The 72,089-nt window shown below is 47.6% G+C and overlaps 1 long non-coding RNA gene and 1 pseudogene across 1 annotated transcript; both read right to left on the minus strand.

The window, feature by feature from the left end:
• Positions 1-8,805: 8,805 nt before the first annotated feature.
• LOC123039365 (coniferyl alcohol acyltransferase-like) lies at positions 8,806-39,634 on the minus strand (annotated as a pseudogene).
• Positions 39,635-53,348: 13,714 nt separating this feature from the next.
• LOC123046499 (uncharacterized) lies at positions 53,349-54,868 on the minus strand. Its single transcript, XR_006422383.1, has 2 exons — positions 54,257-54,868; positions 53,349-54,030 (listed from the first exon to the last, which is right to left on the minus strand). It is a non-coding gene; the product is annotated as an uncharacterized lncRNA (long non-coding RNA).
• Positions 54,869-72,089: the final 17,221 nt, after the last annotated feature.

Here is a 72,089-nt window from a genome sequence, read left to right on the forward strand (position 1 = left end):
GATCATTTTGAGAGTGATGGGACTTCGGTCTCAGTTACTTGTGAGGCTGGAAGTAGTTCGGGATAATCGGCCGTAATGGCTACTAAGTTGTTGTCCTTGCTCAATTGATGAAACAACCCATCGAACAGCTCCATGCATAAGTCCGGGTCCTCTTGTGAGTCCGGGTCGAGGGACCGTTCCGGGTCCTTGGGTTGTGGAGGAGGGCTGTTTATCTCCTTTACAGTCTAGCGTAGCTCCTGCATTGAAATTGCTAGACTAAGTACTTAACTAGGGGAAAATAAAATGGATGGGCAAGTGAAAGTGTTCGCTTACCCAGCTTGGAGGATTGTACAAAGAAAATCCACCCCGCGGGTTGACGCAGAGGAATTCCTCCTCTTCTCCCTTGTACAAAGCGGACAAGATCTTTATTAGAGCGGCGGCTGATTCCGGCCCCTTACGGCCGCACCGGGTGGCGTCATCCTCCCCGTTGAAATCCCACATGGGGTGGCCTCTGTATTGAAGCGGCTACACCCCCCACATAATGCATGTGGCCATGACTTCGATCATGGTCAATCCGGAGTGAGCCAACAACCTTATCCGGTTCATCAGGTAAAGGACGTCCTTGTGATTTTCCTTCTGAGGGCTCCGCAGACGCCAGCTTAGGCGCTTCTTCAAAGGAGCATTATCGAACTCAGGGAGGCCGATCCGAACAGGGTCCGGCAGGGGAACATCGTCTATATAAAACCATTCTGAAGGCCAGTCTTCGGACGCCTTCTTTGGGGTGTCGGATAGATATTCGGTCCCAGCGATGCGCCATAGTTCGGCTCCGCCCACTTGATATATCGACCCCTCCTGAGAATGGGGAACGAGGAAGAACAGCTTCTTCCACAGTGCAAAATGAGCCTCGATGCCCAAAAACAGTTTGCAAAGGGCTACGAAGCCCACAATATGCAATATAGAGGCAGGCGTAAGGTTGTGCAACTGGAGGCCATAGAACTCAAGCAGCCCTCGGAGAAACGGATGAATTGGAAATCCGAGCCCTCTTATCAAATAAGGGACGAGGCATACCCGCTCTCCTTTGGAGGGATTGGGGACGCTCTCCGCTTGCTCTCCGCCATTATAGGTGGCGAGCCCGGCTTGAAACGGGACCATGTAGGCTGGGGGGAGGAGCCCCTTGGCTTGGAGCGCCACTAGCTCACTGTGCGGGACGGAGCATCTCTCCCAATCTCCAGGCTGAGGACTGGGAGGGCGAGAGGAGGAGCTGTGTCGACCGGCCATGATGGAATGGATCTCTGTCGGATGCGCTCCGATGAAAGCTCGCGAAGGGAGGATGGTCTGATTCGGATCTAAATCCCCGTCTCTTTTATAGGCAGCTCATTTGCATAGCTAGGGAGGTAAATGAAAAAACACCCTGGCTTTTTGCATTCGTTTGACACGTGGAAGATGGCCATTATTGGGCTTAGAAGCTAAGGAGCGCAACATTCACCAGAAGCCGGACACTATTCAACAGGTATATGGGATTTGGAGAAGATCCCGCCTTGCAATGCCGAAGACAAATTTGCGCGCCGGACTCATCGTCATTGAAGCCTGGTTCGGGGGGCTACTGAGGGAGTCCTGGATTAGGGGGTGTCCGGATGACCGGACTATGACTTTTGGTCGGACTCCTGGACTATGAAGATAAAAAGATTGAAGACTTCGTCCCGTGTCCGGATGGGACTTTCCTTGGCGTGGAAGGCAAGCTTGACGATACGGATATGTAGATCTCCTCCCATTGTAACCGACTCTGTGTAACCCTAGCCCTCTCCGGTGTCTATATAAACCGGAGGGTTTTAGTCCGTGGGACGAACAACAATCATACCATAGGCTAGCTTCTAGGGTTTAGCCTCTCTGATCTCGTGGTAGATCTACTCTTGTACTACCCATATCATCAATATTAATCAAGCAGGAGTAGGGTTTTACCTCCATCGAGAGGGCCCGAACCTGGGTAAAAACATCGTGTCCCTTGTCTCTTGTTACCATCCGCCTAGACGCACAGTTTGGGACCCCCTACCTGAGATCCGCCGGTTTTGACACCGACAATGACCATGGCACCCCAAGATATTCAAGGACAACCAAAAGCCTAAGCTTGGGGATGCCTAAGGGAGTCCTAGATTAAGGGGTCCTCGGACAGCCGGACTATATACTTTGGCCGGACTATTGGACTACGAAGATACAAGATAGAAGACTTCGTCCCGTGTCCGGATGGGACTCTCCTTTGCGTGGAAGGCAAGCTTGGTGATCCGGATAATAGATCTCCTTCTCTATAACCGACTCTGTGTAAACCTAGCCCCCTCCGGTGTCTATATAAACTGGAGGGTTTAGTCCGTAGGACAAGCACAATCATAATCATAGGCTAGCTTCTAGGGTTAGCGTCATCGATCTTGTGGTAGATCAACTCCTGTAATACTCATATCATCAAGATCACTCAAGCAACAAGTAGGGTATTACCTCCATAGAGAGGGCCTGAACCTGGGTCAACATCGTGTCCCCCGCCTCCTGTTACCATTAGCCTTAGACGCACAGTTTGGGATCCCCTACCCAAGATCCGCTGGTTTTGACACCGACATTGGTGCTTTCATTGAGAGTTCCACCGTGTCGTCATCATAAGCTTGATGACCCCTTCAATCGTCTACAACAAAGAAGTCTAGGGTGAGACTTTTCTCCCCAGACAGATCTTCGTATTCGGCGGCTTTGCACTATGGGCCAACTCGCTTGGCCATCTGGAGCAGATCAATAGCTACGCCCCTTGCCATCAGGTCAGGTTTGGAAGTTTGAATTACATCGCCGACATCCGCAGAGACTTGATCTTCGACGGATTCGAACCCACGACAGCTGCTCCCTGCAGCCACGATGAACACGACTTAAATCTGCATCGGACTATGCTCAGGAGACAGCTGCTGTGACTGTCCTGGCCCTAGATCCAGAACAGATCGCATTGTCCGCGGACGGGGGGCTGAACCGCATCACGGAAGCCGCATACTCTATGACGCTTGAGCCAAACACAAATTCAACCTCTAGTGAGGCCTGTGCCATTGGACCCTCAGACTCGTCTCCGGATATAGGTTCAGAACCACGTGTGTCCGCGCCCGTCGAATCTGATTGGGCGTCGATCTTGGAGTTTACCTCCGCGGACATCTTTCAACACTCGCACTTGGGCGGCGTGTTAAATTCATTAAGATCTCTCTCCTTATCAGGAGATTCTTGGCCGAACTATTTTCGGCTTGAGTGGGAAATGGAAGACAAAGAACTTCACTGCCCACCCACCACCCACTTGATAGCCACTGTCGATGAATTGACCGACATGCTTGACTTTGACTCCGAAAACATCGACGGTTTGGATGACGATGTGGAAGAAGAAGAGGAACTACCGCCCACAGGGCGCTGGACAGCCACCTCGTCATACGAAATTTACATGGTGGATACCCCCAAAGAAGGTAACGGCGAGGACAAAAAGGATACAGGTGAGGACAAACCTCCTAAGAAGCAAACGAACCGCCGATGTCAGCGGCGCCGCTCTAAACCACGCCAAGGTAAAAATAGCAATACCGGCACAGGAGACAATAGCACTCCAGACGATGCCGAAGATAATGAAGACGACCCCGCCCAGCCAGGATTCGAATAGACTAGACGGGAGGACGGGCAAGCCAGCCCTGATGAACAGGCCAAGAATGAAGACTCAGAGAACAATAATCACATGTCCCTCTCAGAGGACGGGGTGAGCCTCGGCGATGAAGAATTTATCATACCAAAGGACCCCGTTGAACAGGAGCGCTTTAAGCGCCGGCTTATAGCCACTGCAAAGAGCCTGGAGAAAAACAGAAGCAGCTTCAAGCTAATCAGGATTTGCTCACTGATAAATGGACCGAGGTCCTGGTAGCCAAGAAATATGGACTCGAGCGCCTAACCAAAAGCTACCCAACGCGCAGGTTGTTACCTCAATTTGACGGTGAAGCACTGAAGCCTAAACTACCAGTGCGGGATACAACTGACCAGCCACCAAGTGGCCGAGACAAATCGGCACATCAGCCTGAACACAAGCCCGCCCCTCGTCGCCGAACAAGAACAAACACAAAAGCTCGAGGATATACAAATGACCTGCAGCACGACTTGGAAAGAAGAACAGGTCAACCTAGATCGATATACGGATCGCGGGGGTGTGCCCTAGTGCGTGACGACGGCCGCCACACCAGGTACAATAAAAACCAAACTGTCCGGGCCGAGTATCGTAGACCAGCTCCATCCGAACTGCGTCGCGGCGTAGCCCGACATAGAGGCGCCGCACACCCCCTGTGATTCACTGATGAAGTAATGGAACATGAGTTCCCAGAAGGGTTTAAACCCGTAAACATCGAATCGTATGATGGGAGAACAGATCCCGCGGTGTGGATTGAAGACTTCCTTCTCCACATTCATATGGCCCGCGGTGACGATCTCCACACCATCAAGTATCTCCCACTAAAACTCAAGGGACTAGCTCGGCACTGGTTGAACAGTCTGCTCGAAAACTCCATTGGCAGTTGGGAGAACCTGGAAGACGCATTTCTTGACAACTTCCAGGGCACTTATGTACGACCACCGGACGCTGACGTCGTAAGTCACATAATCCAACAGCCCGGAGAGTCAGCCAGGAAATTCTGGACTCGGTTCTTAACTAAAAAGAACCAAATCATCGACTGTCCGGATGCCGAAGCCCTAGCGGCCTTTAAGCATAACATCTGTGATGAATGGCTAGCCCGACACCTTGGACAAGAGAAACCGAAGTCCATGGCAGCCCTTACGACGCTCATGACCCGCTTCTGTGCGGGAGAGGATAGCTGGCTAGCACACAGCAACAGCACCTCAAGTAAGCCTGGACACTCCAAATCCAAAGAGGACAAAGGAAAGCCCCGGCGTAGCAAGCAAAAACGCCGAAACAACGGTGATAGCACCGTAGACACAGCTGTCAATGCCGGATTCAGCGGCTCTGTTACTGGCCAGAGGAAGAAACCATTCAAAACAAACAATCCGGGCACGTCCAATTTGGACCGCATACTCGACCGTTCATGCCAAATTCACGGCACCCTAGGAACACCAGCAAATCATACCAACAGAGAATGTTGGGTCTTCAAATAGGTCGGCAAGTCAAACACTGACAGCAAGGAGAGGGGGTCGCAAAGCGATGACGATGACGAGGAGCCCCGTCCACCAAAGACAGGAGGGCAAAAGAAGTTCCCTCCCCAAATTAAAACGGTGAATATGATATACGCCACCCACATTCCCAAGCGGGAGCGGAGGCGTGTACTCGGGGACGTTTACGCGATGGAGCTAGTCACCCCAAAGTACAGCCCATGGTCATCCGGCTCAATCACCTTTGATAGCAAGGATAATCCAACCAATACCCTTCAAGGCGGCTCAGCCGCACTGGTCCTCGACCCAATATCGACGGATTTCGCCTCACGTGAGTCCTCATAGATGGAGGCACTAGCCTGAACCTGCTTTATCAGGATATAGTCCCCAGGACGGGCATGTATCCTTCAAGGATCAAACCCACTAAAACCACCTTTAAAGGTGTAATATCAGGTGTAGAGGCGTGCAATATAGGCTCAACCACACTGGAGGTGGTCTTCGAATCCCCAGATAATTTGAGAAGCGAAGAGTTAATCTTCGACATCGTCCATTTCCGCAGTGGCTATCACGCACTGCTTGGACGAACCGCACTTTTCCAATTCAATGTGGCGCCGCACTACGCTTCCCTTAAGCTCAAGATGCCTGGCCCACATGGCGTTATAACAGCCAGTGGAAACAACGAATGCTCCCGCCGTACCGAAGAGCACACCACGGCCCTAACGGCATACAAACGGAGTGGTCTCTCGTTGTCGGACATTAATTCGGCAGCCAAGCTCCCGGACACTAACAAAAGAGTCTGAACTATCTCACGGCACGATAGGTCAGCTTCATTAATAATTTCGGCAATGAATGGCGGTGCATCCAGGTGGTGTCCCACAATACGGATCAAGCGCTAGGGGACACACAAACATTTTTTGCATTTTCTTTTCAGGTTTCACCTTTTTGGCCAAGGTCATCAACAGGCGACCTGGCGAACGGACCTATGACGGGACGGACACATCACGGCGGGAGACGGCTCAAACGTAGGGGAATCCCTAGATACTTCCCTCGATGATTATCATACTATTGTCCGGATCCGCATGCAGCTCCCGCCCTGGCCACAGCAGGTTTCGAGGTCATATTCCCTTTTATCGCACTACTTGTATTCATACGCTTTGACGTATTATTCAATTACAAAACCGCGGCTGCATATGATGTTCACTTGCCTTCTTCTTTTTATTTTTATTAGTATTCTCTGTCAATTAGCAGTCATACACTTTGGTACGCGTCAATATGCCAGGGGCTTTACTGTACCCATAACACGGCAAACAAGTCCAAACACCTTCGCGGCTGTTCGGCACCCCAAACTTATAGCACTATATGCATCAGCTTCGAATCATGTCTTTGGTCAAATTTTGGGTTTGACCGGCTCCCGTGTTTTGCTACCTTACATTCCGCTATATCGGCTAAGGTGGCACAGGGAGAACTACTGAGATTGTGTCCCGGTTCTTCCGGACGAGCACCTCAGTAGAGAAAGCCGAAAACTGACTGTCATGATGCGGCGAGAGCTGGTCATTGTTCGAGAGGTCTCAGCATCCATAAAGATTTATTCCGCATTATGCGATAATTAATGCACCGTGCGATTGATCGGTTTTTCCGATCAGGTGTTGATAGAGCCCCTAGTCCGGTCTTCCGAGCACTAGGGGCTGCGCCTACTTTTCTTTCGTCAAACTCCTATGGCTAAGTGAGTGTGATAAAGCCATATAGTCCGATTGCCTGGTTCATTGCGCCGAACACTTCCTTAAAGGACCCACAACAGGGGTAAAGAGTGTTTGGATTTATCCCGAACACCCCCGTACTTCCTACGTGGGGGCAGAAGCCGACGACTGGCCAACTCTCAGAATTAATATAACTAACGGCCGCACAGGAGGCAAAATTATTAAAAAACAAGCACTACATAGTAACCTTGTTTCATATTACAACGCCGGACGACATGAATATTCATGGGTAAATAACGTCCTGGGCACAATGCTCCGCCACAAGGTTGGATCCCTCCAGGACACGTTCGTAGTACAATTCAGGCTTGCGGTGGTCCTTCGGTCATCAGTTTAACAGCGTCCATCTTCGGCCAGTGCAGTTTGACATAGGCGAAAGCCATTCGGGCACCTTCAATACAGACCGACCACTTGATCACGTCAATCCAAGGACAGGTGCTAACTAGGCGCTTAACAAGCCCGAAGTAGCTGCTAGGAATTGCTTCGGTAGGCCATAGCCGAATTATCAAGTCTTTCATGGCTAGTTCGGCAGCCCTATGCAGCTCGACCAGCTGTTTCAGTTGATCGATAAAGGGCACAGGATATTCCGGCTCGATAAAATTGCGCAGCATCAGATATGCTGCCGGCAAATCCGCAAACGCCCCTAGAGATCCCTGAATTCGGGTTAGCAACAGGAATCTTTCCTTCACATACTTTCTTTGCATAGAAAAAGCCTTACCCGCCGCGATCTTTCTGGCCTCTTGAATTTCTTGGAGCGCGCCTTGGGACTCACCCCTGGCATCGCGTGCGGCTTGCTGAGCCTTGCTGAGTTCGGATTCTTTATCCGACAAGCTTTGCTCCAAGGTCTCGCACCTTTCCACAGCTTCCTGGAGTTCTTGTTGAACCTCAACAACCCTGGCCTCGTGTTTTTCACGGTCGGCCTGCTCCTTGGCTGCCCTCTTTTCGGCTGCGGCCACCGCCTTTTTAAGAGCTTCGACTTCCGACGTTGCTCCTGGCGCACAGCACGATGTTCTTCGTCAAAATCAATCATCGATTGATAATAAATTAAGACAAGGTTTTACATACCTTGGTTATCTTCCAACTGCTTCTTTACTTGGTCGAGCTCTTCTTCGGCCCGCTCCAGACACTGCTTCAGTCCGGAGACTTCCGCAGTATGAGAAGCGGCAGTCAACAACGACGCCTGCTTAGACCAAACATGATAATAAATAAGGGTGTTGCATGGTAAGGCCCCTGCGAGCACATATTCGATCCTCTGTCTGGTTTTTCTTTTCAAACACCGAGCAGTGTATCAGGGGCTACTATCTATACTATGACACTCTTCAAGCCTCATCACTTACCTCGAAACCTATTAAAAGACTGGTGCAGGCTTCAGTCAGCCCGCTTTCCGCAGACTAAATCTTCTCAATCATCGCACCCATAAGGGCGCGGTGTTCTTCAATGATGGAAGCGTTATTTAACGCTGTCAACAAAGCATTTGGTACCTCTAGCTGGACAGAGGTCACCGGTGGAACAGGCGAACCACTTCTGTCAAGGAAGGTTTCCTGCCTGATTCTGGAGCCTTGACGGTCTCCGGCACCGTGTCCTGATCGGAGTCGAATTCGAGCTGACCCCCGCCGACAGTACCCGCGGCGGTCCCCTCTCTTGTGTGGCCGGCCGCCGGGATTTGGCCCACTGGCACCACTCGAGCGGTCTTCCCGGCCCCTCCTTGGCTTGGGCCCATTAGGAACGACACTTCGGCGTCATCTGCATGTTTGGGGGAGGTGGACATCGGGGGAGTTCCGCTGTCCATCGCGTCCGAACCTAGTGAATCCTCCGACGAGGACTACTCGGCACAGGACTTAGTCGGGCTACAATATGAGTGGCTCAACACAATCAACATTGTGCTATAATGAATTCGGATATGTTAATGTATTCAGATTCTGTGTACTCACGATTTAACCAGGGGCTGGACCCTGGGATTCCACTCCAGGCTGTTGTCGGTGGTGGTGGTGGAATCGTCTACGGAGGAGGTTTTCCCCCTCTTAGATGAATTGGCCTCCAAGTGTTTGGAGGACGTCCTTTTCTTTCTCCCCTTCGCTGGGGGGGATTGGATTTCCTCCTTTTCCTCGTCCTCTTCAGATGAAGAGCGGGCCTCTGAGTCTTCGGACATTTTATTTGAGACACCCCTGCGACGAAGGCCGCCCCTGGTCTCTTCGGCTTTCTTCTTAGGCGCCTTATAAGGCGCCAGGGCCAGCATCTTCGTTAAGAGTGGGCCGGCTTGCTCTTCTGGCAGCGGGGCCAGACAGTAGATCCGCTCCGCCTTCTTCTTCCAGCCCTGGGAAAATTGTCAGAGAATATGTTAAGCATTTCTTTAAAATACGCGGCTAAAGTGTACGTTCGGTTAAATATCTGAAGACTTACCGAACTTGCGGGATGGGACGGCTTGTACCCACAGTCCTCGGCCCAGTACGACCACGATTTGCCAGACTTGAAGAGCACCTTCCAGATATCTTCGTGCGTCGAGCCGAAGAGCTCCGTCAGGGTCTGGTGCTCAGCTGGATCGAATTCCCATAAATTGCAAGCCCTGCGTTGGCACGGGAGAATCCGGTGAACCAACATCACTTGGACTACGTTGACAAGTTTGATGTTCTTATCTCCCATGCTCTTGACACGCGCCTGGAGCACTGCCAGTTCGTCTGGCGAAGACCAGTCTAGGCCTTCTTGGGCCAGGACGTAAGCCGCAACGGGGCTCTAGATCGAAATCCGGGAGCTGTGGCCATTTGGCTCCGCGTGGCTCGGTGACGTAGAACCATTGTTGCTGCCACCCTTTGACGGAATCATTAAATGTACTTGATCGCCATGTGACGTTGGGCATCTTGCTCACCATGGCTCCTCCGCACTCGGCGTGCTCTCCGCCCACCACCTTGGGCTTCACGTTGAAAATCTTTAGCCATAACCTGAATTGTGGAGAGATGCAAAGGAAGGCCTCGCACACGATGATGAACGTCAAGATGTTGAGGAAAGAATTAGGGGATAAATCATGGAAATCGATCCCATAATAATACATGATGCCACGAACAAATGGGTGGAGGGGAAACCCCAACCAACGGACAAAGTGAGGGAGGAACACGACCCTCTCGTGGGGTTCCGGGGTAGGGACGATCTGTCCCACCATCGGAGGACGATGCGCGGTCTTCTTGGCAATATACCCAGCCTCCCGAAGTTTCTTGATATCCTTCTCCTGGACAGTGGAGGCCATCCACTTGCCTCCAGCTCCGGATCCAGACATTTTCGGAATGCTTTAGTGAGCAGAGAAGGCGAATGCTTGCGCGTTAGAGCTCGAGAGGAAGGATAAGCAGAGGAAGGAGAAGGCGTGGGTGAAAGAGAGGAATCCTTATCCCTTTATAAAGAAGGCAAATCATGTGCCTCCCCACATTCCCTAAGACTCGCTTGTTCCCCAAGCGCCGTGTTAATGGCTTGGTTGGGGTACCCACACCCGTATTGATGAGAATCCCATGATAAGGGGACACGATCTCTGCTTCGACAAGACATGCCAATGAAACCGCGTCCTTGTGGCAGGCTGATAAAACGGTTCGAATAGTAACTGGGCTGTAGTGTAATATCACGCTACGAATAAACTGTCAGCAGATTAGATCCGTGAAATATTATACTCTCTATGGTTGGTATGTGGAATTTGTTTTTGCGGAGCCGGACACGATTCTTGTGTTCAAGATCTACTTGGAAGTATTTGGAGAAGGAACCCGCCTTGCAATGCTGAAGACAATCTACGCGCTGGACTCAATCGTCATTGAAGCCTGCTTCAGGGGCTACTGAGGGAGTCCTGGATTAAGGGGTCCTCGGACAGCCGGACTATATACTTTGGCCGGACTGTTGGACTATGAAGATACAAGATAGAAGACTCCGTCCTGTGTCCGGATGGGACTCTCCTTTGCGTGGAAGGCAAGCTTGGTGATTTGGATATGTAGATTTCCTTCTCTGTAACTGACTCTGTGTAACCCTAGCCCCCTCCAATGTCTATATAAACCGGAGGGTTTAGTCTATAGGACAAGAACAATCATAATCATAGGCTAGCTTCTAGGGTTAGCCTCATCGATCTCATGGTAGATCAACTCCTGTAATACTCATATCATCAAGATCAATCAAGCAGGAAGTAGGGTATTACCTCCATAGAGAGGGCCTAAACCTGGGTAAATAATCGTATCCCCCGCCTCCTGTTACCATTAGCCTTAGACGCATAGTTTGGGACCCCCTACCCGAGATCCGCCAGTTTTGACACTGACAATGCCCCGGAAGGCATCCCCTCTTTCGTCTTTGTCTATCGGTAACTTTACTTGGAGCTATATTTTTATTTAACACATGATATGTGTTTTGCTTGGAGCGTCTTGTATGATATGAGTCTGTGGTTTTTAGTTCACCACAATCATCCTTGTTGTACACACCTTTTGGGAGAGACCCACATGATTTAGAATTTATTAGAATACTCTATGTGCTTCACTTATATCTTTTGAGCTAGATAGTTTTGCTCTATGTGCTTCACTTGTATTTTCTAGAGCACGGTGGTGGCTTTATTTTGAAGAAATTTTTGATCTCTCATGCTTCACTTATACTATTTTGAGAGTCTTTTAGAACAGCATGGTATTTAATATGGTTATAAATTTGGTCCTAGAATGATGAGCATCCAAGTTGGGTATAAAAAAACTATCATAGAAAGTGCATTGAAAACTATGATCAATTTGATGCTTGATAATTATTTTGAGGTATAAAGGTGGTAATGTTAGAGTCATGCTAGTTGTGTAATTATGAAATTGAGAAATACTTGTGTTGAAGTTGGCGAGTCCCATAGCATGCACGTATGGTAAAAGTTGTGTGACAAATTTGTTGCATGGGATGCTCTTTTAATTGCTTTCCTTATGAGTGGAGGTCGGGATCGCGCGATGGTTAACTGCTACCAACCTTTCCCCTAGGAGCATGCGTAGTAGTACTTTGCTTCGAGGGCAAGTAGACTTTTGCAATAAGTATATGAGTTCTTTATGACTAATGTGAGTCCATGGATATACGCACACTTACCCTTCCACTTTGCCAGCCTCTATTATGTCGCGCAACCTTCGCCGGTATCATGCACCCATTATTTACCTTCCTCAAAACAGCCACCATATCTACCTATTATGGCATTTCCATAGCCATTCCGAGATATATTGCCACGCAACTTTCCACCATTCCGTTTATTATGACACGCTCCATCATTGTCATATTGCTCTTTGCATGATCATGTAGTTGACATCGTATTTGTGGCAAGGCCACCTTCATAATTTTTCATACATGTCACTCTTGATTCATTGCATATCCTGGTACACGGCTGGAGGCATTCATATAGAGTCATATTTTGTTCTAAGTATTGAGTTGTAATTCTTGAGTAGTAAATCAATAAAAGTGTGATGATCTTCATTATTAGAGCATTGTCCCAAGTGAGGAAAGGATGATGAAGACTATGATTCCCCCACAAGTCGGGATGAGACTTCGGACTTTATAAAAATAAAAGAGGCCAAAGAAGCCCATACAAAAAAGAGGCCAAAGAAGCCCACCAAAAAAATGAGAGAAAAAGAGAGAAGGGCAATGCTACTATCTCTTTTTCCACACTTGTGCTTCACAGTAGCACCATGATCTTCATGATAGAGAGTCTCTTATGTTGTCACTTTCATACACTTGTGGGAATTTTTCATTATAGAAATTGGCTTGTATATTCCAATGATGGGCTTCCTCAAAATGCCCTAGGTCTTCGTGAGCAAGCAAGTTGGATGAACACCCACTTAGTTTCTTTTGTCGAGCTTTCATATATTTATAGCTCTAGTGCATCCGTTGCATGGCAATCCCTACTCACTCGCATTGATATCTATTAATGGGCATCTCCATAGCCCGTTGATACGCCTAGTTGATATGAGACTACTTCTCCCTTTTTGTCCTCACAACCACCACCATATACCACATATAGTGCTATGTCCATGGCTTACGCTCATGTATTGCGTAAGAGTTGAAAAAGCTAAAGCGCGTTAAAAAGTATGAACCAATTGCTTGGCTGAAACCGGGGTTGTGCATGATGGGAGTATTTTGTGTGATAAAGATGAAGCATGGCCTAACTATATGATTTTGTAGGGATAAGATTTCTTTGGCTATGCTATTTTGATAGGACATGATTATTTGTTCGTATTTTTCAGTATTACTACTTTTATGTTTTATAAGCTTTTATCTTGAATCATTTGGATCTGAACAATCATGCCACAATAAAGAAAATTACATTGAGAATTATGCTAGGTAGCATTCCACATCAAAAGTTCTGTTTTTATCATTTACGTACTCGAGGACGAGCAGTAATTAAGCTTGGGGATGCTTGATACGTCTCCAACATATATATAACTTTTGATTGTTCCATGCTATTATATTACCTGTTTTGGATGTTTATGGGCTTTACTCTACACTTTTATATCAATTTTGGGACTAACCTACTAACCGGAGGCCCAACCAGAATTGTTGTTTTTTGCCTATTTCAGTGTTTCCAAGGAAAGAAATATCAAATGGAGTCCAAACGGAATGAAACCTTCAGGAGCAATCTTTCTGGAACAAACGCAATCCAGGAGACTTGGAGTGGATATCAAGAAGCGAATGAGGTGGCCACGAGGGTGCCTGGCGCGCCCAGTAAGGGTGGGCGCGCCCCCCACCCTCGTGGGCCCCTCAAGCGTCCACCGACCTACTTCTTCCTCCTATATATATCCACGGACCCCAAAAACATCCAGGAGCACCACGAAAAACTATTTCCACTACCGCAACCTTCTGTATCCATGAGATCCCATCTTGGAGCCTTCGCCGACGCTCCACCGGAGGGGGAATCGACCACGGAGGGCCTCTCCATCACCACCAAGGCCTCTCCGATGAGTTGTGAGTAGTTTACCACAGACCTTCGGGTCCGTAGTTATTAGCTAGATGGCTTCTTCTCTCTCTTTGGTTCTCAATACAAAGTTCTCCTCCCTCTTCTTGGAGATCTATTCGATGTAACTCCTTTTTGCGGTGTGTTTGTCGAGATCCGGTGAATTGTGGGTTTATGATCAAGTTTATCTATGATAAATATTTGAATCTCCTCTGAATTCTTTTATGTATGATTGGTTATCTTTGCAAGTCTCTTCGAATTATTAGTTTGGTTTGGCCTACTAGATTGATCTTTCTTGCAATGGGAGAAGTGCTTAGCTTTGGGTCAATCTTGTGGTGTCCTTTCCCAGTGACAGTAGGGGCAGCAAGGCATGTATTGTATTGTTTCCATCGAGGATAAAAAGGTGGGGTTTATATCATATTGCATGAATTTATCCCTCTACATCATGTCATCTTGCTTAATGTGTTACTCTGTTCTTATGAACTTAATACTCTAGATGCAGGCAGGAGTCGGTCGATGTGTGGAGTAATAGTAGTAGATGCAGAATCGTTTCGATCTACTTGTTGCGGACATGATGCCTATATACATGATCATGCCTAGATATTCTCATAACTATGCACTTTTCTATCAATTGCTCGACAGTAATTTGTTCACCCACCATAATACTTATGCTATCTTGAGAGAAGCCACTAGTGAAACCTATGGACCCTGGGTCTATCTTTTATCATATAAGTTTTCAGTCTACTTTTATTTGCATCTTTTACTTTCCAATCTACATCATAAAAATACGAAAAATATTTATCTTATCTTATTATCTCTATCAGATCTCACTTTCGCAAGTTTCCGTGAAGGGATTGACAACCCCTTTATCGCATTGGTTGCGAGGTTCTTGTTTGTTTGTGTAGGAGCGTGGGACTTGGGAGGAGCCTCCTACGGGATTGATACCTTGGTTCTCAAAAATGAGGGAAATACTTACGCTACTTTGCTGCATCACACTTTCCTCTTCAGGGGAAAAACCAAAGCGGGGGGCTTCTTCTTGTCCATAAAAAATCATTGGGAATTTTCAGCTCGTTTGGACCCTGTTTGATATTCCTTTTCTATAAAACTCAAAAACAAGGAAAAAACACAAATTGGCACTGGGCTCTAGGTTAATAGGTTAGTCCCCACAATCATATAAAATAGCATAGAAATGCATATAAAACATCCAAGATGGATAATATAATAGAATGGAAAAATGAAAAATTATAGATACGTTGGAGATGTATCAATCATCAGTGCAAAACGATCCATCCATGTTCAATTTTACCCGACCAACATCGGGCGGCTTCCACCTACATTCAGGGACCGTGCATTGAGGATGCACATTTGTGGTACACAAATAATCAATAGAGACGAACCCCTCGCCTTTCACCGGGTCCATTCCCGAATTTTGTTTGATCCCTATCAATTCTTCCAAATATCTTCTTAGAAAGCTCACGGAAACATCCAAAGCCGGTGCTGGTTTATGATGCATTATTTAATTCTGAACGTACCAGCTTCTCCAAAAGATGAGTAGCAACTTACAATGATCCACCTCACATAAGGTATCCAGCGCATGAAGAAGCCATTCCTTCCCGTTGGGCACAAAGGAATCAATTGCCGGCAATTCCCATACTTTAGCCATCTCCTGGTACAGATCACACCCCCATTGGCATATCAAAAAAGGGTGAAAATTTTCCTCAACCTCCATCCCACAGACCGGGCATCTGCTAACATGTTCAAGCCCTATCTTATGCTTATTTTTCCAAGTTGTAAGAGCATCAGTCGCCAATCACCAGGCAAAGTTGCGGATCGTCGGGGTTACTCCACACTTCCAAATGAACCTCCAATAGCTCCTTCCTCCTGAGATCGAGGTACTGGAAGAAGCAGTATTCGCCTCATAGACTTCCTGAAAAGCGAAATGGTATGCAAATTTGACAGTAAAAATTCCATGTCTCCTAGGGTCCCATGCAATTACATCCTCCTGTAACCTTGGTGAAGCCCGAATCTTCAAAATTCAATCACATAAGCCTCCAAAAAGTGTTGTTGTAATAACTCAACTTTCCAAGACCCATTTGTATTAAGCAAATTTGACACAAAGCAGATATGGCACCTGCCTTGCAACGATACCGGCTTAAACGAGAAAGGCCGTGGTATCCAGTTGTCCCTCCAAACTCTAATACTCTGACCATTGCCCACTCTCCATATCAATCCTTTCTTCAAAAGATCCAGGCCATGGCTAATTGCTTGCCATGAGGACAATGTGTTACCTGTGAAGACCGTATCCTCTATCTTGCCAAAAGGATAATATTGTGCCTTAAGAACATGGGCACATAAGCTGTTCGGGTTAGATAACAGACGCCATGCCTCGCGGGCTAGCAACGCTTGATTGAACAAATGGAAATCCCGAAAACCAATGCATCCTCTATCGTTTTGCTAAAGAAGATAGTCCCAACCTTTCCAATGCACTTTGTGTTTGCCCTCCTTGGAACCCCAGTAAAAATTCCCCACCATTCTCGTGAGGTCATCGCACATCGAGTATGGTAGTTTGAAAACACCCATGATATAAGTTGGCAAAGATTGGGCCACCGATTTGATTAGCACCTCATGGCCTGGCTAAGCTAGCAGGCCGTCCCCCACTGCATAAGACGTTTTGTCAGTTTTGTTTGGAGGTTTTGAAACCTTCCTTTAGACATACGTACATTCGGGGTCGGGAGACCAAGATACTAATCCTTAAACATAGTGTTTGTGACATTCAGGGCTTACTGGACCTGCGCCTGATTCACCGGAGGTCAAGCACTCCTAAAGAACAGAGAACATTTATCATAATTTAACTTCTATCCTATGGCAGCCCCATACTCCTCTATTGCTGCTTTTACACACTCCGGTTGGTCTCGTGAAGCTTCAAAGAACAGCAACGTATCATCAGCAAATAAAAGGTGAGGTATACCCAGAGCTCTCCTGCAGATTTTCACCGGTGTGTTTTCACCCGTAGCCACCTTGTTTTTCAGAATGGTAGACAACCCATCCGCCACAAACAGGAATAGAAGTGGTGAGAGTGGGTTGCCTTGCCGAAGACCGCGCGTGGGTGCAAATGAATCTAAGAGGGTTTCATTGAATTTGACATAATATCACAATGAAGTGACACACGTCATTACCCAATTGATCCATTGATGAGAGAAACCCAACTTTTGCATCACCCGCCTCAAGAACACCCAATCCACTGGATCATACGCCTTTGACAGATCAAGTTTATATGCATGGGAACTTTTTGTAGGATCCTTTTCTTGCTTGATATAGTGAATACACTCAAACGCTACCAGAGCATTATCAGTAATCATCCTTCCTGGAATAAAAGCACTTTGCTCTAGAGATATTATGTTATCCAACAGAGGCCTCAAGCGGTTGACCAAACATTTGGAAATAACCTTATAAACAACATTACAGAAACCGATGGGCCTGTAGTCAGACAACTTAGTAGGGTTAGAAATTTTAGGAATAAGTACAATAGAGGTGGAATTTACCCCTTCTGGCATAATTCTCATCCTAAAGAAATCCTTAGCCGCGGCAAGAACATCATCCTTAAGTGTACTCCAATTACACTGAAAAAACCAAGCCGGAAAGCCATTCGGGCCCGGAGCCTTCAGAGGGACAATTTGGAAAAGAGCATCTGAAAGCTCCTTGTCAGATAAGGATGCGATCAACCTGACATTATCTTCATCTATCACATTTGCCTCCACATGGTCCGGTATTGGCAATGAGTTCAGAGAGGGATCAGCCTTAAGAATCTCTTGAAAATATTCATTTGCCATCTTCCCCATCACTGTGCTATCCGTATGCACCACCCCAATGCTATCAAGGAGCTCCTGAATTTTATTTTTCCTAGCCCTCCAAACCGCCTTGCTCTAAAAGTACTTGGTGTTTCTTTCACCTTCCTTCAACCAAGTTATTCTCGATCGTTGAAGCCATAACATTTCCTCCTAGTATAGGAGTTCATTCATCTTCTCAGTTATCGGCCTGATTTCCACCCTATCTGCATTCATGTGCATCAACTCTCCTAGTTGATTCCAGGATTTTGCTAGCTCTCTCCTAATATTCCCATGCTCCATACCCCAAGGGATTTCAAAATTTTGGACAGAGAATCCCGTAGTTGCGCCATATTCTGGACGCCACCTACAGCCGACCATGCTTCTTTGATTACTTCTCGCAACATAGCATCCTCTCCCAAAATAGCTCATATCTTATGTTACTCTTCCCTGCCAGACTAGGATCACCGGATCCCTTCAATAGTATGGCAATGTGATCCAAGCAAGGAGATGGAATGTGAGTAACAGACGAGTATGCGAACATGTTCCTCCATGCATTTGATCCCGCCGCTCTGTCCACGCGAACTTTGACATTACTTGTTCCACTTTGCTTATTGTCGTATGTGAATCGTACCCCAACAAAGCCTAGATCAACCAGGCCGAAGACCTCCAGTGTGTCCCAGAAGGCCATCATCTGGGCTTCGGGCCTTGGCGTGATAGACATGTGCTCAAAGTTCCACATAGCCTCATTAAAATCACCGACAACTAACCATGGCAAGTCACTGACATTCTTCAAGTTCTGAAGCGTTGACCATATGAGTGGTCTGTTCTCCACTTGAGGTTCACCATAAACACATGTTATTCTCCATTGTAAAGCATCCTGATGGACTCGGCCTAGAGCATCAATGTACCAATCCTTCTTATCCAATATCTGAATATCATAAGATTCATGCCAATAGAAAGCCAAACCACCACTCATACCATTACCATCCCAATTCATTTCCTATTCTGAACTTGGTCATCACTCATAATTCCTAGCCACCTGCCAAAGGAAAATTTTGATCTTCGATGGGATTTTGGTCTTACATATGCCGATCACCTCAAATTTCGGACCCGATCTAAATATTTCATGGTATAATGATCCGATTGAGAACATGCCAGATGGCTCCAATCTCCATAACACCAAGTCCTCCCTATTAGTCAACTAAATTGATTCTAGAAGCCGGCATAGACCCCTAATTAGCCACTTCCTCAGGCCAAGAGTTCTCCTAAAATTAGGTGCCCAACCATTCGCTTGCCAATAGTCTGCCACCATAACTTCTAGAGCTCTAGAGATCACAAATAAGTGAGGGTAGCTATGGCAAAAAGGTTTATCCATACATCATATGTCAAACCAAAATTGGATCTTCCATCCATTTCCACCGAGAACTTAGATCCGAGCCGGAGAAGGTGTTGAAGCTTTAGGAACGCCCTTGCAAATTGGTTGGACGGACACGAGAGACCCTGACTGAAACCCTCACAGCTCTCGCGACCGCGCCGTCCCCCACGGGCGGCCGGCCACGCTCCCCCGCCTTGTTCCCCAACCAACACCCCACTCTCTCTCCTCCCGTCGTCGCTGGTATGCCTCGTCGGGCTCGGCCCGGGTAGCGGCGCGCTGCTTTTCCCCTTCTGGTGTCATTCCTACGCGGGGTGGAGCGACATTGGGCAGTGTCCCCAGGCCACAGTGGTTCAGCGCAGCGAAGGGGTGACCTGGCGCCCGGCAGGTTGATTGCGCGGCGACACCCTCGTTGTTGGCGCCAGGTCACCCCTTCTCGGTGTTGTTCCTAAGTGGGGCGGAGCGACGCTGGGCGGTGTCCCCAGGACACAGTGGTTTGGTGCGGCGAAGGGTTGACCTGGCACCTATGTCGGGGGGTTGATTGCGCGGCAACGCCATCATTGGCGGGGGATCTTCGCTGAGGGGTGTTGGCGCCCGCTCGGCAAGATATGGGCCATCTTGGGCCCCATCTGGGCTGGGGTGGGCTGACGGCTTCTTCTTCGGTGGCGGAGCTCCCTGGAGGCGGGGATGGGGCATAGGAAAGCCGGGTGGCGGCGGCGTAGTTGGCGGCTGGCTGCAGCGGGGTGGCAACAGCTTTGCGGGCTCAAGATGGGCCCGGCCGGGCCCGGGTGGCCTGGTGTGCCCCTGCTGCTGCGTATGGCTGGCCACCGCGACGGTGCAGGAAGCACATCCATCCCACACAACGGTGGGGGAGGTGGTTCTCTCCGTCTCGGCTCCGATGCTGCCCTCCCGTTTCCTGGTGTCCCTCTCTCCATCCTTTAGGCCTCGTGATGGCGATCTCAGTGTGGCGGCATGGATGACTTCAAGACCGTGGTGACGTATGCTAGCGGGTGGCAAGTTGGATGGTTGGTTCCGGATCGGCGGGTAGTGGTGTTTGGGGTGCGGGAGAAATCCCTGCCAGTTCATCCGGCTCCGACGTGGTGTTGTCCGCAGGTGATGTCAGTGTCAAAACTGGCGGATCTCGGATAGGGGGTCCCGAACTGTGCGTCTAAGGCTAATGGCAACAGGAGGCGGGGGACACGATGTTTACCCAGGTTCAGGCCCTCTCTATGGAGGTAATACCCTACTTCCTGCTAGATTGATCTTGATGATATGAGTATTACAAGAGTTGATCTACCTCGAGATCGATGAGGCTAACCCTAGAAGCTAGCCTATGATTATGATTGTTGTGGTCCTACGGACTAAACCCTCCGGTTTATATAGACACCGGAGGGGGTTAGGGTTACATCAGGTCGGTTACAGAGAAGGGAATCTACATATCTGAATCGCCAAGCTTGCCTTCCACGCAAAGGAGAGTCCCATCCGGACATGGGACGAAGTCTTCTATCTTGTATCTTCATAGTCCAACAGTCCGGCTGTCCGAGGACCCCTTAATCCAGGACTCCCTCAGTAGCCCCCGAACCAGGCTTCAATGTCAATGAATCTGGCGCACAGATTGTCTTCGGCATTGCAAGGTGGGTTCCTCCTCCGAATTTTTCCAAAGTACCTGTTGTAAAGAGCAGTACTCGGCTCCTCATTTAATGTTACGCTTCCTCGGCTTCTGTACTTCAATAATTTCCAGCTTCCACGTGTCAAGCGAATGTGAGGAGTAGGGGCATTTTTACACTTGCCACCCTAACCACTTAGGTAAACCATCTATTTAAAGGGACGAAGATCTTCAGATCTAATCCACACCATCCTCCCCAAGCAAAGAATCATCAGAGCGCGCCTAAAAATACCATCCCAACATGGCCGGTCCCCGTAGCTCCTCCTCCTGCCCTCGCAGCGCCAAGCCGGGTGATTGGGAGAAGTGCACTATATCCCACAGTCAATTAGTGAAGCTGCAAACCCAGGGGTTCCTCCCACCTGCATACCTAGTCCCCGTCCGAGCTGGATTGGCTACTTTCGATGGCGGGGAGCAAGCGGAGTGTTTCCCTAACCCATCTACGAGGGAGCGGGTATGCCTTGTCCCTTATCTGCTAAGAGGCGTCGGATTTCCAGTCCATCCATTCCTTTGCGGGCTCCTGGAGTACTATGCCTCCAGCTGCATAATTTCACCCCAGCCTCCATCCTGCATATCGCAGGCTATGTCACCCTTTGTGAGCTTTTTCTGGGTTGTGAAGCTCATTTTGAGCTATGGAAGAGGTTGTTCTGCCTCGTCCCTCGTAACCAAGAGGGATCGATATTCCAAGTTGGCGGAGCCGAGATATGGCGCATCGTCGGGACCGGATATCCGGCACACTGAAGAATGTATGCGAAGAATGGCCTTCCGAGTGGTTCTATATAGAGGACGTCTCCCTTCCTGACCCCGTTCGAATGGGTCTCCCTGAGTTCACAAGTACTCCATTGGTGAAGCGCCGCAACTGGCGTCCCCGGAGCCCCAAGGAGGAAGAAAGCAGAGAGGTCCCGCAATTGATGAGCAAGATACGAACGCTTGCTGCATCCGGATTAACAATAATCGAGGTCATGCTCGTATGCATAATGCGGGGGGTACAGCCACTCCAGTACCGAGGGCGTCCCATGTGGCACTTCAATGGCGAAGACGACGCCACCCGCTGCAGCAGGAAAGGCCCGGACTCCACCAATGCTTTGGTGAAAAAACCATCCGAGCTATACAAAGGAGAAGAAGAGGAGTTCGTCCGCATTAAGCCATGGGACGGATTTTCTATGTATAACCCTCCCAGCTGGGTGAGTCTCTATCCCATGCTCAACTCTATCCATTCTCCCAGTCCTTTAGCATGAATTTTTACTCTACGCATCCATAACAGGAATGGCGGAAGTTTACCAAGGGGATCAACAGCCCGGCTCCACAGCCCGAGGATCGCAGCCAAGCCCTTGACCCCGGATTCTAAGTGGATCCAGATATATTTGTGGAGCTTGTCGAAGGGGTGTTCTACCAGGCGAGCTGTGACGGCACCGAAGTGGCCATGATTGCTGACTATCCTGGCCTCCTCCCTGTGTCACATGTAAATGAACAGGAGACTTATTTCCAAAAAGGATTCGCTCTTTCCGCCTTACCCACAGCACAACGCTTATGTTTTTTAAGGGAAGGCGATCGGCGTGCCATGCCAAACCCGAGGCCACTCACCAACAGGGAGCGCCCATGCCGGGTAGGCTTCCAAAAAGGAAGGCGAACAGAAATGCGGCTCAGCCATCATCAAAGAGGTATGGTTTTAAGCGTGCTCCGCGATAGTCATCTTAAAGTATGACACTGTCCTTTGCGTCCTGGCAGGAAGAGAATCCGCCAGACTATATCCAGGGATCCTACTCGCCATGCCTCCACCACCCGGGTTCCCGACCCGGCCTCGAGGGCGGAGGTTGATACGGGGGTGACACCGAACAGCCCTCGTATAGAGGATTCGGATAGAATATCCGCTACAAACTCCGAAGGGGAGAGCGCCATTAATCATTGGCATCAGCGGGCCGCACTCCGCGACCCTATCTTTTCCGAAGAGGCTTTCAACGCCTTCAGCTCAGGCGGTGCGTACATCCGAGCTGCTCGAGATGGGCTTGCTAGAGCCGCAGACCAGTATTTGAAAGATATACGGGTAAGTAAAATCTTGATAACTATGTATATCAGTAGCCCCTGAGACTTGAAACAGTTGGTACAACTGATTTAAGGATCATTCTATAAGCAGGTTCTTTTAGAGAAGAATAGCCTGCTATCTCAAGAGCCGGAGAGGTGTCAAACCCAACTAAGGGCAAAGACCGCCGAACTAGAGGGATCCAAGAAGGCCTCAACTGCTAATTGTTTTCTTTATCGAGAAGAAATGTAATTGCGTATACCAGTGGTTTTGACACATTGCCGATCTGATGACAGATTTCGCAAATAATCCCAAAGTGAATCCGGATATCCTACAAGAGGATGAGCAAAGAGCTCAAAGGCATCACAATGCTGGCGAGCGTATACTTACACAGGTCAGGCAGGAGAAAAATGATCTCCTGGATGCCAATACCCGGCTTGGCGTAGAATTAAAAGATGTTCGTGCTCAGCTAGCTGACTCTGTGAAGGAGAATAAGAGGCTTCAATGCGGCATTTTCAGTATGTGCTCGAACGAACTATTTTTTATATATGCATAGTTCGGCGAAGAAATAGTATAACAACGTTATGTCTGTAGGTATGTTGACTGGCCGTCCCGGGGAGGAGATGCCCGGATCCTTAGGCGATATGCTGCAAGAGCTTTCGCAACTACACGAGCAAGTCTGGCAGGTTATGCACGGTGTCGTCAAAGCCTTATGGCCTTCCGTCTCCCTGCCAGGAGGCGTGGGAGAGCTTGTACAGCTGCTGAAGGGAGCACGGCGGCGCTTCCGACTATGGAAGATATCTGCTTGTGAACAAGGTGCGAGAGAAGCTTGGGAGATGGTGAAGACATGGTACACCAAGCTAGATCCGAATCATATGGCCCGGGTCGGACCTGTAGGGTCAGATGGGAATGAGATTCCCGTTAGCCTGGTATATGACCAGGTAGAATTAGCCGCAAAATATTCCCAGTAGGACTATAGACTAGACAGGTTGTTGGAGGGCATAGAAGAAGAAATGTCTTAATCAAAGTGACTATGTACTTCGATGGACATATCTAGCCGGATTGTAAATCATTTGTCATGGCGGACCTTTTCGCTTCGACCTCCTGACTCAACCGTCCGGAGTGTTTCCGAATACCCTCTCGGTTATATAAACCGGGGTATGCGTGGAAACCAGGTGTAGGGGTCATAGTTGCTTGAACAGACAAGTATCCAACTAGTTATGTTATATTACATGGGTAGTAGGAAACATCTTCTAGAGAGAATAGTTTCGTTAAGGGTTCCTTTCCCTGGGTACGCATGCATTAATGTGCATGTTCGAACTACGGTTGAAAGCGTAGTATATGAAAACATCTAGGGGTTTTGTATTATGAAAGGTAAAAAACATCTTTAATTCACCGACTGAATATTCCCTTAAGAACGCTAGCTTTCGGCTTCACCCAGTCTGAGGTACACATCCGGAGGACCCGGCAGTAACAATCGCAGAGGTGCTCCCCTTATGCCCTACCGAATTAACGGGAACGTAGGGCATAAACACAAGAGCCAGGCAACCCAGCTTGGCCAAAACTTAAGTCATATCGATGCATATAATGGCAAAGAAAAGGTGCATACGGAAGAAAGACGAATATGCAAGGGGTGCAAAGCCCAGAATGTAATTATATTTAGCTTCTGTATAAGAAGCCCCCAGGTATAACGAGTGCATATAGTTTAAAGGTGGTGCATCACGAGTGTGTAATTGAGTCACACTATAGCTTTAGGGCTAAAAAATTGAAGGGAGAGTATGCAAATTAAAAGTAAGTAAAAAGGGACAGAGGGAAGGAGACGAACAAAGAGTTCGGCGCTAGGCATAGAATCTTCGGAGTCTAGCTGCGTTCCATGGGTTTGGCTCGAGTTGATTATCTGCTGCATCACGCTGGCGGTATGGTCCTCCGATGAGAACTTTATCAATGATGAAGGGACCCTCCCACTTGGGCTTGAGCTTGTCCTTTTTCTTCTCCGGTAGGCGTAGAACGAGTTCGCCAATATTATAAGTTTTGGCCCGTACTTCTCTGCTTTGATACCTGCGAGCTTGTTGTTGATAGAATGCGGAACGGGCTTTTGCGATGTCGCGTTCCTCCTCCAAGGAATCTAAATTGTCCTGCCGATCCAACTCGTCTTCTCTTTCTTCGTACATGCACACTCGAGGTGAGTCATGAATAATGTCGTAGGGCAAGACAGCCTCTGCGCCGTACACCATGAAGAAGGGTGTATATCCGGTCGTGCGATTTGGCGTAGTCCGTAGCCCCCAGAGTACGGAGTCGAGCTCCTCGACCTAGTGCGTGTCTGATTCCTTTAGGGATCACACTAGTCTGGGTTTAATGCCGCTCATAATGAGACCATTGGCATGTTCGACCTGACCGTTGTTTGAGGGTGATGGACAAAGGCATAATCAAGCTTAATGCCCAAGTTGGTGCACCAAGTTTTCACCTCGTCGGCTGTAAAATTGGAGCCATTATCGGTGATGATGCTATGGGGGACACCATAACGGTGTACGACGCCCGATATAAAGTCTATCACTGGTCCGGATTCGGCCGTCTTGACAGGTTTGGCCTCTATCCATTTGGTGAATTTATCTACCATGACCAAAAAATATTTTTTCTTATGGATTCCCCCTTTAAGAGGTCCGACCATATCTAGCCCCCAGACCGCAAAAGGCCAAGTTATGGGGATTGTTTGGAGAGCGGTAGGCGGCATATGGCTTTGGTTGGCGAAAAGCTGACATCCGACGCAATGTTGGACGAGGTCCTGTGTGTCTGCCCGGGCTGTCAGCCAATAGAAACCTGTATTGAAGGCCTTGCTTACAAGGGCCCGAGCTGAGGCGTGGTGGCCGCCGAGTCCGGCATGAATTTCCGCCAAGAGCTGTCGCCCTTCCTCTTCGGGGACACATCTTTGAAGTAATCCGGTAGTGCTTCTCTCATAGAGTTCTCCCTCGTGGACTTTATAGGCTTTAGAGCGCCGGACTATGCAGCGTGCCTCGTTTCAATCCTCGGGGAGTTCTTGCCTATTAAGGTAGGCTAAGAAGGGTTCGGTCCATGGGGCAATGACAGCCATGATTAGATGGGCCGAGGGTATTATTTCGGTGGCGGAGCCCCCGACTATGTCAGTGTCTTCGGTATCTGGGATTGTGTTCGGATCCGGGCTAGTATTACCGGTTTCCCCTTGCCACACCACGGATGGCTTGAAGAGCCTTTCCAGAAAGATGTTAGGTGGGACTAGGTCGCGCTTAGCTCCAATGCGGGCGAGAACATCCGCCGCTTGATTGTTTTCCCAAACCACGTGATGGAATTCGAGCCCCTCGAGTTGAGCTGACATTTTGAGGACGGCATTTCCGTAAGCCACCATTTTCGGATCTTTGGCATCGAAGTCTCCATTTATTTGAGATATTGCGAGGTTTGAATCCCCGCGCACTTCCAGGCGCTTAATGCCCATGGAGACGGTCATCCGAAGACCATGCAACAGAGCGTCGTATTCGGCTGCATTGTTGGAGTCTGTATATAATATTTGGAGTACATATTGGACAGTATCTCCCGTGGGGGAAGTTAGGACGACACCTGCCCCAGACCTGCAAGCATTTTATAGTCGTCGAAGTGCATGATCCAATTGGAGTATGCGCCGTACTCTTTAGGGAGTTCGGCCTCTGTCCATTCGGCAACAAAGTCGGACAGTACTTGTGATTTAATGGCCCGCCGTGGTTTATAGGTGATGTCGAATGGGAGGAGCTCGATGGCCCACTTAGCAATCCGGCCCGTCGCATCGCGGTTGTTTATTATGTCATTGAGTGGGACTTCGGAGGCCACCGTGATTGAACACTCTTGAAAGTAGTGTCATAGTTTTCGGGATGCCATGAAGACCGCGTATGCTATTTTTTGGTAATGGGGGTACCGATACTTGCATGGTGTGAGGACAGTGGATACGTAGTACACCGGCTTTTGAAGCGGGAACTTATGTGTGTCCTCCTCTCGTTCGACGACAAGCGCTGCGCTCACAACTTGGTGTGTTGCGGCTATGTATAGTAACATGGGTTCGCCAATGCTTGGTGCGGCCAGGATTGGGTTGCTTGATAAAAGATCTTTTATTTCTTCTAGTCCAGTCGTCGCTGCGTCCGTCCACTCAAAGTGTTCGGTGCGTCGAAGAAGGCGATAGAGTGGCAGTGCCTTTTATCCCAACATGGAGATAAAGCGGCTTAAGGCTGCGACACATCCAGTTAGTTTCTGGATTTGTTAAAGATCTATTGGGGTAGCCAATTGTGACAAAGCTCGGATTTTGGCTGGGTTTGTTTCGATTCCTCTATGGGAGACGATGAAGCCTAACAGCTTTCAGGTGGGAACGCCGAAAACACATTTTTCCGGATTGAGCTTGATGTCATATGTTCTGAGGTTGTCGAATGTGAGCCTCAGGTCATCTATTAAAGACTCGATGGGTCTGGTCTTAATGACTATGTCGTCCACATATGCTTCAACTGTTTTGCTGATTTGCTTCTCCAGGCATGTTTGAATCATGCGTTGGTAGGTTGCCCCGGCGTTTTTAAGCCCGAAAGGCATAGTGTTGAAGCAAAAGGGGTCGTATGGGGTGATGAATGCCGTTGCGGCTTGATCCGACTCCGCCATCTTGATTTGATGGTATCCGGAGTATGCGTCGAGGAAACACAGTGCATCGTGTCCTGCGGTAGCATCAATGATCTGATCAATGCGGGGGAGAGGGAAGGGATCCTTAGGGCAGGCTTTGTTTAGGTCTTTGAAATCGATACACAGGCGCCAGGATTTGTCCTTTTTTGGTACCATCACCAGGTTTGCTAGCCAATCCGGGTGTTTAATTTCTCTAATGAATCTGGCTTCAAGTAGCTTGGCCAACTCCTCTCCCATGGCTTGTCGCTTGGGTTCGGAAAAGCATCTAAGTGTCTGCTTGACCGGTATATAATCCTTCAATATGTTGAGGCTATGCTCGGCCAGCCTGCATGGGATTCCTGGCATGTCTGAGGGGTGCTAGGAAAAGATGTCCCAATTCTCGCATAGAAACGTTCGTAGCACAGCGTCGATGGTAGGGTCCAGCTTTGCCCCGATGGATGCTTTCTTTGTAGAGTCCGTTGGATGGACTTGGAATTTGACAATTTCGTCCGCTGGTTTGAAGGAGGTGGACTTGGATCGTTTATCGAGTATTACATCATCCCTATCCACTGTGGAGTGTAACGCAATTAGCTCTTCGGCCGCGAGGGCTTCGGATAGTGCCTCTAGGGCCAGGGCAGCGGTTTTTGTTTTCGGCGCGGAGTGCTATGTCCGGATCACTAGCAAGGGTGATGATTCCGTTGGGTCCAGGCATCTTGAGCTTCATGTACCCATAGTGGGCTATAGCTTGGAAGCTCGCGAATGCGTCTCGCCCCAAGAGGGTGTGGTATCCGCTGCTGAAGGGGACCACTTGGAATGTTATTTCTTCGGGCCTGTAATTATCCGGCATGCCGAATACCACATCTAGTGTGACTTTTCCCGCACATCGTGCCTTCCTTCCGGGAATGATTCCTCGGAAGGTTGTGCTGCTTTGCTCAATGCGGCTATTGTCTATTTCCATCTTGTTGAGCGTTTCCTCGTAAATGAGGTTTAATCCGCTGTCATCCATGAGCACTTTGGTAAGCCGGAAGCCGTCCACAATTGGACTGAGGACTAAAGTGGCTGGTGCCCGGACTGTTCTAAATTGTGGTTCGTCACTGGCGCAAAAAGCTATGGCCCTGTCGTTGCAAGGGTTTACTGCCGCAATTTGACAGACTTCGGCAATGCTGCGGAGTGTCTGCTTACGCCTGTTATTCGAGGAGAAAGTCTCAAAGATTGTCAACATTGTATTGTTGTTTTCTGCCGGATGATGCTCTGCGGGATTATTGATGAGGAGATCCTCGCCGCTCTTGGCCACCTGCCGAAGTATCCAACATGCTCTAAGGCTATGTGTTTGTACGGTATCCGGTGTGGTGTCAATTTTGCATGGCCTATTAAGCCATCCCTCTAGTACAGTTCTGTGCCCTGTGGTGGGCTTCGGCTTCTTCATGATTGGATCGGGTGACCGATGAGGGTACACCCTTTTTGTTCGGACAAGAGGTTTAGTGAGAGCCAGTGGGTCCCAAAAGGCTGACTGGGTTTTCCAGGCACTTTCCATTGCGCAGTACTTTTGTACTATGGCCGCCAAGTCAGCAAAGTGTGATATGTGACGGCGTCTTATGGCGTTTAAAATTCCCTTGTCCGCGCAATTTCTGCAGAAGTACGAGATTGCGTCTTCCTCGCGATAGTCCACCTTGTTTATTACAAGGAGGAATCTGGCCCAAAAGTGATGTACTGTCCCTTGGGGCTGTTGTCTGATATCAGAAAGATAGCTTGCATCTGGGAGGGTGGGAGGATTTAAATCCGAATCCTGACCCGGTCTGGGACCCAGAGCTTGGAGGGTTTCCAAATTTAACAATCCGGCTTCCGGGATGTTACCCAACTTTTCTAACCCACAGTTCGGTTCTAAGTCCAGGACTTGGGGCGTGTCTTCCCGCGAACGGGTATTCGGCTCGGTGAGCTTGGTAATCCGGACATATTCCATCCTCAGTATGGGAGGAGAGTTATCACTTTGATCATCCACCACCGCTATCTGATGGGTGACCGGAGGGGAATTAATCTCCCTTTGATCGGGTTTAAGCCCAATCTGGTCGTAGTCCATAGCGACTCCCAGGGCGGCGATGCGATCTAAATGCTCGTTCAAAGATGATAGCTCTGTCGGATCCATCTGCTCGGCAAGTTCCGAGCTAATGCGGAGGCAATTCTCGATGACTCGAGAGGTCATCGTGGGCTCGACAGCCGTGCGGGCGGTCATGATGAAACCGCCCAACCGGAGGGTTTGGCCCGAGGCCAGGGCTCCCCCGGAGATGATGTTGTCCTTGATAACAAGGCGAGCCATCAACCTTATCTTCGACGTCACAGTGGAACACTCAATGAAAGCACCAATGTCGGTGTCAAAACCGGTGGATCTCTGGTAGGGAGTCCCGAACTGTGCGTCTAAGGCTAATGCTAACAGGAGGCGGGGGACACGATGTTTACCCAGGTTCGGGCCCTCTCTATGGAGGTAATACCCTACTTCCTGCTAGATTGATCTTGATGATATGAGTATTACAAGAGTTGATCTACCTCGAGATCGATGGGGCTAACCCAAGAAGCTAGCCTATGATTATGATTGTTGTAGTCCTACGGACTAAACCCTCCGGTTTATATAGACACCGGAGGGGGTTAGGGTTACATCAGGTCGGTTACAGAGAAGGGAATCTACATATCCTAATCGTCAAGCTTGCCTTCCACGCAAAGGAGAGTCCCATCCGGACACGGGGCGAAGTCTTCTATCTTGTATCTTCATAGTCCAATAGTCCGGCCAAAGTATATAGTCCGGCTGTCCGAGGACCCCTTAATCCAGGACTCCCTCAGGTGACGCCTTTCCTTCCTGAAGGGCATCGGTGTTGCCCATCCCCAGTCCCTTTCGCGTGTCGGGGAAACCCTAGGATATGTCCGGGCAGCAGCGTCGTCAACGTCGCATCCCTTCTTGAAGGTGCTGCTTGGTACACGGAGGTTCGGAGCCTCGGCGCGTTGTGGGACGAATCCGGAGGGCGCAGCGATGGTGAGTCATCTGTGCTTTGTCGAGCTGCCATTGTTGGCATTTATCTCTTCTTTCTTTCTTTTTTGGGCTTGATGTGATGTTCGCCCCAACAGTTATCTTGTGGTCGGTGGATGTTGCTTTATAATCTAAAGCGGGGGAAATCCTTTTTCGATAGTGGTGCGCACCCCTGCGCTAAGTATTTGTTTGTTTCGGGATATTTGTAATCACAAACCTCCCTAACCCGACAAAATCTTCCATGCCCACTTGGCCATTTTATTTTTAAGGGAAACATCGAACTTTATTTAAGCAAAGTCTGGAATCTCGTCCGCTAAAACAGAAATGATACAGTTAGGGGCCATATGCCTCCACACAAAAGAGACGCCGTCGCCTGCAGCTACCTTCGCCAGCGTATGAGCGGCCTGGTTAGCAGTTCTCCTGCGCCAGGTGATCTTGCAGCCCAGCCCACTTGGCCATTAGAAACCAACTCATGATCTTGATATTGCCACCCTGGCCCAACAAACCACGCTTTGTCCAAAACCCCTATTTTATCGTACAGGAGCAAGCACTAGTGTTCCAAAACAAATGGCACTCACACATTAATTCTTACCACTTTACGCACATACAAAAGACTCTGTTACAGCACTGCATATACTTGGCATAGAGTATTTATTTTCAAAAGTAAAGTTGCCGCCAACGATGTAGCTGGTGGCACTGGAAATGCAAAACGGTCCACCGACGCACACAAACTCCAAATAAGCAAATGAAGCTGCCGATCGAGCAACATTACAATTACATGGCCCTCCTCCATCACCTTCACCAACTCTGGCACCGTGTGCACGTACACAACCCAATCGCCGTCCCCTCGTGCGCTCGGCATCGGCATGATGTACCCCGTGTCAGCGGGCCACGGAAAGTGGTATGACGCGAACGCCGGCAGACCCGTCCCGAAATCGGCCTCGCCCACCGGGAAGCCCATTCCCGATGACACGATGCACGCCATCGCTTCGGAGCCGCCGGTGCCGCCCAGGTACGCCCTGGCAACTGCCGGCTTGGGCCGCAGCGCCTCCACCCAGTCGATGAGCCCCCGGAAGTGCTCGCCCGTCGCGGCCTCCCGCACCCACCGGTGCACGTCGTCCGCCACGTCCGCGAGCGTCATGCTGCGGCGAAGTTCGTCGGTGCCGATGACGCCACGTTGCCGAAGTAGGCCTTCATGGCGCCGTCGGGGAACATGCGAGCACGCCCGTCCACCACCATGCCCATGCAGCACAGACGCTGGTGTCCGGAGGCCGCCATGGAGCAGAGCTGCCACAGGTGGGCCGTGAATGCCTCGAGCTTCGTGCGCCCTGCCCCGGCCAAGGCATGCAGTGTTGCGACGTCGTCGGCTGCTACGTGGTAGATGCGGTTGATAGCTGTGGCAGTGGCGGAGGCCGAAGGGAGCGGCACGGAGCTCAGAGGAGAGAACAGGCGGTCGATCAGGGCGTCGGTGGTATAGGTGCGCGGCGATGGGTCGCGTGGGGCGACTATGGAGCGGTCGAAGAACGGGGCCGGAGGTGCGGTGCCACCGCGGGATGCGATAGCCCACGCGACGAGGAACATGTTGAAGGAGTAGGCATCGCAGACCCGGTGGTCAAAAGTGCAGCCGACGAGGGCGCCGCCGCACTTAAACTTGGTGACCTGCGCTCGTGCATGCAGCATGCAACGCAATTAGTACTTCGGAAAACAAAAGAACGTCAGGTCACGTCACGAGATATTATTTGGTGGGAAGTAAATACATTTTGCTTTTTTTTTGGGGGGCATAAATACATTTTGCTGAACACTTTATTAGCTAGTATCTTGATTAGGCCAACTCTAACCGATTCCGTATCCGGCGTTAGAAAATGATAAATTCGGTTTTACTCCTCTAATTGGTACCTAATGATCCCCTAAACCGAATAACGGAGCATATTTTATCCTCCGGCGCCTATCACGCGCCTATATTTGCTCGGCCGCTACCACTCAGAGGAAAAAAATACTCTCCCCTATGCTGCCTCACCCATCGCGTTCCCGCGCCGCATCTACGCCGACGCCAACCTCACCCCCCCCCCCCCCCCCCCCCCCGCCCGGGTACCACCCGCCACCGTGGACACTCTGTAGGCCCCTCCGCGGTCCTTGCCCCCGGATTTGTGCCTCTCACATGCCGTCGGCGGCGCGGAATCAGTAGATCTGCCGTCACCACCGTCGCATATGTATTTTGGCGCATCCGGCTGCCGGCGACGACACCTTTGCCATGGATTGACCGGGTACCGAACCGCACAGCCCCGGCAATGCCTCCGCGCTGCATGCAGGTATGGCCTTGGCCTCTAGCCGCTAGGATCTCACTCGCCAGAGGTTCACCAGTAAAGACACGCCCGGTCATCGGCCAGTCTCGGCACTAGCCCAACAACTCGTCGGCTCCCTGTTGCTGGTCCTAAAGTGCAACGACTTCCCGCGGTAGGTGTTGCGCCACGTTTCCACCACGCTGGAACACCCCGATGGGTGTTCTTCCACTACAAAAAAGATGGGGTAAGTGCTTCTTTTGATTCGGTTGTATACTTCGAATTCGACACAATTTGTAGCTCATTGTTTGCTCAAATTTGTGTGTAGGATGGATGCAAGTTTTGGTATTGGAAAGAATATTACATCCATCTATTGATAGCGAGAAATTTGATAGATGTTCGTGCAATCCTCTCTAGAGTAGAGACTAGAGATGAGACTAGATGCGACGCAGTATCAAATTCATCGGAACCGAAGAAGAAAGAAGTGTGCAAGTTCGAGAAGACAATAGAAAGAATCAACGATGAAGACATAGGGAAAATATTAATCCAACTAGTGGGAGAAGTTATGAAAGTTGGACATCTATTAAAGTGTCTAATTGTTGTTCATGTTTTTGTTCTCGTAGCAAAGAATTGGTAAATTATGCTCCAATGTATCAAAATATCATTCAATAAAATAAAATTGCAATGAAATTTGTTTCGGTGGAAGAAAATAAAACAAAAATGAAATATATATTTTTACTACGTTGTATTTAGGCTATCGGTTAGGTCCGGCCAAAACTTACTCCACTAAGGGTTTAATCCACCGAATCCTCCTTTATTTTTAGGGGATCGGTTAGAATTGCCCTAATATTACGTGACAAATATATACTCCCCCTGTAAAGAAACATAATAGTGTTTCGTTCACTAGTTTCTACACCAAATTTATTAGCATGATACATCTATCTATGTTTTGTATTTAGAGGATTTGATCGAGTTGAAATTCTCCCTCTTTTAAAGTGATACCTTTTGCCAAATGAGTCAAAGTTAATTTAACTCACCATCTGAGTGTGCATTCAATAAAAAGTGCCATTATTTATCAAAAATAGCCGAGTGCGTGTGTGTATAACAATTTTTTGTAAGAACTTCCGATGAATAATCTACTACTTTCCTCCTACTTCCTATTTTTCTCTGTAAAGAAATATAAGAGCGTCTATATCACTAAAGTAGTGATCTAAACGCTCTTACATTTCTTTATGGAGGAAGTATGAGTTAGCATAAAATTGTAATGTTGAAACTTTTTTTATATACAAGTTCAATGGTACTACTCTTTATGGCAAAATTTAATCCTTGGAGATGAGAGTGAGTGAACTAGAGGTCATGCATGGATGCATGCACCTTTTTTCTGCATGCACCATGCAGAGGGTGCTGCATTTATTGTTGAAGGAATGATCATGTGGGAAATATTCCATTTGGTATTCTTTAGTGTCAAAAACGTTGTTATATTATGGGATGGATGGAGTAGTTTTGAACTCCGGAAGCTCGTGTCAGCCACTCATCATCTACTAACTGGTTACAGGAAAGATACGGGCTGAAGTGGACAGAAAGGGGGTTAGTTTGGATTTAGAGGGCCCACACAGTGAAAATCAAGAAGGTGTGTGTGTACTACTCCTTGGTTGTTGAGAGTTTTTTTTTTTAGAACATAGACGTCAGAGACGTCCGGCTTTAAATTAATAAAGCCCACAAACTTAGGCAGAGTAGCACAACTACTGAACAAAACAGCATAAACTAACACGACAGATAAGAGGACAGGCCGCTAAATGAGCGCACAGTTGCGTTACAAGGCGGAGAACGGCCCAAAAGCAGCGAGCACGCAGGCTCGGAAGGTACTAAGACCAAAAGGGGTTGCCCATCCCTATGCGACAACCAGTTGAGCAGGCGACGGAGCTCGAGCCTCGGAGTAGACGGCGTGGAGACGACAGATAGCTTGGCGGTGGAGATCAGAGTCCTGTTGTCTTCCCAGCGATGCCCATTGCTGCAAGGAAACGATGCATTTGAAGATAACGTCAGCGGGATGCGAGGGGAACACCCCCTCAATAGTAAACTTGTTACGGGTATTCCAAATAGCCCATAGCATAGCCGCCGCACAAGTCCACATGACCCTACGAGACGCGCCATGAAACCCAGATAAGGAAGATACGAGCTCGGGTCGGGAGTGTGGATCCCAATCCACTCCCGCGGCCTCCCGGACCGTGCTCCAAGCGAAACGAGCCAGGGAGCAAAGGAAGAAGGTGTGGTCAGCATCTTCCGGGACCCCACACAGCGCACAGGGGCCAGTGGCGGGGCCGTTGCGTTTAGCGAGGTTAATAGAGGTAGGAAGGTGATCTTGACAAAGTTGCCAAAGGAAGACCTTAATTTTGAGCGGGATCTTTGCCTTCCAAAGCCCCGTGGCCGCCGCCGGGATCTGACCGTGGCATAGCTCTCTGTACATGGATTTGACAGAGAATTTGCCGGAGCTCGCAAGTCTCCACGAGATCAGGTCCGCGGATTCCGACAGTCGGGCGTCCGCAAGTAGCGCCAGAAGGCGATCCCAATCTGCCAACTCCGGTCCGATTAGCTCACGTCTGAAGGTAATACAGGGGGGGAGGTGCTAAGAGCCGAGGCAACCCGTTGTTCGGGTTCGACCGCTAAGGAGTATAGTTGTCAGAACTCCGCCCATAATGGGCGCTGGCCAATCCAGTGATCAAGCCAGAGACGCGTAGAGCGTCCGTTGTTAACCGCAAACTTTGCGCCCCTGGCAAAGAGGGGTTTAAGGGATTGAATGGAATTCCAGAAAGGAGACCCACTGGGAGCCGCTCAAAAAAATCCCCTCGCGGGAAATATTTTGCCCGGAGGAGGTCGATCCAGAGGCCAGTCTCACCCTGAGTCATTTTCCAGATCCACTTGCACATTAGTGTGATGTTCATCAACTTGGAGTTGATGATCCCGAGACCCCCCTGGGTTTTGGGACGACACACGGCTTGCCATTTAACCATATGGTATTTTCGTTTCGGTCCCGCTCCTTCCCAAAAGAAACGTGACCGCGGTGTGTCAAACTTAGAGTGTACCCCGTCCGCCAGCAAGAACAGACCCATGGCAAACATGGGCAAAGATGAGAGGCTGGTGTTGGTAAGGATTAATCTTGCCCCTGAAGACATAAAACGGCCCCTCCACGGGCAAACCCTATTCGCCACCTTGGAGGAGAGGGGCTCCCAGTCAGCGATTGTACACTTGTTTGCCGCTATTGGGAGCCCGAGGTAAGTAAACGGGAACTGGCCTAGTTTGCAGTTAAGCAGGTTGGCGACCCGTTGACTTTCTGTCGCATCCATCCCTATGGACACCACCTCACTTTTGTGGAAGTTAATTTTTAGTCCCGACATGAGTTCGAAGCACAACAGTATAGCTTTGACCGAAGCAATACTATGTGTGTCGGGCTCGAAAAGAAGAAGAGTGTCATCCGCGTATTGCAAGTGGGACACTCCTCCCGGGATTAGGTTGTCCACGACACCCCTAATGTGGCCGGCTAGGCGAGCCCTGTCTAGCATGGCGCCTAAAGCGTCCGCTACGAAGTTAAAAAGCAACGGCGACGCTGGGTCCCCTTGACGCAGCCCGCGCTTGTTGCGGAAGAAGTTCCCTACTTCTCCGTTCACCGCGATCGCCGTTTGGCCTCCCGAGACCAACTGCATCATGCGGTGAACCCAAACCGACGAGAAACCTCGGTCCAGGAGTACCTGTCGGAGGAACTCCCAGTTCACGCGGTCGTACGCCTTCTCAAAATCGAGTTTGAGGATAATCGCTGGCTGTCGAGCGCGCTTAAGGGAGTGGATAATTTCTTGGAGGACCAGCGGCCCCTCCAAGATGTTACGTCCCCGAATGAACGCGGACTGGGTTCTACTAATAATGTGGTGGGCTATCGGAGACATGCGAGTAGAACAAGCCTTAGCACAAATTTTAAACGGGACGTTAATTAAGGAAATAGGTCGAAAAAGTCTAATGTGATCCGCACCCGGGACCTTGGGGATCAAAGAGAGAACCCCAAAGTTCAGACGGGAAATGTCTACAGTACCGCGCATAAAACCATTGCACACGTCAAAAATGGGGTTTTTGAGCACTTGCCAAAACCGCTTGAACATCACCACCGGCCACCCATCCGGCCCCGGCGCAGTGTCAGATTTCATACCCAGCGTCGCCTTGTCAATCTCCTCCGGGAGGAAGGCTAAGCTCAGGTTCTTGTTTTCCTTGTCCGTGACCCGCAACGCAGGGTCCCACACATCCTCCCTCAGGCGAGCCCTGGGTTCCTCCCTGGAACCCATGAGTTGGATGTAGAACTCATAGATGTGCCGGACGATATCCTGTTGCCGCAGTATGAGCCCCTGCTCCGATTGAAGGCGGAGGATAGCGCACTTACGGCGTCGGCCATTTGCGTATGCGTGGAAGTATTTTGTGTTCGCGTCGCCCTTGAGCGTCCACTTTATTCCACCGCGCCTACGCCAGTACTCTTCCTCAGCCCTGAGGAGGGATTCGACTTGGGCCTCAAGCGCGTAGCGCTGGGCCCAGTCCTGCGCGGAAAAGATGTGCAGATCTGCCGCTGCGTCTAGCTGGGCTAGCTCCTCAGTCAGGCGCACCCTTAACCGCTTATCCGCCCAACCCTGATTAGCTCCCCACCCTTTGAGAGCCGCTCGCATACCCGCCCCCGCGGCTATCCAGAACTCCATGGGGTCGCGTACGCGCCCGATGCGAGCAACGCAATTCGCCCACTTCGAAAGGAAGGTTTGCTCGAAGTCCAGAGACTCCAGCCATGCTGTTTCGAAGAAGAAACGCGGGCTACGTTTAAGCCTTTCCTCCCCCGAGGAAAGGATGAGGGGGACGTGGTCCAACCCGATCCTAGTTTCTGCGTGTAGAGAGCACAGGGGGAACAGCACCTCCCACTCCGAGGACATAAAAACCCTGTCCAAGACCGAACGCACCGGCGTAAGCTGTTTGTTGGTCCAGGTATATCGAGCCCCCACGCGGGCCACTTCCCTAAGGGCCATGGAAGCAATAGCATTATTAAACATGGCCACCCTTGACCAGTTAATAATACCGTTGTTCTTGTCCGCTCCCGAGCGGATCAAGTTGAAGTCACCCCCCACCAGCAGAGGAAGGTTGCTCACGCCAACAGCCCTCACCTTTGTCTGAAGCTCTTCCAAGAACTCCAGCGAGAGCGAGTGATTGGCCGGGCCATACACGGCAATCACCATCCACTCCTGAAGAGTGGCGCGGTGCCGCACGTGGGCCGACAAGGAGAAGCGGCCGGCATCCCAAGCCACCACTTCAAGGCAGACTAGGTTAACTCCTAGTAGCAAACCCCCAGAGTGTCCTACCGCAGGCACCCAGTGCCAGACGAAACGCTCCAACGGGTCAACCGCAAGCAAGTCCCGGTGGTTGAAATCGGCCTTGATAGTCTCTTGCAATCCGACCACGTCGATTTCCTCGTTCCTAATGAACTCTCTTAACTGGGTCCGCCTCCCAGCGTGGCCGAAGCCTCGGATGTTCCAGAAGATGAAACGCATTAAATGATGCGGTTTCGTAGACGGATACCGCGAGCGGTAACCGCTTTGGCCACGCGCCGTGTCCTGGCAGGACGACGGTTGAGGGAGGACGGTGCAGCCCCTGCTATTTGGTCCTCCTGATCGGGTCGCACAGCTGGCACCAGAGAAGCCCCTGCTTCCTTTGCTGCAGGCGCAGCGCGGGCTGCGCTGCCTTAGCAAGTGCAGCCTGCGCGATTTCCTTCGCACGAATGAGAGACAGCACCTCTTGCGCTTCCCCCGCATCAGCCATCGCGACGCCACTATCCGCTAAGATACCCCCCAAGCACTCATCTGTATAATCTTCAAAAATCGTAAAGCGGGGCATGGGGTTACCTTCGATTTCGAGGTTCTTCTGCGCCTGGAGTAGCTGGGCCCGCTGGAGGGACGGCATGTTGCCCTTGGCGCCCTTCGGACGGGAGCTCGTCCTCTCTTGAGTCGCCGGGGACGCCACCGCCTTGGACCGCCTGGCCGTGGGGATGGGCGCCACCTTGGCCACCTCCACCCGAAGAGCGTCCGGAGGTGGGGGGGAGATGACCGATGGGGTGTCCCCTGCCAGCCTCCCTGGAGAGGCCAGTGCCATCACCACCGGCCTCCGGACCGACACGAGTTTTGAAAGAGGCCTTTAAACATAAAGGGGGGCAGTATGATTCATAATTTATTAGAAAAATACGTGCTGAACGTTAAACTGAAAACTCGAGGGGCTTACATTCTGGGAAGAGAGGAGTATCTATAGCCACAAGTAGTTGTTTTAGTTTCAGTCAATTAATGAACTTCGTCTAAAAGAGTGTTAACCTGGAAAATATCGAGAAAACTTTTGGCCAGGCTGAGATGGCAACATGTGAGGGGAGAGGGAGCCCATGCGTGATGTAGCCTTGTCCATTAAGTTAATGCAACTTTTGGTCAGGATTATCTTCAGATAGTCGCTTCCTTATCATACTATACCTGAACAGATATCACGCCGGCCTTCTTGGCAGGCACCAGTTTCTCGGCGCTCTCGTCCGGCAGGGCGAGCCGCACCTCCTGCAGCTGGGATCCGTCAGCGGTAGCTTCCACGAAGTCCACGCCGCGGCCGCTGCACAGCAGCTCCGGTTCCCCTGCGGCGTTGGCCAGAACCTCCCCGGCTAGCGGGTAGTAGGCCACCAGCACCTTCGCCAGCGCCTCCTTGAGCTCTGAGGCCGTGGGCGCCGGGTGGCGATAGCAGAAGAAGACGCTGACGTCGAGCGCCGGCAGGAGCAGGTCCAGGTTAGACAGTGGCAGGCGGTACTCATGCATCGGCAGTGCCGGTTTCACCGTAGTCATGGCTGATTTGAGCACCAGCTCATGGCCACCGTGCACTTCGGCGGTTTCGTACACCATATTGGGAGTAGGGAGAGAGTGAGACTAGCTAGACCCGGGGATTTTGAAGGTGAAACTGGATGGAACCCGTTGCCTATTTCCAACTGGATGGTGCATGGTGGGGTACTATTTAAAGGATGGAGCATTGTATTCATGGTTTTAAATAGCCCGCTATTGCGGAGTATGCTATAGCATTTACAATAGTTCTTGCGCTAAGAGACATTAGTCCAAACAAACGAACAAACATTTTAAATAGCTCCACTATAGCGTGCTATAGCACGCTATAGTGTTTAGAAGAGGTCCGTCGCTAAGAGCCTTAGCGTGCTATTTAAAACTATGATCATGTTATCTATCCGTATATCCAAGGCTATACACAATGTGTATGTGCTTAGAATGATTAGCAAACACTCGATGGTGGCATACATGTCGTCGGTGACAGGCCATCATCCAATACTCATGCGCGCGGCCTGACACACTAACTTAGCGTTGATGCTAGCTATATAACATGTTGTTTGTTTCCAGGAGTGGTTAATTTTATCAGCATTCGAGCAACTCTCAGGGCTTAAGATAAAATTCCATAAAAGTGAATTGTTTTGTTTTGGCGAGGCTCAAGACGAGGCCCATCTGTATGCCGACCTGTTCGGATGCGGGTTGAGCCAGTTTTCGATCACTTATTTGGGTATACCGATACATTATTGGAGACTTACAAATGCTGAATGGAAACACGTAGAGGAGAGACTACAAAAAAGGCTTAGCAGTTGGAAAGGTAAACTGCTATCTCTGGGTGGGAGGTTGGTCCTCATAAATTCAGTACTAAGTAACATGGTACTGTATATGATTTCCTTCTTCCAATTGCCAAAAGGAGTTTTACATAGATTGGATTATTTCCGATCAAGATTCTTTTGGCAAGAAGATAGCGAGAGAAAGAAATATCGGCTGACTAAATGGAGTGTGGTTGGCCATCCCAAGGACCAAGGTGGGTTGGAAATTCATGACCTTGAGGTTAAAAATAGGGCCCTCCTTGGCAAATGGTTATTTAATTTGTTGACCGAAGATGGTGTATGGCAAACCTTCCTTAGGAGAAAATATGTGGGTTCAAAGGCGATATCCCAGGTATACTGGAAGCCTGGGGACTCTCATTTTTGGGCGGGATTAATGGCAACGAAGAAATATTTCTTCCGCTATTGGTCCTTCTCAATTAAGAATGGCTCGGAAATTAGATTCTGGGAGGATAAGTGGTTAGGTAATGCTACTCTCCGGGAATAATATCCAGCTCTATACAATATTGTACCTCACAAGGGTGATACTCTTGCCAAGGTTTTGGAATCATTTCCGCCCAATGTGACGTTCAGAAGGGATTTAATTGGACCTAGACTCCAATCGTGGAACATACTACTTTAAAGATTAACCACGGTACAGTTGTCACAGGGGTCCGATTTATTTCGTTGGAACCTACATGGGAATGGCAATTCTCAGTGGAGTCTATGTATAGAGCTTTGATCCAGTCTGATGTGCCAGTTGATAATAATAAGAAGATCTGGAAGATGAAGATACCTCTTAAGAATAAAATCTTTGCATGGTATCTTCGTCGCGGAGTCATTCTTACTAAAGATAACCTTATTAATAGGAATTGGCATGGAAGTACGCAATGTGTATTTTGTCCGCATTATGAGACAATAAAACATTTGTTCTTCCAATGTAAATTGGCTCGTTCTATATGGTCAGTCATCCAAATAGCTTCTGTCTTGTACCCTCCTTGTAGTGTTGCTAATATATTTGGCAACTGGTTACATGGAATTGATCACAGGTTCAGAATTCTACTTAGGGTGGGAGCGCTTGCCGTGATTTGGTCGCTTTGGCTATGTAGAAATGATAAGATTTTTAGCAATAAAAGTACTTCGCTTATGCAGGTTATCTACAGATGTACTGGGACGCTTCGTTTATGGTCCTCTCTGCAACAAGTGGAGAATCAAGACCTGTTTACGGAGGTGCGTACACGATTGGAGGCTACGGCGAGGGATACTTTTACCCAACATGGGTGGCAACATGATCTTAGGATTGGGCCACCGACGGTTTAGGCGCTATACAAATATGTACATTTTTCTTTGTATTTCGCCTTTCTATTTTATTTTCGCTTGTCGTGAGAACTTTGTTGATTGTGTGCATCTTAGTTATGCAGAGGCTTTGGGTGTAATACTTAAACCTTTTAAGTAATAAAGCGCCCCTTTTCAAAAAAAAAATCAGCAACTTTCTAATTATATGGACACGATTCTGAGAACTGGCATTGGGTGATCTTTTTTCCTAACATGTTGTTTGTACGTAGTTTTCCTTCTTTTTTTGCTCCCTCCCCCCGCCCTATTGTACCACGTACTCTTATACTAATGAAAATTACCGTAGAACAGTTGTTCTATGGTTCAGAGCATACAAAAGACTAGTTCTTCTATTCTTTGGTTTTCCATTAGCATCCATCGATGCATCATATGCAACATTCTAAATCACAGTACAAGTTAAGAGACGGATGCGCTATTGGATCGAGACGACTCTTGCATATAGATGCTCGGTGACATCACTAGAAGGATCCTAGTTAAGCATATGCTGTAAATATAGTTTCCTCTTAATTGTTGCTGGAGTTCTCATTTTTGTTAACTATGCTCTTCACTGGTCTACCATTTTGGCAATCGGGCTGGTTCTTTGTCTCGCTTGGTTGGTGTTTCCCTTTCACTTTAGATAAGAAGTCAGTAAGAGAATAGTACGGTCATTCTAGGACGCTTTGTTAGTAATCTCTCTTCTAGCAAATTCTTCTCATGCAGTCGAGCTAATGAAACTAGTCGCAATATAAAATTTCTTTTTTCCTACCATGTTTCTTTAGTTTTCTCTTCCCCTTTTGTATAGTTTGTATAGTTTTGGTTTTTTGTTAAGTTGTTGTGAACTTTTTTCTACACCATTTATTTGAAAATTAATAAGAATACGCACAAGAGTCCTGTTGTTTCCCTAAAAAACAAGTCGCAATACAAATACTAATGCTATATAACTCCGGTACATGAATATATATGATTGATAATACAATTTTATTTCTGACAAACATATGTTTTTTGTGAAAATAAAAATATATGTTACACATACAATTAATTCGTGGCATTATGATCTGGCCTCACCACATAGCTGGTGCAGATCGATCTTTCTTTTTCAATTCATGACCGAATTTCTAGGATTTTTTTAGGATTACTTTGTTAATTATACTATTATAGAATATATCGAAGTTACAGTTCATTTTATTTGTTAGAAGTCTCGATTGTCTATCTATGGACGAGCAACATTTTTACAATATAACCATGCCACCAATCCACAATTTAGTTGCTATAGGCTATCAATTTTGAAGATGATATTTGGATTGACAATTTTGGTGTAATCATGTTGCCTCACGTACATTGATTATATAAAACCATGGTATATTGAGAAAATTAATAAACTCATATGTTTGAGATATAAAAAAGACTATGGGTTGTCAAAATTTAAATATTACACTTCTATATTAAACTATAAAACATACTCCATCTGTCCTAAATTATTTGTCAGAGAAATGGATGTATCTAGACATATTTTAGTTATTGATACATCCATTTTTATCCGTCTTTTCGACAAGTAATTCTGGACGGAGAGAGTAGTAATTAATATTGAATCAGAATCCGTCTTTGGGCATCACCACAATTTGTCAAAGTTTGAAGCGCAAAATCCTTGAAAATGCCGATACTAAAATTATCATTATTGACACTTGATTCTCAACACATAAATTTTAATTATTGACTCTTGATTCCATGAATTTGTAAGGTGGAAATGAGCAATTCTTTTTATTTGAACATAGCAGTACATGGTTTCTATTTGATTTCTTATTTCAATGTCCATGGTCTATGCATTAACAATGATATCTTAAATTCGTGATTCTTGAAATAAATAGTATTTGTGGTACACATATCTTGAAATTTTGTTGGAATATGTGAATTGTGACGTATGTCATTAATGGTTGCCCGAAATACACCACATACACTTGTGAGGATTAGGAGATTCTATTGAAGTATACATAAATACTTTACCACACTAGTAGAAAACAAGGCTTTGGTCCAAGCAGGGAAAGCCCATTAATCCTGGTTCACTCATGAACCGGGATCCATGGGGGCATAGGTCCCGGTTCGTGAGGCCAGGGGGCTGGCCGGGCCTCGTGGGGCATTGGTCCCGATTCATCTGGCCTCTTTGGTCCCAGTTCGAGGCACAAACCAAGACCAATGGGCCTCGATCCTGGCCCACCACCATTGGTCCCGGTTGGTGGCTTGAACCGGAATCAAAGGTTGTCCTTTAGTCCCGGTTCTAGCCATGAACTGGGACCAATGAGATGCCTATATATACCCTTTGCCCGCGAGCAGAGTAGTGGAGTGCTCTGTTTTTTTGGGAGAGGTGTGTTGTGCTCTAGCTCACCTCCTATGCACATGAGGTATTCGATGAAATGCCCGGGCCACACTTAAGCTTTCTCCTCTCAAAGCTCCTTGTCCAAACTCCATTTTCCTCAAGATTTGTCTAGGTTAGGCTGTCTGTCCTGTCCCGTCCCCGTCCTCACCGCCGTCGATCGCCCGCGCCGATCTCGTTGCCGGCACCACCATGGTGAGCCTCTTGTTCTTATCTTCTTTCTGAAAGAAAAAAGTTTCTTACTTGTATGATTTAAATAGATACTTGTGTAGTTTTCTTACTTATTATTGTTTGCTATTATATAGTGCGATGATTTTGGTATCCGCCTCCGTCGGCCCTCGTCCTGTCTATGATTCGGATTTGGTATATATATTATCTTTTATAACTATTTGTTTCATTTAGTGTTTATGACAATTATGTCGAGCAACATGACATAGATTTTTTTTATCTAGGAGGTATGTGAACCGGAAATTCCAACCGACCCTATTGTCGAGAGGTTAAATTTAGTTGAAGAAGAAAATACTTACTTGAAGGAAAAACTGAAAAAAATTGTGGAGGAGAAGATGATATTGGAGTTGCATGTTGCGGATGTCGTCGATGATCACAAGATCAAGATGGATGCAATGCGCTTGAAGATTAGAAAGATTAGAAAGTATGCCATTCATACTAAGGCTTGGTATCATTATGCCGTGGGATCAATTGTTACCTTGGTTGCGATTATGATCGCATTTGTTCTTGCATTGAAATGTTTTAGATAGTTTCAATGTATGGTTCAATTAGATGCTCTGGAGAGCTATATGTTGTTCAATGAGAACTATGTATGTACTTTGGTCTTAATGTGTTGATAAACTTCTATTAATTTGGTCACTTCTGTATTCATAATGTTCTGTAATGGTTTTTGACACACTTAATTATATTTAATGCACGCAAATGAATCGGAAATGGATGTACGGTGACAGAGTCACCTCCGAGTACATTAAGGGCCTGCATAATTTTCTCGACGTGGCTGAGGCAAACAAGCAGAATGATTTTATGTGTTGTCCATGCCCTATATGTGGGAATACGAAGTCTTACTCTGACCGGAAAATCCTTCACAGCCACCTGCTTTATAAGGGTTTCATGCCACACTATAATGTTTGGACTAAGCACGGAGAAACAGGGGTTATGATGGAAAACAACGAAGAAGAAGAGGATGATGACAACTATGTGCCCCTTGAATACAGTGATGCTGCAGCGGGGGAAGTTGAAGATCAAGAGGAACCAGACGATGTGTCCGATGATTATCTTCACCAGGTCATTGTTGATGCAAAGAGACAGTGCTAAAGTGTAAAGGAGAAGCTGAAGTTTGATCTCATGTTAGAGGATCAGAAAAAAGGTTTGTACCCCAATTGTGAAGATGGCAACACAAAGGTGAGTACCACACTGGAATTGCTGCAGTGGAAGGCAGAGAATGGTGTACCTGACAAAGAATTTGAGAAGCTACTGAAAATATTGAAGAAAAAGATTCCAAAGGATAACAAAGTGCCCGACAGTACGTACGCAGCAAAGAAGGTTCACTACTATAGGATGCTGCTAATGCGACACTACGATCAGAGATCCTTTGACGAAACTGCGATGCATTAATCGCAAATGGTGGTGTAAAAAAACCGTCAAAAAAGATACAAAACGTTTGCAATGATGGATGCATCAAACACAGTTCAGATTTTAGTTACATGTGTGAAGTAGGGCATACAGTTCAGTGCAATTAATCATTTGCGACGAGGAGCAATAAAAGAAACGGGCAGCCAGGTGAAGGTGTGTGCGATAAACAACATACGGTTTACTAGGATGAATTGTTTGTGATTAGTCAACACAAAAGAAACGATCAGCCAGATCAAGGTGTATGCGATATACGGCATGTGGTTCACGCGGATGAACTGTTTGTGTTGAGACAAGAGAACATAAACGATTCAATATAACAAGATGTGTGTGATACGCGGCAAACATGTCTATAATCAGAAATGTGTGCGAAGACCGATAATAACACAGATGATTGCTGCTAATAAGACGTGTGTGTTGTGCGATGGGATTGCATACAGAACAACAACATCAGCAGAATAACTATTCTCATAACACTTCCGCACTGCACGCTCAACGCAAGTGCACGTCATTCTTTGAACCAAGTGTGTTGCAGTACTCACACGAGTGAACTTCTCGTCGGAAAAAACTGCACGCGTTGTTTTTATGGATATTGTTTTCGCTCTAGTTTTTTAACCGTTTATCGAAATGAGGCGTGTAATATACGTTGAAAAGCTATGGATTAGGCGCAACTTCGACATGTTGAACACTTTTTGAGATTTCACAAGGTTTAAGAGCAGTTTTAAAAATGGTGCGGCCCATGACGAGTGGCAGCGAGCGTTTTTTCGAGATTTCTTCTAAACCGCTCGTCGGAACGAAGCAAATGATACACCGTTGGAAAGATATCGAGGCACATCTTTTTCGTATCTGTCATTTTCTCTAATTCGTGACGGTTTAAGAGCAGTTTCAAATTTACTAAATCACGAAATTATGTTTTTTAAAAAATTCAAATTTTCGGTACTGTTTTCGCTTCAGTTTTTTAACCGTTGGTCGAAATGAGGCGTGTAATATACCGTTGAAAAGCTATGGATGAGGCGCAACTTTCATATGTTGACATGTTTTTGAGATTCCTTATGATTTTAAGTTAATTTTTAAAATGGTGTGGCGGACGATGAGTGGCAGCGGTCGTTTTTCATGAAATTTTTACAAACCGCTTGTCGAAATGATTAAAATGATACGCCATTGGAAATATATCGATGAGACACAACTTTTCATGTAGAACAATCTCTCTAATTCCTTACGGTTTAAGAGCAGTTTTAAAATTACCGAAACGCGGACACTTTGTTTTTCGTGACAACAAAATCGACGAGTGAACCGCATCGGACAGAAAACCGCACTACTTCGAGTTGAAAACCGCACTGCATCAGACAGTCAAGTGAACTTCATGATTTCTCTTGTGGAACGTAAATTTTCTCGCATGACTTTTTTGTGAGTTTTTGTTGTCTTTTTTTTAACATTTTTTATGAACGAGAGTGGACCGCGGAGATGAGGGCAAATGAACCGCGACATATGTCGAACTAAACCTCATTGCTATTGTTGTTTCGCTAAATATTTTCACACTTTTATGTTGGGCACAAGTGAACAGCATCAGTCTCAAAAGTGAACCACATCCGAGGACCAAACACACTACAGGTGTTGATGTAGTTGACTGAATTTTGATCCACACGAAACAAATTGCACTTCATACAGAGGAATAATGAAACATTGTTCTTTTTACACAAACAGTACACACAGGACACATCAAATTCAGCATACGAGACACCTGTTTCTTCATCACACGATGAGCTAGTGCACTGCAAGCTCACTTTAATGCATAATCTCCAATGCCCAAATGTGTGTATGTACCCGAGCAAAGCTTGGATCGCGTGGCATGGCGGGAACCTGGTGGTCGCGAGATCCATAATCCAACCTCTTTTCGCACCACCATCTCTTGATCTCAGTCAGAAGAAATGTGCGCATATGTACTCTTTTTATCTGCAACAAATATAGAAAATTCAGTGAGGAGATCCCAATTAATGATCGCTCAAAGAAGCAACGCTGGAACTACTTGGCCCAAACCAGAGCAAAGACACTAACAAATAGTACTTAATGGGCAATATTGTCTTCTGTCGAATCCCAGCAAAGAATAACACTTTTTAACATGCTTTGTGTATGTATGTATGTATATGCATGCATGCATGCCAACAGGGCAGGGCAACCTGAAGCCGAGTGGTTTGATGGAGAATTTCCATAGCCGTACAAAGTATAAGACAATAAGTTTTGGGGAACCAGCACAACCCTCTAGGGGTGGCTTATCTCATTATATATAATGGTTGTGTTACAATATGTACCATATACGTACATAGGTACAGAAGCTATACATAGTCTAACACCCTCCCTCAATCTTAGCCACTTTCTAAAGAACTGAGAAGGGTAAGATTGCGCCTACAAGCCTCAAACTGTGGCAGCGGTAAAGGCTTAGTGAAGATGTCTGCAAGTTGATCCTTAGATGAGATAAACTTGATCTGGAGTTGCTTCTGTGATACACGTTCCCGTACAAAGTGATAGTCAACTTCAATGTGTTCCATTCGGGCATGAAATACTGGATTTGCAGAAAGGTATGTAGCACCGATGTTATCACACCAAAGAATAGGAGGCTGTGGTTGAGACAAACCCAACTCCTGAAGCAAAGACTGCACCCAAATAATCTCTGCAGTAGCATTAGCCACAGCCTTGTACTCAGCTTCAGTACTGCTACGTGACACAGTAGCCTGTTTCCGAGCACTCCAGGCGATCAAATTAGAGCCAAAGAATACTGCATAACCCCCCGTGGATCACCTGTCATCTGGGCTACCAGCCCAATCTGCATCAGAGAAGGCCGAAAGGACCCGAGAGGAAGTCGGCCGAATATGCATACCAAATGTCAGGGTGAACTGAACATAACGAAGAATGTGTTTAACAGCAGCCCAATGAGTATCTCTGGGAGCCTGAAGATACTGACAAACCCTGTTAACAGCATAAGAGATATCTGGTCTCGTGATCGTCAAGTACTGAAGTCCACCAACAATGCTCATGTACTATGTGGCATCCGCAGGAGACAAAAGCTCACCATCAACAGCTGTTATCTTGTCGGTAGACGACATGGGTGTGGTGGTCGGTTTGCACTTCAGCATGCCAGCTCTCTGTAACAACTCCAAGGAGTACTTCTTCTGCGTAAGGACAAGACCAGTAGCACGAGAAGTGACCTCAACTCCAAGAAAGTAGTGAAGCTTCCCAAGATCTTTGACCGCAAAATCAGCACCAAGAGAGCAGACAAGAGCATCAGCAGCATACTGAGAAGAGCTGACAAGGATAATATCATCGACATATACCAAAAGATACATAGTGACTTTTGGCTTCTGTAGAAGAAATAACGAAGTGTCAGCAGTAGACGGCACAAACCCATGAGCACGAAGGGCAGAGGCAAGGCGGGCATGCCAGGCACGAGGAGCTTGCTTCAAACCATATAGTGCTTTGGAAAGACGACAGATATAGTCAGGACGATCAGGATCAGAGAAACCAGGCGGCTGTTTCATATAAACCTCTTCCTCCAAAAATCCATGTAGAAAAGCATTCTGCACATCAAGTTGACGAAGTGACCAACCACGAGAAACAGCAATGGAGAGAAGAAGCCGAATAGTGGTAGGCTTGACGACAGGACTGAAGGTGTCCTCATAGTCAAGACCATGACGCTGCCGAAAACCGCGAGCAACAAATCGCGCTTTGTAACGCTCAATAGATCCATCCGAATGCTTCTTCACTTTGAATACCCATTTTGAGTCAATAACATTTACCCGTGGTGGTGGAGGAACGAGAGTCCATGTCTTGTTACGAAGAAGAGCATGAAACTCCTGCTCCATAGCCTCTCGCCAATGTGGAATGCGCAGGGCAGCCTGATATGAGCGAGGCTCAGAAGATGGATCCGCAACAGCAGCAGCCAAACAAGCAGCCAACCAAGCAACCGTACCATCCTTACGTTCCTTAGGTTTGAAAATGCCACTGCGACTGCGTGTATGTGGTCGGGACACAGGAACCACCGAGGTCGACGGAGCATCCTGCAACGGGCTGGAGGACGGCGACGTTGACGAGTCAGCCGATGACGAGGAGCCAGTCACGGTAGCCTCGGACTCGGTTGGCGAAGAAGGCCGACCCACCGGCGAAACCGGCAGAGCAGACGAAGCAGCTGGCGACTCCGGCATCACAGACCGGGCCGATGGCGAGCTCGGCATAGTGGGCCGTGGCGCGGCCGGTGTCGCGGGCCGATCCGCTGATGAAGGCGACGTGAGGACCCGAGCCGCGGGCGAAGACGGCGTGACGGGCTGAGCCGCGGGCGACTCGGCGGCCGCTGGCGAAACGGACCGAGCAGTGGAGATGCTCGGCGCGACGGGCTCGTCGGGTGACCATGCATGGGCACGCGAATCGATGCCATGCAACATAGGGCGATCGACGTGCCCACCAGAAGACGACGATGATGATGGTGAATCCTCCAACAGCTCCAAACGAGCTCCACGTCCGGTTCCTGCACCATGGTTAGGTAACAGCAAAGGAGAGTATGCAACATCATCAAATTGGTCAGAAGCAACAGAGGATGAATGCAGGGATGGTGGTTCGACAGTGGACACAGGAAGGTTGGCAAAGGGAAAAACATGCTCATCAAACACGACGTCCCGAGATATATAGACACGATTAGTGGGAACATGAAGACATTTGTAACCTTTATGAAGAGAGCTATAGCCAAGAAAAACACACTTCTTAGAACGAAACTCAAGCTTGCGCTTGTTATATGGACGAAGATGCGGCCAGCAAGCACACCCAAATACCTTAAGAAAGGTATAATCAGGTTGTTCATTAAGGAGAACCTCAATGGGAGTCTTCATGTTTAAAACACGAGTAGGAGTACGGTTGATGAGAAAGCATGCAGTGGTGAAAGCATCACTCCAAAACCGAAACGGAACAGATGCATGGGCCAAAAGAGTAAGACCAGCTTCAACAATATGACGATGCTTACGTTCGACTGAACCATTCTGCTGATGTGTATGTGGACATGCTAAACGATGAGCTATCCCAAGCGACTGAAAGAAAGAGTTGAGGTTGCGATACTCGCCCCCCCCCCCAGTCTGACTGGACATGAACAATTTTGTGCTTGAGAAGACGCTCAACATGTTTTTGAAACTGAACAAAAATATCAAACACATCAGATTTGCGTTTAATAAGGTAAAGCCAGGTAAAGCGACTATAAGCATCAACGAAACTGATATAGTAATTATGACCACTGACAGAAGTCTGAGCAGGACCCCATACATCTGAAAACACAAGTTCTAAAGGATGTTTCACCTCACGACTGGACTCCGAAAAAGGAAGTTGATGACTCTTCCCCTGCTGACAAGCATCACACACTGCTACATCTTTATGACTAGACAAACTAGGAAGCTCATGACGACGCAAAATATGACGGACAATAGGTGTGGCCGGGTGACCAAGACGAGCATGCCACTGTGATGGAGAGACCCGAACTCCACTGAAAACACGAGCGACACCAGGATGCTCCAGACGGTAGAGGCCCTGGCACAACCGCCCACTAAGAAGAATGTCCCTCGTGCCCCGATCCTTAATAAAAAGATCAAAAGGGTGAAATTCACAAAGCACATTATTATCACGTGTGAGTTTAGGAACTGAAAGAAGATTACGGGTCACAGATGGAACTCGAAGAACATTGCGAAGCTGAAGACTCCTATTGGCATGTCTAGTGAGAAGAGATGCTTGACCAATATGAGAGATGTGCATACCTGCTTCATTGGCGGTGTGGATCTTGTCGGAGCCATGATAGGGTTCACGAGTGTGAAGCTTCCCCATCTCGCTGGTTAGATGCTCTGTCGCCCCAGAGTCCATGTACCCGTGTGGATCGATGGAGTAGGACTGAGTGTGTCCCTGTTGCTTCTGCGGCGCGGGACGATCAGCCATGGCGACCTGACGGGCATTGTTGCGTGTATCTTTGCCGTCATTGCCAAGACCAAGGAAGCTTCGCTGGAAGCGCTTATGACACTTGGAGGCCCAGTGCCCATCGCGGCCACAAAGCTGACACACACGTGGACCGCCAGCCCCCGGTAAGGTCGCAGTAGGTGGGGGGGCCGAGGCGGGCGACGGTGGCAGCCCCAAGGGAGACCGGGGTGATGAAGAAGAGCGGCCACCCTTGGTGGCGGCGTTGGCCGAGAGGGAGCCAGTGCCCCTGGTGCGGCGAGTCTCGACCCGTTGCTCAGTGAGAAGGAGCCGAGAGAAAACCTCGTGTGCCAGCATGGGTGTCGAGTTGCCCCGCTCGTTGATGATCTCGACTAAGGCATCATACTCCTCATCAAGACCATTGACAATAAACGAGTTGAACTCGGAGTCGGTGAGGGGCTGTCCAATGGAGGCCAATGTGTCGGCGAGGCCCTTGACCTTGTTGTAGAACTCAGTGGCAGTGGAGTCAAGCTTCTGACACTCTCCAAGCTGACGACGGAGTGTAGAGACACGAGCCTGGGACTGCGCTGCAAAGGTGCGCTCAAGGATGGTCCAGGCCTCATGAGACATCTTCGCGAAGACAACAAGGCCGGCAACTGCCGGCGAGAGCGACCCCTGGATGGAGGAGAGGTTCGCCCGGTCCTGCCCCGTCCAGACGCGATGGGCCGGATTGTAGACCGGACCGTGCACGCTGTCTACCAGCGCGGGTGGGCAGGGAAGCGATCCGTCGACGTAGCCTAGCAGGTAGTGACTCCCCAAGAGCGGGAGAACCTGCGCACGCCAGAAGATGTAGTTGTCGGCGGAGAGCTTGATGGTGATGAGATGACCGAAGTGAAACGGCGGCGGCGAAGACAATCCCATCGAGGAGGCTGCCTGGGGTGCAAACACCATGGAGGCAGCCGGAGGCACCGAAGCCGATGCGGGAGGAGGCGGGACCGCAGCCAGGGCGGGCGCCGCAAAGCTCGCGGCCGGTGCGGACGCCGCAAGGCCCGCGGCCGGGGCGGACGCCGCCAACCCCGCCAGCGGTGCAGTGTGATCCGCTTGCGGCAGGAGCGGCGGGACGACGCCTGCGGAGTCCGCAGCGGACGGCGGCGCCGCGGTGTGGACCACGAGGTCACGCCCAAGCGAGGGCGCCGGCGGCGTGGAGAAGACGGAGCCGATGCTCCTTGTCCCGATCGGAGCCGGAACAGAGACGGCATCGAGCGGGAGGTTGAGCAGAGCCGCAAGAGAGGCCGGGAGGAAGCCCGCAGCAGTGGAACCGATGGTGGCGGCGCTCGACATGGCGGCGGCGCGATCGGTGGCGCGGCGGCGGCGGTGAAGGTATTAGGGTTTAGAAGCGGAAGCGATCGTAACCTAGCGTGATACCATGTAAGACAATAAATTTTGGGGAACCAGCACAACCCTCTAGGGGTGGCTTATCTCATTATATATAATGGTTGTGTTACAATATGTACCATATACGTACATAGGTACAGAAGCTATACATAATCTAACACAAAGAAACCATGAAGATTTTATAGGGGAGTGAGATCACCCCCAAGGAGCATCTGAAATGAGTCACCCAAGATTGATGAGCACCAGCCCAGAAATCCTTTCCATCGGTTTCTGCATAACAAAGAGAAAACAAAGATAGAGAAGCACAAATCTGACAGTCAGCTCCATGGACTGAAACAAAAAGTATATTATTACGCACTAAAATTCTTTGGCTGGCGCACACAAGAAGGAAGCCAAATTCTAAATCGACAAGACTTTGTCTTGAATTGATCAAGTGAACTGTACGAACATCTTACTTTTTTAACAACTTTCTCTAACGCATTTTTTGCGAACTTCAATCATATTTTTTTGTGAACTTCAGTTTCACTTTGTCTAGATAGTGAGCTGCATGCCCATGTCGGTAGTGTGAAGTGACGAGGTCGTGGGGGAGGCGAAATTGGTGAACACCACCTGCGATCTAACTGCATTGGAGCACCACCCAGCGGTGAACTACACAACCATTGGACCCTACTACATGCATGCGCGAGGAAGAGAACTGCATGCAAATACGTTCCGCACCGCACGGGTGCGTCGCATGAACTGCACAGAGGGGCTGCCGTTGACATCGTCGCCAGCATCGGGGCCTGGGAGGACCCGTGGCGTATACCAAGGGCATGCGTGTACTAAACGAGTCACAAAACTACACGCCATCGCCAGAAGGATTGCATGCTGCCCCCGTCGGCTCCATCTTGTGGTGGTGGTGAGGTCTTTTTTTGCACACATGCAGAATTGATTTGAGGAGTCTGCGGTGCTATCCCTCTGGTTTGGTGGCTGGCCATTCTTCTTGTTCTTCTTCCACCGAGCACCTCTTTCTCTGCAAACAAGAATTGCACACCTAATGGGATAATCGGTGTTGCTCCATGAGCTGTTGCCTGTGTAGAATAAAATGAACTTCATTAGTATAGACAAACAAAATAAGTTGTTGCCTGGGATAATCGGTGTTGCTCCGTGAGCTGTTGCCTGGAAGTGGACTGCATGGGACGGGATGCACTTCACACCCGGTCGAAGGAGAAACTGCCCTGGTCACCGCTACCGACGTCCTTGTCAGCGAGCATGAGAAAGATGAAGGTCAGTGAGCTCTTTGCGGGCGCGACGGACCTGGCCCTCCCCCAGCGGCGCGACGGTGTCGGCGACGGTGGCGCCTTGGGGGCCGAGGGGACGACGCATGTCATGGTTGGACGGGACGCCGCACACATGAAAATCGGCCGTTGTGGCCGTGCTGGGGGCGGTTGCCAGCCCGAATCCGCCGCCGGGAGGCGCGCTGGTGGCGGATGCCTGTCCGGATCCATCGCCGGGAGTCTACCTCGCTGGGGACGCCTCGGGTGTCGCCGGATCTAGGCCCTTGCGAGGTGCCTGCAAGGTAGGAAGGGCCCATGCTCGACGGAGGAGTTGAGGCCGTCGCGTGGAGGGGCGGCGCGCCACGGGGAGAAGGTGGCAGGGGTGCTCTCACATGGGGAGGAAGGAGGGCACTCCTGCGCCGAGAAGGAGGACAAGGCGCAACGGCCGGCAAGGAGGTGCGGTTGGAGGTGAGAGGCGACGGGCCGGCGCGAGCCCGGGCTGGCGGCGGGGTGGGAAGGCATGTGGTGCGGCGGCTGGGTGAGGACGCAGGTGGTGCGGCGGCGGATTGGCGGGGAAAGTTGCGGGGATTGGATGAAGGAGCACGATGGGAGAGAGGAGTGGGTGGGTTCGAGAGGATAGGGTCGGGGTGGGTGGTTTTTTTTACGCGTGCAGTTCGGTCGGTTCTTTTGTGTAGTTAGTTATAGCTACGGGGTGGGTCAGCGGTGTTAGCAGAATAAGATTAGTGTTATTAGAATAAGATGTTAAGGAGTGTTATCATAATATATATATATATATATATATATATATATATATATATATTTCCTACAAGCAGTGTTAGTTATCACCACTTGCGTTTTGTATGTTGTATGTAGTATCTGTCGGAACCGAGAGTATGTACGTATAGTATATAGTATATAACAATGATTAGGTAGTATATATACTAATTTTTAGGTAGTATGTATCATTTTTTGAGTATGCTCATTTTTACGTATAAATATGTACGTATTTTACAAATATAACAAAAACTATGGGCTCATATGCAATTTTTTCATGTAACTTGCTTTGAAATATCTTAGATATAATATACGAATATATTTAAAATAATAAAGTAGTATGTGTAGTACCAGATGATAGTATATGAGACATATGGGGAATATATTTAAAATAATAAAGTAGTATGTGTAGTACCAGATGATAGTATATGATATTATATCTAAGATATTTCAAAGCAAGTTACATGAAAAAATTGCATATGAGCCCATAGTTTTTGTTATATTTGTAAAATACGTACATATTTATACGTAAAAAAGAGCATACTTAAAAGATGGTATATACTATCTAAAAATTAGTATATATACTGCCTAATCATTATTATATACTACATACTACACGTACATACTCTTAATTTCGACGAATACTACATACAACATACAAAACACAAGTGATGGTAACTACCACTGCTTGTAGGAAACATTTGTCATATATACTATCTCTACTCCTAATGACTGAGTTGGTAGGATTGCGTCCACGGTTTATTTTCATCAGGTTTATTTTCGTCTGGTTTATTTTTGTTTGGTTTAATTTGGTCTCTCCTTCCATCATCATATCCTCACGTTGATTTTTTTCACCCTCCCAATAAAAACTTTCTTAACATTTACAAACTTTCCCAATAAAAACTTTCTTAACATTTACAAACTTTCCTAACCAGACACCGTCACAAACAGTCAGGTACAGAAATCACATTACAAACATTAAAACCCTATTTTCATGAAAATCAATTCAAAATCCTAACTTTCCTAACGCATCGATTCTTACCTTTCCTATGTACCTCATTGGTGCCCCATCGATGCCCCCTCCCACCAAATGTAAGTTCTTTCATCCCCTCGCACGATCCCCTCGAACCACCGTCAAAGTAAGGAAACACCTAGCGCCTTTGTTCCAAATCATGCCATTTTAGTCAACGCCAAGCTGCTCATGGCCGGGGACGCCGTCGTCTTCATGCGCCGCGCCGACGGGGAGCTGCTCGCCGGGATCCGCCGCGTGCCCAGGTACCCCGCCGTCTCCCAGCAGGCGTCCGAGGGCGCCGAGCGCCGGCCACGCAACGCGCGCGCGGGTCCCGCCCGAGGAGGTGGACGAGGCCGTGCGGCTCGCGGCAGAGGGCACGCTCTTCACCGTCACCTACTACCCGCGCCAGGGCGCCGGGGAGTTCGTCGTGCCCAAGCAGGAGGTGGAGGACGCGCTGATCGGCGCTTGGGCACCCGGCGTGCAGGTGCGCATGAAGTTCCTCGACGCCGAGGAGCGCCGCTCCGAGTGGAACAACGGCGCCGTCAAGGCCGTCGAGTCGTCGACCCCTCCATCTGGCGCATGCTCGAGGTACATCTTGCGTCCATACATCCATCTCTCCAGTCAATCCATCCGATCATTGCGATAATTGTCTGGTTGATCGATGGAGTCCACCTCTGTTTGGTTCAGGCATGCTTGCTTCAATTTGTTTGCTCTGCCATTCAGTATGGAGTAGCCCTAGATGTTCACCATGCTAGCGACTCGCCCGTCAAACCGCAGAGATCCCTCGCATGGAGTAGCCCTAGATGTTCTAGGCCACCACCGCCAATCCGGCGAGCCTACGCTGCGACCGTTCATGGCGCCTGGGGGCAATGAACTGGCATTGCAGTCATGGAGGGGAGGCTCAGGAGCAGGGCGACGCTGGCTGGTAGAGGAATTCGAAGGAGCCAGGCCGCCCTGGCGATCACCTTGACTGCTGCGTCGTGCACCAACTAACGGCAGTGTCCGCGGTGGTGAAGAATCATACACGGCGAGGCTAATATAAGGTATACCTTGGAGGACGCAACCCCATGTCGTCAACACGTCATGGCCCGAATCGCCTGGAGGCTGCAACCCCTGCCTGTGCTCCAGATTCACAGTGTGTCCTGACGAACGAGGCGGCAATCTCTGAATTGAATAATTGATCGTTCATCCCGTTCTACCGCTGATTCGCTCGGCGCCACCTCTGTGGTACTCTTGACTGCTTTCACATATCCCCACAAGGTATAGTACGTGGTATCCCACCCCATGTCATGTAATTGCATTCTGAAGCAATTAGTACATAGGAGTCAACCCATAGGACAAGGAGGACCCGGTTATAGATTTTTTTAAGGGAGGGTGTGCCGTGTACGGGAGCATATCTGTTAGTTTGTATCCTATGTTTAACAATTTTGGAAATTTTTGTAGTATAAAAATCTCAATAGTGAGGATACATTGCTGAACGTGATGTGATGTATATGATTTAGTTTATCATTAGTTGTTCTCCTTGCCACTACCCACTAAATTTCAGATCTGCCTTCAACTTCTAATGGTAAATATTCAATTAATTTTAGTCGGCTCAAAAGGCTTTAAGCTTCTTTGTCCATTATTTCCTGTTCAACTTTAAGAAACCTTTCAGTTTGTTTTGTTTCACTTACTTTACTATTCCTTCTTGATAAACTCACCAGGTACTGTATATATCTCTCCCTGGTCACAGTGGGATGGCTAATAATTTCATGCACAACACCACAATAGCAGATATTCGGAGATTTGGAATTGTTTTGCTGTTTTCTTTCTATGAAAGATAAGCATGAATGCAGCGATGGCAAACCTAAACATCGTTGCCAATTTTCTCTTTCACAGAATAGGATGAATGTCACGGCAGCAGCTGCAAACTCCAAGAACGTTATTGTCATGGGGGGCACCAGTTTCAATTGTGTCTTCTTACAAGCTCCTTGTCAATGAGAGGCACAAGGTCAGTCTGTACTCTGTAGATACATTTGTGATGCAGTGATTCTTCTCTTATGCTAACTAATACATTGATTATGTCCTATGATTCTCTAGGAGCACTAAGAAATTATATGTTTTTCTTAAGGGTCACATCACACGAGGAAACTCTCACCCACAGCCATGAAATTTCCAATTGAATCAAATGCAAATTATACATAGTGCTCTTCCAAGCCACAGTTCAACCCCCACTTCTTGCCGCTCGCCTTCAGCCCCAGCAAGACGATTAAATATTTTACCTCAATCCATATATCAGATCTCGTGCTCAAGAAGACGATGGTGAAGAGCATGATAATGAACCAAATGTATGTTAACAATTGGTCCAGTTTAGAAATCTAAACAGGAAAGCTGAGGGGCCATTTAGTTTATACCCAGGCCCACCTCGCCAGAGATGGTGCGTGCAGATATTTTGGCGAACGATTCCCCTGCCCCTGTTTCGCCTGTCCGTGGACGCGGAATGAAAGCAGCGACCAGTTTTTTTTGGCATGACTCCTATAACTGGGTTTCAATCCAAACAGTACCCAGTCAATGCCGAACTTCTTACTCAATATGACTCCTCAGGTTTCATTTGTTGGGGAGGCAGACAGAAACAACGATAACTAATATTTTTTCTTTTCACTCACAATAATATTGTCATCAGATACAATTGCTATCAGGTTAGTGTTTTGTGAGCTTTCATCATGTCCCTTTATGGAACTTTTAAATGTTGATTATCATTTATCACTGCTGCTACTTTATGTAGAGTATTGATGTTTGTACTGAAGGAAGTCCAAAAGTCTTATCGATGCAGGCAAGACACTTGATATGACAAATTTCAAGTGGAAACGAACAAATATTATGCTTGTTCATCGCTTGATGTCTACCCTGACTATTCTTTCATTTGAAACTCGCTAATAACAAGTTTTTACTCTGCTGTTAAAACTGATGTTGCTAATTCGGTTCATAAAATTATTGTCGTTATAATTTGGCGATGTAATACTTTGCCATAAGCCAATATCAAATTATGAAGCATTGCTATAACTTCCAACGTGGTGCTAGAGCATTATATATGAATGTACTTAGTTAAAGGCCATCCAAAGATACACATTTGCAAGGAAACTGCACAATGTCAATACGAATATGAAAGATAATTGGATAAATAACTTTGAAATCTGATCTTTTTCTGATGATAACACAACTTACGCTGATTTCCATAATGAACAGAGAATAGAAAAAGTGTTGTTGCGGCCATGACTTGAATAACAAACCAAATTCACAAGGTCGGTACTGGACTATTGGTAATATATATTCTTTTGGCAGGGATTTAGAAATACTTCACATCTCTTTTTAGTGGATTTTGTGATAGGAGTGAGAGTTGAGAGTGAGCGGGTTGGAGGCTGTGGTTGATTTGTTCAGTTACGAATGTGAGCGGAATATTTTCCCTACTTAAGAAAAAGTGGCAAATTGGATAAGGCTGTCATATTTTTTTGATCAGGTCATACAATATATTTTTTAGGATAGAAGGGTAAATGCATTAGTTTGTTGTTTTAATAGTTAATAACAGACGCGGTGGCGTATTAGTTGCATCCCCAACAACAGCCATCATATTTTTGTTTTGTGGTAATGCATGACATTCAACTATATGTTACAACATGGCAATGCCTCATGAGACATCGAATTTGCCTTCTTTGCTTGGGGTCGTCATGGGCGGCGCACGCCTCCTCCGCCTTGATGGTCGTGGCGGATCGGCACGAACACGGGAGGAGGGGATCATGGCGGAGAGCAAGCGGTTGGTGGGGGCACTCCTCCTTGGTGGTCCGTGGGGAAGTATGGTATGAAGGGAAGAGGGCGCCAGGACGAAAGTGAGGTGAGTCTCATCCGGTTATAAAGTAGAGGGCTCCAGCGAGAAATATTAGGCTATGGTGAGAAACTGAGCTGGAAGGAGAGAGGGTCCGACATGAGGGAAGGGTGCCTCATGGTGTGGGGTTTTGTGTTGTGTTGGGACCGCGTGTTGGAAATAACATGGCGGATAGTTCGGACAACGACATTGCTCCCCATATATGAGATGGATTTGGGGTAGCCTGTACTAAACCCGGGCAAACGTCGGGCCGGGCCGGGTTTCGGGCCGGGCTTGTAAAAGCCCGACCTTCATTTCTCTAGCCCGAGCCCAGCCCGAAGCCTAAAATACTCCCTGTTTTCAAGCCCGAGTCCGGCCCAAAATCAAGCCCGAAGCCCGAAAGCCCGGCCCGAATGCTGTTTTTTAGTACGCGCACGTGCAAGCCCGGCCTGAAATACAGAAAAATTGAAGCTCGAGCCCGGCCCGAATTATCTTTCGGGCTGCAAAACAAAGCCCGAGCCTGGCCTGAATGTCAAGCCCGACCTGGCCCGGCCCGGGTCGTCGGGCCGGGCTGCCCATGCCCGGGTTTAGCCCGGACTGTCCAGTCGGTTGAGTTTTGAGACCGTTGGCCGCCCATTTGAAGTCCGAACATGCCCGGACGTACGAGGAAGAAATGAGCTTCAACCATAGAGGTGACCTTAATCATTTATTTGATTCATTTATATACATTATAGCCCGTAGCAACGCACGGGCATTCTACTAGTACTATTAAACGGGATCAAACGTCTCCCCTCCTGTCGATCCTTCCTCCAGCCCACGTACGATCCCTCCTCGCATGGTCCCACCCATCGCTTCTCCCCTCCCCGCCCGAGAAAAAAAGGTAAAAACAAAACCCACGATCAACGAACGCACGTTCCACACGCACGCGACTTCCTCATCTCCCGTACCCGTCGCTCCCAATCCCGTCTCTCTCTCCGCTCCCCAGAATTTTTTTCTCCGGCTTCCGCACCACGGCCGCGGCGCTGGCCGTCGGCGATAGGAGTCCCATCAAGAAATTCTCCATTGGTGTACAACGCCTTTGCCTGCATCGCCGGGGTGGTCGTACTCGTCCAATGGCACGTCGGCGCGGGCGGACGTGTTGGCCGCCGGGAACGCCACACTCAGAGACGCCGTCGGGGCGGGGTTCTCGGTGCCGCAGAAGGCCGGCGACGGATGGTGCGGCGAGTGCGAGGCCTCCGAAGGGCGCTGCGGGCATGACAGCGGGGCGCCAGAATAACACATGCATGTTCTTCTACCCGGCGGTCAGGCTAGCAGGTCGTTTCCTACTCGTTCGTCAGGTTCAGGTACCCAATAGTTGCTAATTCTCGACCAGTCTATTTACAGGTGATGAAAGACTTCTTTTCTTTGATGCTGGCACTTCATCTACAAGTACGTATGACTCTTTCTCTACTCCATACTATGTTTGAATCGAAGCCATGTCTGACTAGAGATAGAACTTGTCTATTCCTAGCTACCTTTCCTTTTTTATACAGATTTATTTTCACATTGGTTTTTGATCTTTCTGGACCAAAGAAAGCAAACAAAAAGGCAATAGCAATGGCAAGCACATGAAATGCTACTGCCTTACTTACCAGTGCTTTTCTTACCGAAATCCATCGTGTACATGGACCAATTCAAGCATTTTTCAAGTGTTTTATTTTTCTTCTCTTACGAATTCAAGCATCAATGTGCATGGTTCATTTTTCATCTATTTAATCGCATTTGCCACTCCAGAAAGCTCTACAGTTTCTCAGGTTCTATTTGTGCTTCTCGTCCTGGTGCTGTTCAAGTAAATACGCAAGAGGAGGCGGTACATATGACCTCCTCGTCTGGGCTCCTCAAGTACAGTAACTCTGGCGGGACACCCTGCTCCACAGGCAGCAGCAACCTGGAGTCCGGCAGTGTCCACAAACCGCAGACACACCAATTCACCTACGAGAAGCTGGAGGTGGCCATCGGTGACTTCAGTGATAGCCGAGAGCTCGGCGACCGGCGACGGCTTTGGCGACATGTACAAAGGTAGATAACTGGCGCGATCTCGCTATTTCCTTGGAGTTTGACATGGATCAACTTGCTGACGGAATTGGATTTTGATGTGGTGTTCAGGGCAACTACGGGACTAGCTTAATCTAATTATAATTAGGCACTACCTACTGCTTAAACTATATTTCCTTTCAGCTGAATTAAAGATGTTGGGTATTTTCTTCTATGAAGCTACTCTTGAATTTGATATATAATCTGCAGCCGTAATCGAAGAGCTGAAGAACTACATTGATTTTGCTATCCACCAAGTATTCTTATCTTTCTACATTGATTTCGTTAGCTGGTTTTCTTTGTCATGCTTGTTAGCTTTTCATGCAATTTTGCATGCGAAATATTAAATGTGACAGTGAAGTAAGAGTGGGCATTTGTTGTTATTTGTTAATGGTAATACTGAACAGAGCATGGTTCTGTTGTGGAAAAATATCCCTTACGTACAAAATTAACTTGTGGGCACAGTTATATCGTTTGTCTCTCAATTTCTCATCAAGCTGTTGATTACATATATATGGTGATACTGGAACAAAGGCTGCCCTAAAGGATGAGCGTGTATTTGGATCAATAAAATGTCATGTGTTGTATTTTTTCTCTTTTCTTTATCAAACTTGCCAGTTACTATCTAACAAAAGAAGAACAGTAATAGACATACACTGTATTTATTTTACTAAAATGTCTGCCATGGAAGAATGTTAGAACTAAAAATTTGTTTTGTTAACAATTTATGCTTTACCCTAATTTATAACTTTTTGTTCAGGCCTTGCAGAGCATTTACCTTTGTAGCATATAATGGTCATCGAACTCTTAGAGCCAAGTATATGACGTGATTGCTATGCATGAAAATCATTTAGCTAGGATTACGGTTTCAGAAAAAAAAACATTTTCTTGACATTGAACCTGGTCGTAAATAATGCAGTTTCTTTATGCAGAGGAAGTATTTTTCCTTCTAGAGGAAATTATGGTCTTAGGGCTTAACATAATTACTTATTGTGTAATTCTACAGATTGAAATGTAAGCTTGTAGATGCTTGAGCATGGGAGGCAGCATGGATTTCTCTATAAAGGGTGTCAGACACCACCTTGGGGTGAGCACACACATTTATCAGTATTCTTATCTTCACCGTCGGACCAATTCCGATAGATGCCAATAGTAGAGAAATATGTGATCATGAGAGAACGGAGTGGGTAATCATATTGTGTGGTCAAGAGTTCGTGACTCCTTGCACTTATGAGAGAAAGGAGTGGGTAAGCATAACGTGTACTCCATGGGGGTATAGGGATCTCACAAAGTGTGTGCATGTTCCATGTAGATTTTCTGTGAATTTTTCCAAGATATGTTGCTCAAGGCCACTGAATGTAAACATGAACGAATTAAAGTTTTGTCTGGCTACTTTGAGATACTTGGTGCCCTGTTTTCAGATAACATAGCACTTCAGAGGTAGAATAACCTTAATAATGATTTATATGGAAACTGGTCATAGCCCTGTACTCAGATAGCATAGCGCTTGGGTGGTAGATAACTACAAGATAAGGCTAGGTAGTATTTTTCTTTTATGTGGGAGAAGGCTAGGTAGTCGTAGCTTTAATAGCAGAGATTAGTATCTTAATCCGTTGCACAATGTGTTATGTTATTTGTTTCTTAATGACATAGAGGATGGATGTATAATTGAGGTATATCACAATATTTATAGTGATCACAAAGGCCTCTTCCCATGCATTGCATTGTACTCCCTCCGTCCGGAAATACTTGTCATTGAAATGGATGTATCTAGATGTATTTTAGTTCTAGATACATCCATTTTCATCTATTTTGATGACAAGTAATTCCGGACAGAGGGAGTATATGATTATGTCATCTGATTTGTTTTCTCTTGACATGGGTAATTGCACCGCCATCCTGATATTTTCAAAAAAAGTGATGGATCTATGATTGTGAGAGTAACCGCACCATGAACGGAATAAAGTGGCGTGACTAAAGTCAGTCAGATAGCAGGATCTTTATTCCTACGATAGCGGCAATGAATCTGGTCAAGAGTTATGATTGTGCTTCAGTTTATTCATTTTAGAATTTATAAATTTTTGGGAGAGTTTATATATGTTGTACATGGATATGAAGAGTAAGAGTGCTGATAATTAATTATGGTCTGACCATGTATCTAGCTAGCAATTATCTGAATGTAAGATAGTAACCTGAAGATGTGTTCTCGCTCTTTGCCTCGATCATATTTTGTGTCTTTTTTCCGATAGCAGCCATCTATAGATAAGACTGTCATTTGAAGGTGCTACGTGAAGTCAAAGCTGATGTTTCTTTTGCTACCATTAGTCTGATTTTTTTTATTATGTATCTCGTCAACCTAATAGATCATACATTAAGGAGTGCCTCTTCAACAAACTGTTATGTAGCATGCTATATTTCTTTTCACTGAAATTTTTTACTGGCATCAAAATATTTTATTTGTGATTTGTGATCCTCTTCCTAATCGAACCAAATTATATCAACAAGTTGTACAATCTCCCTCTCCCTTGCTTGGTTGTTCATAAAAACACTTGTATGTTCCTAATTGGTATATTATGCTAGCGGTAGTTCATCCTTCCAGTTTAAGATAAAATTCGTCTACATTTACAAGTTTGTGGATAAACAAAATGTTAACTTTATTTAGACATACGCCTGGAGGTGGACTGTAGCGTTGAGAGTGTGAGCCAAGGAGGATAGTGGAGTGCAACTATTATAGCTAAAAGGTGAAGCCTAGGGGGTGGTGTTGCCGCTCATCGTCGCCAAATGTCAATGGTGTGCCGATGTTGCCAATATTTGTCAAGTAACATCCACGACGGCAAGAAATTCTTAAAGTTTGAGAAGCGAATCAAATAAAATGAGCCCGTAGAAGACAAGCGGAAGGAAGTAGGATGTGCACGATGATAGGATGGGAATATCTAGAAAGTGATGATAACACACCTTGAGAGGTATGAAGACAAGATGAAGATGTGTGCGGCAGGAGATAAAAACATTTTATTGTGAAATGAAAATACCATTTTATTATAGGTTTTATTTTTCTGTTTAAATCTGTTAGAGAGTGTGTTCCGTTGAATTAAATGACGGGTAACACAAATAGAAGAACAACAATAATGTACATACACTGTTGGATCATCTTTGACATTGTTCCGGTGTTGGGTTGTGTCCATAAGCACTCGTCTAAATACCCAAGTCCATGCTATTACTATGTGGAGTTATCGTTTCACATCACATTTTGTGTCCCGTGGCAACGCACGGGCATTCGACTAGTATATATATATATATATATATATATATATATATATATATATATATATATATATATATATATATGATAACACCCCTTAAGACCTTATTCTGCACACCAAACCCTTATTCTGCTAACACTTTGACACTGCAACGAAACCTGAACCGAACCGCGCAGGCAATAAAAAAAATAAACACCCCCACCCCCACCTCGCTGCTCTCCCCCTGGTCAACGGGGCTCCCCCCACCTCCCGACCCCAGCCACCACGTAGCGCCACCCGCCCCGGCCACGAACCACCCCACCGCACCTTCTGCTGGGTGCCTTCCCTCCCCCTCCCCATCCACCCACCCCCCGGGCGGCGCCGCACCTCTCTCCCCTGTCTCCCCCAATCCACGTCTGCTGGGCGCCGCCCTATCCCAAGCCGGCCGTCGACCCACCCACCGGCGGGCTGGGCTGGCACCGCCCCTGCCCTGCATCACCGGCGGGCTGGGCTCGCGCCATCCTGCCCTGTGTCGACGTCGGCGGCCTGGACGCCGCCCCTGCCCGCGGGAGGATCCCGTCCCCCATGCCCGGATCCGCCTCCCCGGCGGCCTTTGACCTCTACACCGACCTGATCCATCCCGGCGCCCACGCCGACGCTTGGATCCACATCCACGGATGCCAGATCGAGGTAGGGGCTCATCGTCGACCACCTCTCGCCTCGAGTGTCACGGCTGGGGAGCAGGGCGTTGGCGCGGTGCACTCTGGTGGTGGTTGCAGTACGTGGGTGTGCCGGCGGCCCCATCGACGGCAGCGACACAGCAGCACACGTTGAAGCCCCCGGTGCTCGCCGTTCTACCCGTTGCAGTCCACATCATCTTGCCTTTCTTCGTCGCTGGTGCCGTGACTCCGAGCAGATCGGAACCCCGCCCTGCCTCTTCCTCTCCTAGCTACTGCCACTGCTCCCATTGCCGCAACTCACATCTGACATCTCCAGCGGGGCAGCTCGGATTCCGCCGGTGTGCAGTTTCTTTTGTTTGTGGGGTGATTGAAAAAATGCGCTGGCGGCCCCATCGACGGCCAGCTCGTTCATGCAGTTTGCTGGATACGTTGGATGCATCCCCTCCTGTGTTGAAGTTTGTTGCCTTCCCCCTCTACATGTTCATGCAGTGCACGCATCGTGCCCATGCAATGCGGAGCACATCGGCGTGCACTCCGCCGACCATGCGTCTAGTCCGCCCAGTGAACTCCTCCACTTCTCATCGGCGATATGCGTGTGTAGTTAACCATCTTTTTTGTGTGGCACCTTGTTGACACTTTTCTTGTGCTGCTTGCTTTCAGGGGTTGTTGTGCAGTTCATCAGCGACGTGCGACTCGTTTGTGCTCGGCGTGCAGTGCGTCTAGTTTCCTTGAGCAGTACAGCAAGCGTTGAGGTGCAGCTTTGGCATTGTGGGATGCGGTTCCGTGCTCATCTCCATGCAGTTTGGGGGCACACCGAGCGACAACCGCGGCAACGACTTGGTCTCCAGCAAGCTCCCACCTCACGTCTCTGTATTGCAGTAGGCAGCACACTTTGCATGAAAATGAAGTGCACTGTTGTTGTAGCCAAGTTTCATTCCCCCTCATTATACATTGCACATGCAAAAAAAACTATGTCAATAGGTTCACTTTTGTCCACAGAGAGGTTCAGTTCTATTGTTTGGAGAGGTTCGCTCCACTATACTGTGCACGTCTTTTTTGTTTTTTTAGAGGTTCGCTCAACTCTATTATGCATTTCTTTTGGTTTTAAGAAAATGACAAAAAGAATTGCGTGCAGTCCTCTATGATGACATTGCTGTGCACTTTCCCGTTTGATGCAGCACATTAACATTGACAAATATGGTCCACTTAACCCTATGAAAACAAGTTAGAAAAAAGACAAAGAAAAATCATACAGTGTGCTTAGCCTTGTGTCTCGGTTCATTTTTCGCTTGATGTGGTTCACTTACACCCGATATGAAGTGCACTCCACTTCCTCGTCTAAGAAAAAATTACGTTTGAATAAAAGAAACCATGTAGTTCTCTTACCCGTTCGATGCAGTGCGGTCTTTCATTCGATGCAGTGCGGTTTTCAGTCGGATGAAGTACCCACGTCAATTTGGGTGTTGCGAAAAACAGAGTGTCCGCATTTCAGTAAATTTAAAACTGCTCTTAAACCTTAACGAATTAGAGAGAGTGTTCTACATGAAAAAGTTGCGTCTCGTCGATATCTTTCCAACAACATATCATTTGAATCATTTCGACAACCGGTTTGTAAAAATTTCTCGAAATACGGCCGCTGCCTCTCATAGTCAGCCGCCGATTTTCAAAATTAACTAAAAACCGTAAGGAATCTCAAAACCATTTCTACATATGAAAGTTGCGACTTGTCCATAGCTTTTCAACGACGTATTACACGCCTCGTTTCGACAAACGGTTAAAAAACTAGAGCAAAAATAGGACCGAATATTTGAAAAAAATTAAAAAATAGAATTCCGTGATTTACTAAATTTGAAACTGCTCTTAAACCGTAACGAATTAGAAAACATAATAGATATGAAAAAGATGCGCCTTGACGATATCTTTCGAACGACATATCATTTGCTTTATTCCAATGACCGGTTTAGAAAAAATCACGAAAATACATTCGCTGCCACTCGTCATGCACCACGTCGTTTTTGAAACTGCTCTTAAACCGTGAGGAATCTCGAAAAGTGTTCAACATAGCGAAGTTGCGCCTAATCCATAGCTTTTCAACGGTATATTATATGCCTCGTTCCGATAAACAATCAAAAAATTAGAGCGAAAACAGTACCGAAAAAACACTGCGTGCAGTTTTTTCCGACGCGAAGTTCACTAGTCTATATTGCAGTGCTCGTCGTCAAGAAGATGCAGTGCACTTGCATTCAGCGTGCAGTGCGGAAGTGGTGTGCAGAATAGTTATTCTGCTAATATTAGCAGAATAGACCGTCTATATATATATATATATATATATATATATATATATATATATATATATATATATATATATATATATATATATATATATATATATAGGAGTAGGATTTTCTATCATAGCTTACCCTAGAAATAACTATCAGCACCGTTCGTGTTGCTTTGTGATTCGTACTTGTTGTCTAGTCCGGTTCCTTTTGAAGCTCATTTGATGAATTATTGGAGGTGAGATGGTTGAACAGGTGCTGACCGCTTTACGGCATGCGGCTGACAAAAGCATGTTTCGCGTGGTCCTAGTCCGTGCGTTCTTTGCTTTGCCGTCACGAGCGTGTTAATCTCAGGTTCCACGAGTTGAGACATCAATTGTGCAGGTTCCATTTTGTACGGCATAACGTTGCACCCGTTTTCTGGCACGTGACACCGTCGGCGGTGCCGCAGGGGTCCACTCGACGAGACGGATCCATATGGATCGTTCAGTCGAATCAACGCCCCCATGTGTGGAGCCTGCACGTTCTTTATTTCATACGGAGGTGGAACTGGTACGGCGAGGCGAGGAGCAAAGAACCTAAGGACTAGAGCAAATCTGTAGGCAACCTGGAGTAGAGAACCGACGGCGACTCACGTTGCGTCGCTACCGGCCGGCCACCTTGACTCCTTGCGGCAGCAACTTTGACCTCCGGCGATGGCGCGTGCACTCTGTGAACAAATCGGGGATGGGAACATGAGAACTAGGAACTTGCGGTCATGCCTGGATATGGACTATGGAGCTGAAGACGAGGGAGCTCGTGGTAGGAGAAAGGCATCTCACCGGCTACACTGGCGTGGGGTAGGAGAAAGCCTCTCTAGCTGTGTGCGTTGGGGCCAAAAGAGAAGTACATGCAGAGCTCGTCGCCGCTCATGAGCTGGCTGTAAAAGACTCCAAGGCGGCAAGGATGCGGCTGACACGAACTGTCCTCTGATTATTTCTATAATAAGAAGCTATGTGGCGAGAGCGGCGATAGCGTGCTCTGGCGCGCGCGCTCCTGCTAGGTGGACCAATAGGGCAAGACCGCGTGCGTGGGCCTTTTGAGCGGAATGTATAGATACATGTAGGCTTACTGTCGACATGTACAACCAGAACGCGTCTTGGAAATGATCTTGATGGAGCAATTGAGAAGTGAAATTGGTCTGAAATCATTTGCTCTGACAGGATTGTCCTTTTTGGGAATTAGAGTGATGAAGGAAGCATTGATACTTTGCAGAGAAATATTTCCATGATAGAAATCATTAATCAGCCTGTAGAAATCTTCAGCAATGATGCTCCAACAAGCTTTAATGAAATCTCCATTGAATCCATCAGGACCAGGTGCTTTATCAGAAGGAAGATCCTTGACCACAGAGTCAATTTCCTGTTTTGAGAAAGGAGCATCTAAATCTTCTAAACCATCAACTATGTGAATAAGTCTTATTAGATTAAGATGGTCAGACATCTCACTTGAATTACCCAATCTTTCTTTGAAAGCTGACCAAAGAACTGCAGCCTTAGCATGATGCTCTGTTACTTCTACCCCCTGATCATTCATAAGAGTTTGAATGAAGTTATGCCTGTATTTGATGGTAGCTTTAGCCTGAAAGAATTTTGAATTCTCATCTCCAAACTTTACCCATCTAATTGTTGCTCTCTGTCTCCAGTAAATGCTTTGAAAAGACAACAACCTCAAGAGATGCTCTTTCAAGATTTCTCTGCCATTTTGTTCCATATCTGATAGTATTCTAAACTCCTCAAAATAATCCCACATCAAGATTACACTATTTGTGGCCTGAATGCTGAGTGCAAGGTTGGAAATGCCCTTACTCCAAAACTTTAGACTTTTCCTAAGCCTTTTAAACTTTGCAGTGATGAGTTTGGCAGAATTAGTGGCTTGAATGGGTTGGTGCCAGCTGGACTTTACTACTTCTTGGAAATCTGGAAGTTGAAGCCAAAAGTTCTCAAACCTGAATACTTTTGCTTTGGGGATAGAAGTACCAATTTGGATCACAAATGGGCAATGATCAGAAATAGGCTTGGCCAAGGGAAAGGACAAGGTATTTGGGTATTGAGAGGACCAGTTTTCAGATGTGAATACCCAATCAATTTTTTCTAACAAAGGTGCTTGCTGCATGTTACTCCAAGTAAAACTTCTTCCCTTCAAAGGAATTTCTACCAAAGCTAATTGACTGATTACAGCATTGAAATCCATCATATTGTTTATATTCCCAGCACCATCATTTCTATTGGAAGGATATCTAATATAATTAAAATCCCCAGAAATCAGCCAGTTTGTTTCCACAGGCATCTGAATGTTTTTGAACCAGTCCAGAAATAAATGTCTCCCTTCCTCATCACAGGGACCATAAATATTAGTTAGGATCCATGATTCTCCTGTGTGCACTGAAATAAACCTCATTGAAAGAGAGAAATCATTTTTAAACAGACATTCTCCTTGAAACATAGCATCACTCCAAGCCACAAGCAGACCCCCAGTAGCCCCTATAGAGGGTGAGAACTCAAATTTATTGATTCTTTTTGGGGTAAATTTTCTTAAATAAGAGATGTCAAAAACTTCTCTTTTGGTTTCTTGCAGACAGATAATTGAGCACTGTGATTCTTCAATTTTATTAGAAATTGCAAGCCACTTATCACTGGAGTTTATACCTCTCACATTCCAGTTTAAAATATTCCAGGATCTATTCATTGCAGAAACACGCAGGCATACAGCAGGAACCACCACTGAGCAGGAATTTTTAAAATGGTCCAAAGACTCAAACTAAGACAGGCCCACATATTGAAGGTTCTCATAAAAGTCCAGGGAACAGATATTGAATTTATTACAGTAAAGATGAACTGAAATTTCAGTAGCAAGGACCCTAGACAAAAGGACCTAATTTGATCCAAAAGAAGGGCAGCTTCAAGAACTCCCCACAGTGCTTCCCAAGGCTTCAGTCCTTCCATGCTGATGGCTTCCCCCCTCTTTTAACTTTCTTCTGCAAGAGGATTTCTTCAGAGCAAGCCTTAGGGTCCACCTTGCAGTAAGAAGAGTTCAGATTCTTTATTATTTTTGAATTGCAGACAAGAGGCTTAGCAGTACAAGCCAAACAGTTACTATCATGACATGATTTCTTCCTATATCCCTTGTTTAAGTGTTGCAATCTCTCACTTCTTCTTACCTCAGATTCCACAATAGGCAACCTGTCCTTCCTTTTTCCCTTAACAGCAGCAGGACTGGAGAAGCTGACCACCTCAGCAGGTAAAGGTTGCATATCCTCCAAGCTAGGAGCCTGCAACTGAGAGCAAGAAGGAGCCACAGTTACAGGGCAAGAAGGAGGAATGAAGAAGGTGAGATGTTGAGATTTCTGAAACTCTTGACAAATAATAGCCCACATAGGAGACAACAAGAACATCTTGGCCCACTCAAATTTATCAGGAGTCAAAAGGGCATAACAAATGAAATCCACCCAGTCATAAGGTACATGAACTTTAGTGAGGCCTTCAGCACTAACAGAGAAATGCTTCTCCCAGGCAGATAAACAAGCCACAGATTGACTGCCAGAATCTGCAACAGTATCATCAATAGATAAATATTTCCCTTTGATAGAAAACCCTGGTGGTGCTGAGGAATGAGAGTTAGAAGAGCATGTAACAGCCCTACATTCAGAGTCAGGCTTGGAAGAACCAACAGAAGAACAGTCAAGGATTTCAATTTCCTCATCAACAAAAGAGCTCTGGTCATCTTCCCTAAGCTGAGCTGCCAAAATTTCTGCATGAGAAGCTAACTGAATAACTGGGTCCTCTCCTTCAGCAAGATTTAAATTAAATAAGGAGCCATCCTCCTCATCAGGGAACAAGTTATCCTCCAACTGAGAGATTTCCAAAGGAGCATTCACATGAGATTCAATGATTGCAGGTGAAGGAGGCGGCTCTTGATTTAAATCAAGTTGAACATTTA

Source organism: Triticum aestivum, chromosome 2B (assembly GCF_018294505.1).
Source record: "Triticum aestivum cultivar Chinese Spring chromosome 2B, IWGSC CS RefSeq v2.1, whole genome shotgun sequence".
Taxonomy (NCBI): Eukaryota; Viridiplantae; Streptophyta; class Magnoliopsida; order Poales; family Poaceae; genus Triticum; species Triticum aestivum.